We start from the raw sequence: 72,089 nt of genomic DNA on the forward strand, positions 1-72,089 counted from the left end.
TGACGTCGTCCCCACGGTGACTGTATGTACATACCCCAACCAGAAGCCATCGATTACAGGCAATATCCGCAGTGAGCTAAAGGGTGGAGCTGCAGCTTTCAAGGAGCGGGACTCTAACACGGAAGCTTATAAGAAATCCTGCTATGCCCTCCAATGAACCATCAAACAGGAAAAGTGTCAATACAGGACTAAGATTGAATCGTACTACACCGGTTCCGACACTCGTCCGATGTGGCAGGGCTTGCAAACTATTAAAGACTACAAAGGGAAGCACAGCCAAGAGCTGCCCAATGACGCGAGCCTACCAGGCAAGCTAAAATACTTCCATGCTCGTTTCGAGGCAAGTAACACTGAAACATGCATGAGAGCATCAGCTGTTCCAGACAACTGTGTGATCACGCAGCCGATGTGAGTAAGACCTTTAAACAGGTCAAAATTCACAAGGCCCCAGGGCCAGACGGATTACCAGGAAGTGTACAAACTGGCAAGTGTCTTCACTGATATTTTCAACCTCTCCCTGTCTGAGTCTGTAATATCAACATGTTTCAAGCAAACCACCATAGTCCCTGTGCCAAAGAACACTAAGGTAACCTGCCTAAATGACTACCGACCAATAGCACTCACGTTTTTAGCCGTGAAGTGCTTTGAAATGCTGGTCATAGCTCACATCAACACCATTATCCAAGAAACCCTAGGCCCACACCAATTTCCATACCGCCCCAACAGATCCACAGATGATGCAATCTCTATTGCACTCCACACTGCCCTTTCCCACCTGGACAAAAGGAACACACGTGAGAATGCTATTCATTGACTACAGCTCAGCTTTCAACACCATAGTGCCCTCAAAGCTGGAACTAAACACCTCCCTCTGCAACTGGATCCTGGACTTCCTGATGGGCTGCCCCAAGATAAGGGTAGTCAACAACACATCCACCATGCAGATCCTCAACACGGGGGCCCCTCAGGGGTGCGTGCTCAGTCCCCTCCTGTACTCCTTGTTCACTCATGACTGCACGGCCAAGGACGACTTCAACACCATCATCATCAGCGGTAGGCCTGAGAGCTTCAAGTTCCTTGGCGTCCACATCACCAACAAACTAACATGGTTCAAGCACACCAAGGCAGTCGTGAAGAGGGCACGACAAAACCTATTCCCCCTCAGGAGACTGAAAAGATTTGGCATGGGTCCTCAGATCCTTAAAAGGTTCTACAGCTGCACCATCGAGAGCATCATATCATGCCTGGTATGGCAACAGCTCGGTCTCCGACTGCAAGGCATAAGTACATCACTGGGGCCAAGCTTCCTGCCATCCAGGACTTACCAGGCGGTGTATCTCTAAAAATCTCAAAAAATGGTCAAAGACACCAGCCACTCTAGTCATAGACTGTTCTCTATACTAAGGCACTGCAAGCGGGACCGGAGCACCAAGTCTAGGTCCAAGAGCCTTCTAAACAACTTCTACGCCCAAGCTATAAGACTCCTGAACATCTAATCAAATGGCTAACCATACTATTTGCATTTCCCCCCCTCTTTTACGCTGTTGCTACTCTCTGTTATTATCTATGCATAGTCACTTTAATAACTGTACCTACATGTACATATTACCTCAATTACCTCGACTAATCGGTGCACTCGCACATTGACCCTGTACCGGTACCCCCTGTATATAGCCTCGCTAACACTGCATTGTTGGTTAAGGGGTTGTATGTAGGCATTTCAATGTAAGGTCTAAACCTGTTGTATTCGGTGCATGTGACAAATACAATCGGATTTCATTTGGTAACTTGTGGAATAGACACCGGATGGAATGCAGTTTTAACCAATCAGCATTCAGGATTAGCCCCACCCGTTGTATAAAAGGTTGTAATGATGTCATTTCAACTAGTTATCATTCCATCTACCACCAATGTGTATGACATGGGTAACCAACAACGTACTTTATTAATGTACAGTGTCTATTTTGTATACAGCAGTTTTGTGTGTCTTAGACAATTTTCCCCTCTGGGACATTGAAGTTCATCCTATTTGTCCTATCCTATGTCACTGCCCACAGAATTAGTTCAGCAGCATTGTACCGTTTGTCCAGGATAAAATATCTGTGTTTAGTGTGGAAGAAATGATAAACCCATTTTGGAATTGTACTAAAACATGTAAATCCCGCTCTACTGGTACATGACATAGCAGGCTTAGAGCTCCATGCATCTGGCATCAGATTGATCCAACTCTCCTGAAGTGAAGTCCTTAGGTAGCGTGAGTGAGAATCGTCAAACCTGCATGTCAGTTTCCATGCTACACGGATGTGAGCTTTATCTTATAAAATGGATTTACTACTGTGACATTGACAAGTCCCCATAAATCAGTAGTTATTAGCTTTTTTTTGTTTTTGTTATTTAACTAGGCATGTCACTTAAGAACAAATTCTTATTTTCAATGACGGCCTAGGAACAGTGGGTTAACTGCCTTGTTCAGGGGCCAAAAGATTTTTACCTTGTCAGCTCGGGGATTTGATCTTGCAACCTTTTGGTTACTGGTCCAACGCTCTAACCACTAGGCTACCTGCCGCACCTTGATACATTCCTCTGAATTAATGTGCCAGTAAAATAAGTAGGCCTACTATGGTAGCATGTTACTACTATACGTCTGCAATCTTCTTATCTTGGTGTGGATAATTCCATATGGATTCTGTCATGGAGTTCCCGCCAGTGAAAGCATACAATAGCATCTGGAAACACTCACTTCGTTTAACTGGTAGGTCAGAGGAACATTTGACAAGCTATGGGAACCCAAAAACATTTCAGGACTAATGGATGAGGTTAGACTGAACCTTAGAGAGGGTTTCTCAGGTACACTACATTAGCAAAAGTCTGTGGACACCTGCTCATCGAACATCTCATTCCAAAACCATGGGCATTAATATGGAGTTGGTCCCTCCCCTTTGCTTCTAATAACAGCTATAACAAACTGTTGCCACAAAGTTGGAAGCACAGAATCATCTAGAATTTAATTGTATGGTGTAACATTAAGATTTCCCTTCGCTGGAACTAAGGGGCCAAGCCAGAACCACGAAAAACAGCCCCAGACCATTATTAATTATCCCCCAAACTTTACAGTTGGCACTATGCATTAGGGTAGGTAGCATTCTCCTAGCATCTGCCAAACCCATATTCGTCCGTCGGACTACCATATGGTGAAGCGTGATTCATCACTCCAGAGAACACGTTTCCACTGCTCCAGACTCCAATGGCGGCGAGCTTTACAACACTCCAGCTGACACTTGACATTGTGCATGGTGATATTAAGTTTGTGTTTGGTTGCTCACTTCAGCACTCTGTCCCGTTCTGTGAGCTTGTTCGAAAGGTGGCATCCTAAGACGGTGCCACGTTGAAAGTCACTGAGCTCTTTAGTAAGGCTATTCTACTGCCATTGTTTGTCTATGGAGATTGCATGGCTGTGTGCTCGATTTTATACACCTGTCAGCAACAGGTGTGGCTGAAATAGTCGAATCCACTCATTTGAAGGGGTGTCCACATACTTTTGTATATATAGTGTATGGTAGGGCTAGCCTGAGAATGTGCCTGTCTGTGATGAAGAGATTACCAACACAAGACCATTGAAATATACTTATTTCATATTTTTTATTTTACACAACATAACAACACAGCAGATGTTGTTTCTATGTACAGTTTTTTTTGTGCCTTTAAACAAAGGCAATATCAATGTCATTGAAAAGAAAGCTTGAATTTGTCTTGAAAAAATATCAATTTAATAAGAGACCAAGTAACAAGTCTTTGATAGTTTTTTTTGTATTGTCTCTATATGCAGGGAATGTTATTTCCTTGTAATAGAAAGGCTTTTTGTGAAATCGCTCTTATTCCTCTCGATCCCACATCCTGTGTCAGGGACAGCTGAATTCCTGTTGGTGCTCCTGGCAAAAGGACAACTGTTATGCAAAGGTAAGGCACCAATGCTTTTCTCTTGCCACAACTTTAACAGTGGGACTATGTAATGTATAAGTGGACAGGTATGTTGTGGTTCTTTTTCTCAATGTTTTCCTTTTTCGTTTCTTTGTTGTATGGGTATGAAAACACTGCTGAGCTCTGGGCTCCGAGCCCTCCTGGAGATTTTCTCCATCGGAGGAAAGCAGGGATGCAATTCTGATTCCTACAAGGCAAGCATCCAGTTTATTGTTGGTCTTTGAAAATAAAAGTAAACTGAAACCCGAGGAGAAAAAAAAAGAAAATGGTTCAAAAACAGATTTCCCAACTCTCACACACACACACACACACACACACACACACACACACACACACACACACACACACACACACACACACACACACACACACACACACACACACACACACACACACACACACACACACACACACACACAACAGTCACACAGTGCTTTCTAAAATCCACTCTGAACTGGAAAAGGTGGCCTTCACACTGTCTATGTCTTCCTGTTGAAGTACAATCCCGTTCATGGACATACTCCGCTTAGACCACATATTCCCAAATTGTGTTGTCCCAACATAGCAGTGGTGCTTGGACGAGTCCTCGTTTAGAGAGTACCTACGTTTGGCCCTCACCCCTTCCACCGGTAAGGTCAGGTACTTGGAGGAGGGTCTGGGGTGTGCACGTCTTAATATGGGGGTGTCCTTGACACTCGAAAAGGGTAGGGGGGAGTGAAATACTGGGGTGCACGGCTGCTCCAGAGCCGTGGAGTTGTTGCGGTTGGTATTCTGGGTCTCAGCGTTGGGGAGGGCCTCTATATTGGGCTCAGGGGTGGCAGCAGCAGCGTAGGGCTTTGGTGCAGGCTTGCGCTTTGGCTTCAGAGACCCTGAGGATCCAGGTGTGTTCCAGCTTTGGGTCACCAGGGACGTAGCAGTAGAGCAGTCTGGGAGAGAGGTCTCGGACGAGTGCGTTAGCGTGTCTGACGCGTGGCCAACAGCCTTTAGACATCCTCCACCCCCTCCGTCTGACCCTCCCATGGCCTGCTTGGACACAGAGGGTGTGACACTGCACCCCTGAGACTGCGCCCCGTTGGTCTGTGAGTGGACGTTGGTGACAAGGGTGCCTTTGCCCGAGTTAGTGGTGTTGCAGACCTTGTAGCGAATCATGAGGATGATGATGAAGACGAGGACAGAGGCCACGATGATGCCGCCGATGATGATGATCATGGTGCCTCCCAGGAACTGGGACTGCATGAAGTGACAGCGCAGGTACTCAGACTCGGTGGTGAACTGGACACAGCCCACCACGCGGGTGGCGGTGAGGGAAGTGATTCCGTCGTCGTAGATGGCCAGAACACACAGGTCGTACGACGTCCCAGCAGCCAGGTTGTTGACTAGGAAGTTTTTGCTTGTGGGGGGAATCATTCTGAGAGGAGAGAAGGACAAAGGAAAGATATGTCAATGTGGATTTAAATGAAATGTGTTATAAAGACAATTCATGTCATTAATGCATACTCGTTTCTTACCAATTGTTAAAATGTACTTCTGTTTCTGGCAAGCAATTTCCTATAATCTTAAAACAATGCTAGTTGCTGCATTTTATAAATATTGTTATATAATATCTCATTATCCCAAAACTACAAGGCTAATAAAAATGAATATATTTTTGGAGAGCAATGAAACCTAAAATGTTCAAAGACAACATAAACAACCTCAAGATGTTACAGCATTGTGTGTGCAATATTCCTGTATAACATCAGACAGCATACATTGACAAGGTGAATGCTAATGTTATTTATATTCCTGAATATCATTTGACCTCTAATGTTGTCTTTGCCATTGTGGTGTTTTTTTATTTGGAAGAAAGTGGCCAAGAAAGCAGCATTTATTGGTGGCTAGCTGTGTTATTATCTCTCTTATTAAAGGTGTCTTCGTTATGTCTGCCTAGGACTGTTCACTCTAAGAACCAGCAAGGACTCATTTAATGAACAACGCTCTCAGGCCTGCCCATTCCTTCCCTCTTTTTTAACCATCTTCTGACAAATATTTGGAGAATTTAATGGTCTTAAATAACTGCCATAAAATTCTGAACAGTTAACACATTGATACATTCTAGAAATGGCTGACAAATGGAAAGACTAAGCCAGTCATGGTAATTTTCGAGTGAAGAGATATCCATTTTTACATTTACATTTTAGTCATTTAGCAGATGCTCTTATCCAGGGTGACTTACAGTAGTGAGTGTATACATATTCATCACTATACAAAAAGGAGTTACAACAACATTACTTGGCAGAGATTGTCATTGTCATTTAAAAATGCTTAGCTTTATCGATCTTTCAAACTGTGACAGTCACAGAATAACCAGTATTATAACCAACCAATAACCTGTATTTATTTTCCCTTTCTTTGTTGTTTATGATTTTGCGATGCTCAAAACCACATGGAACTGACTGCATTGCCAAAGAAATGCAATTAATTGAATCCTTTCATACAGAAAACTTAGCTTATGGCAGGCACGTAACGTGGCTCTCTACCAGTAGTGTACTGTAAATTGTCAAGAAAATTACTGTGCAGCTATTAAAATGTAAAAGATAAAAACAATAGCGCCCAAAAAGTAAACAGCACTTCCACTGATTCATTTACTATTAACATTTGCTGAGCCTGAGGTTGTCAAACCAAGATAATGTAGGCTGACTTCACATGCAGGTTGACATCCTTGACATCAACCAACAGTCATCGGGCAATGTGCACAGCACATCTCCATCCAGCCGTGTCATCGAAATCTACAGCTAATGGAAAGTTTTTCTTCTTTTAGTTTAAAAATATTTAAAATCACATGAGACACAGACGAGACATCATTTTAACAAAATTGTTAAGTTAGCCTGGGTGTGTTTATTGGACAATAACATGGAAATTGGGGCCATTTAATTTGAATGAAGCTGTTTCTTTTATGCCTTAAGCACATCTGAGCCAGGTATTACCTGCCCCACAGGACTTTTTGCTGGCTAAAATGGCCCAAGTTAGAGTGCTTTAAAAGAGGCTCATTCTCCTGATTTGTGTGCACATAAAAGCTTGCTGTACAATTTGCTTGATGCCCACATTTTTTAATCACCCCCCCATTGAGTAATAAATATGCTTGAAAGGAAAATGACTGTGTGCAGGTGAAACAACCAGAGGTGCAACTTTGGTTTTAGAAGTGGGAGGGACATAATAATTATTTTTTAAACACTCCAAATAGCCTACTGGACTGCTCGGAGGTGTCTGCATGGTCCTAAATCATACCATTGCCTCATTTTGTATCACATTCCAATTATAAAACTGGGGGGGGACAAAAATGCAATTTCAGAATGTGGGGGGGGGACATGTCCTCCCCGTCTCCAGTGAAACTTGTGCCCCTGGAAATAACTATAGAGAAAACTATAGTAAAACCGAAATGGCCTGTGCTTGTGGGATATATAGACAGGAGGCATGCTATTCAAAAGGTCAATGTAACCCAGAGACAATTGGTGATCCTTCATATACACACAAGAACACAAGAACACAAACTCAGTACTAGTGAGCGGGAAAAAATTGATTTTGTAGTTGGGTGAAGCTTTAAATAAGTTATTTTTAAGACTATGTTAGTGGAAAATGAGTAATACTGTTCAATGCAAAACCTGAAGATACGCTAATGTTAGAAACCCTTTAAAAAGAAGCCTGGTGTTCGCCACTCCCAACTCTCTGAGGATAGATGCTGCAGCCAGCCATTACACGCCCTATGCTCAAAAGATAGAGGACTGGTTTCCATTCATGCCTCTACAGGCAAAGAGAGCAAAGGGATTGATCCTTCCCTGTTAGATCAACAATAAAAAGTGACAGATGTATTTGTTAATGAACCGCAGATGGTTTCTTCCTGCCCATTGGAGTTCTCCAACTACGTAAATCCATGTACTCCATGTGCCCATTGCAATTCCAGTTAGTTGTAGTTGTTGAGACTGAAATAGCCATTTTACTGAGGACCTCTTCGAAATTCAATAATATCCAATTCACATCACAGAGAAAACAGGCCGGTTATGTGCTGCTTCACGATGCAGAGTTCAGCTCATCTTAATCTATATGAAATCATGACTGAGAGACTGCTGTCTTTCTTTGATCCCTCTGCCACACAGCCCGCCTGCTCTGAGCCAATGTGGGGATGTGAGTTTTGCTTTGCAGGGGTTTTACTAATAAATTTTCAAGGATTACAAAGGATCTAAAACAGATGTAATAACATTGGGATTTGGTTTTTGTAATTCCACTCATGTATTTTTTTTAAATATTTGTATGTTTACTCAATTCTGTTGTGCAAATACAATCGCTCACTGTACAACAGCCTAACATGAAATGTAATAGATTACAATCCCACAAATCTAGCATGAGCTACTAGCTAAATATCTTTAAATCTCAGATTGTGGCTACCGTAATTGCTAAGCAATTGAATATTGGTTGATTTTTAAAGTTGTTGAAAGCCTATAAAAAATTATTTTGGGTTTGCATGGTGTGTGAATGTGATTGAGAAAAAAATAATATTATGCACAGATGAATCTCCATAAAAACATCTCTGAACCAATACTATAAGTGCACTTGATTGAAATGAAATCACCACGAATTTCATACACAAATCCGGTCAATAAAATCACCAAGAGGGGATTGAACGGAACCTACCTGTAAACGAGAGAGTCATCATAACTGCCATTGTACTGAATCTGGAACATCCGGATCCCAGGTATATTCCTCTGGAAGTTGAACTTGATCAGCGCAGTGGAGGACGTGGCCTCGGCGATGACCACCCGTTTATCTGTGCTAGTTTTGGTGTCTCCAGTGTGGTTGCTGCCGTTGGCCCCAGCCCTGGTGGATGTGGAGATGTCCGAGGAGCCAGGGTCAGGCTCCTGGATGTTGTTGGTGCTGTTGGAGATGTGTGGGAGTTTGATAATCAGCAGCTCCACAGTCTGATGTGCCTCACCCGCCGGGTTGGACGAGATGCAGGTGAAGGATCCTGTGTCCTTCACTGTGCTGATCAGAATATCCAGGGTGCCGTTGGTGTACACAAGCGTTCGGGAGGAGTTTGCCACCAGCTTCCCCTCTGGGGAGATCCAGTGTATGGCAGGCTCAGGGTCCCCCCGGGCCTTGCACCTCAAGACCACCCTCTGGCCTTCCAGCACCCGCATCTCATGGGAGTGCCGGGTGATGAGAGGAGGTTCACACAGGAACTCCTCCTCAGGTATAGACCAGAAGTAGCGCCCGGAGAGATGCTGCGGTGAGGCGCATGTCTCCAGGTCATCCTCTCGGCTCAGGCGCCTCAACCACAGCAGCTCACAGTTGCAGTGCAGTGGGTTCCCACCAAAGCTCAGCGCGAACGAGGGAGAGTTCATGATCCCAGACGTGGCCAAAACCTGGGCCCGCTGGAACAGAGGATCAGGAGGGAGTTTCTGTAACTTATTAGAGGTCACGTCCAAGCGGTTGAGCTTTTGGAGAAGAGAGAAGGTTCCCTCAGGAATGTAGTCGATCATGTTGTGGTCAAGGCTGAGGGTGGCAAGGCTGGTCATTCTCTGGATAGCCTCCCAGGGGATGGACTCCAGGTTGTTGTAGGACAGGTCCAGCTCCTCCAGGGCCAGCAGGTCATTGAAGGCCCCCAGGTGGATCAACGTCAGCTGGTTGTTGTTGAGGATGAGGTGGTGCAGTTTGGACATGCCGCTGAAGGTGTCATTGGCTATCCGGGTTAGACGGTTGCTGTTCAGGTGCAAGGCGCGGAGGTTCTCCAGGTCAGCGAATGCATGCGGCGTGATGAAGCTAATGGTATTCCTGGACAGGGTAAGGTCCTGCAGCCTGGTCATGTTGGCAAAGTCTTTCCTTTTAATGCTGGTGATGAAGTTGTCGGCCAGCCGCAGCTCCACAGTGTGCCTGTCAATGTTCGGGGGGGCAAAGAGGAGCCCTTTTTTGGCGCAGAGGGTTGCGAGGTTGGGAGATAGTATTTGACAGACACAGCGCTTCGGACAGATCTGGGCCTTCACTGCTATTCCGATAACCAACAGACAGACCAGCAGTTTTTCCATTGTAAGTCAGGTTCAAACACCTGCAACATAAGACAGAGAGAGGGAGAGAAAAATAGATAATTTATCATCTGAACTGGATTATTTCATTCATTTCATGACACCAGCAGTGACACTGACAGCCTGAGTCAAAGATGCTCTGATACTTAGTTATATTTCACCCCAGTCTTGAACATCCATTTGTATAATGTGTCCATTTAGTAGGACAATACCCAGGGGTCAAAACTTGTTGAAATGACACCAGTATAGCTAGAAATTGATTGAGGTCAGTACAAATAAAGACGGGTTGAAATGACATCAGTACAACTAGAAAGTGGTTGAAATGACATTAGTAAATCTATAAACTGGTTGAAGTGATGTCAGTACAACATAAAAATGGGTTAAATAACGTCAGTACAACTATAAACTGGTTGAAGTGATGTCAGTACAACATAAAAATGGGTTAAATAACGTCAGTACAACTATAAACTGGCTAAATAACGTCAGTACAACTATAAACTGGTTAAATAACGTCAGTACAACTATAAACTGGCTAAATAACGTCGGTACAACTATAAACTGGCTAAATAACGTCAGTACAACTATAAACTGGCTAAATAACGTCAGTACAACTATAAACTGGTTAAATAACGTCAGTACAACTATAAACTGGTTAAATAACGTCAGTACAACTATAAACTGGTTAAATAACGTCAGTACAACTATAAACTGGTTAAATAACGTCAGTACAACTATAAACTGGCTAAATAACGTCAGTACAACTATAAACTGGCTAAATAACGTCAGTACAACTATAAACTGGTTAAATAACGTCAGTACAACTATAAACTGGTTAAATAACGTCAGTACAACTATAAACTGGCTTAATAACGTCAGTACAACTATAAACTGGCTAAATAACGTCAGTACAACTATAAACTGGTTAAATAACGTCAGTACAACTATAAACTGGCTAAATAACGTCAGTACAACTATAAACTGGCTAAATAACGTCAGTACAACTATAAACTGGTTAAATAACGTCAGTACAACTATAAACTGGTTAAATAACGTCAGTACAACTATAAACTGGCTAAATATTCGAACAGAAAGAAGAAATGTGTGTTTACATGTCCATACACTATAGTTCCGAACAGAGCTGTTTACTTTTAAAAACATCCCCTGCTGCTCTGCTCTCTACCCCCAGAGTGAGTAATGTTATCCCTGTGTTGGGGTCACTCACTCAGCATTAGAAGTGTGTGGGGGTGCCGAACAGAGGAGCTGTTTCATCTTGCTTAAGCCTGATCTGTGGACTGCAGCGGACACATCTAGCACATGACCTTGACATGTGTGAAGGTATCACCGCCGTAATTACACTGAGGAAAGTATGGAATGACAAGATAAGTGTCTCGCTACTCTCTCAGCCTGGCTGCCTGCCTGGCTGACTCCATGGCTGCCTGCCTGGCTACCTGGCTGGCTGCCTGCCTGGCTGCCTGGCTACCTGGCTGGCTGCCTGGCTGGCTGCCTGCATGGCTGCCTGACTGGCTGCCTGCTTGCCTGCTTGTCTGTCTGCCTGTCTGCCTAGCTACAAAGGAAGGATGATGGGCAAATTAAATAAAGTCAATGTGATGAGGTGTGAAAAATTCTGACAGGAGAATTTAATTTCGTGCCATAGAGTGAATGGGATCATGTCGACATAACGGTCTATCATCATAGTCAGCCAGACCATACTTGACACTGACACATGCCAAAACCACAGGCCTGTATGATGTATGAACATACCTCACATTTGGAAAAGGCCTCATTTAGCCTATAGGATGATCTGGCATGATACAGTATGTCATTTTTATGAAGGAGAAGAGGTACTCGTCACATGACAGGCTACTAAATGTAGGTAAACAGCCAATATCTGCATCCAAAATAGCACCCTACTGTCCCTATATAGTGAAATACTTTTAACCAGGGTCCATAGTGCACTGTATAGGAAATATGGTGCTATCGGGGACACAGTGAATCACATGACATGCATGTCACATGACATGACATGACATGCATGTCCAGTGAACTTGCATGGCAGCCTGTGTGATTTTCTAATTTTCTAGTCACAGGAAGGTCATACCACCACAGGGTAATGAAAGCAACACTGCTGCCCACTCACAGAGCAGACAGCAGGATCATGTTCATTACCACACTGTAATTCTTTACCATTGATTTTCCTTTCCAGGCTATACATACTGTTGTTTGTGTGTGCATGAGGGACTAGAAAGAACGAGGATGAGGGAGGGAAGAGGAGGAGGAGAGAAATAGGAGATCATAATGGAGAGAGTGCGCTCTCTCTCTCTCTCTCTCTACCTCTCCCTCTGCAGTCTGTATTGCATATACAGATCTGCAGTGGAACATTAAATATTTGATTCATAGCTCGGTAGATCTGATTCACAAGCCTGGATAAGGGCCTTCACAACAATATACAAGACATGATGCATCATGGTTAACACGTGATGCTTAAGGAAGTGAATTGCCATGGTCAGTGGTGTAAAGTACTTAAGTAAAAATACTTTAAAGTACTACTACTTCAGTAGTTTTTTGGAGTATCTGTACTTTACTTTAGAATTTATACTTTTGACTACTTTTACTTTTACTTCACTACATTCCTAAAGAAGATTATGTCATTTTTACGCCATACATTTTCCCTGACACCCAAAATAACTAGTTACAATTTGAATGCTTAGCAGTAAAGGAAAAAGTCAAATTCACAAACGTATCAAGAAAATGTCCCTGGTCATCCCAGGCTGTCAAAAAAAAAGGAAATTGTGCCATCTTGTTTGATAAATATAAGGAATTTGATGTGTAGAATGTACTTTTACTTTGTACTTTTACTCAATTATGACAATTGAGTACTTTTTCCACCACTGTACTTAAGTACATTTAAAATCTGATACGTTTAGACTTTTACTCAAGTCGTTTTTTACTGGGTTACTTTCACTTGAGTCATTTTATATTAAGGTATCTTAACTTTTACTCAAGTATGACAATTTAATACTTATTTCACCTCTGGCCATGCTGGAACGCCAGGACAAATGGAATGTGCCGGTTAATGTTTAGCTTGCTTTCATAATTCCATATACATGAACAAGAACCTACAATATCAATACAATATCATCTAATTCCTCTAGCTAAATCACAAGTCTAAGAAAGACAGAGAATATGTACAGTAGGGGAATGGCCCATCAATCAACACATTTTCTACATGCTTTGGATTGAAAACAAAGAATGTCACAACTATGCAAATATACCCCATGCATATAAATTAGTAGCTGTTTTTACTGAGGCTAAAACCTCAATGCAATCTCTCAGTGACAGCCACGAGTGGTTTAAAAATAGCATTTATACACAGAGAGACTGCAGAGAACCTTAAAAAAGCACTGTTTGATGATTCCCCATAAAATCAGATATGAGAATAGCAGTTAAAGTAGGCACTTTGAGACTAATGGCCTGACTCCCTGCAGAGACACAGTACATACACTCCTGTTTGCTCTGTAAGTCCCAAATAGCATAATTTTCCCTATTTAGGCACTACTTTTGACCAAGGCTTGTAGGGCTCTGGCCAAAAATAGTGCACAATATAAGGAACAGAGTTCCATTTAGGACACAGCCTCGTAACTGTGTCACTGGAAACCAACCAGGACTATTTTCAAACTGAGGAGACTGTGTGGCATATAGCCAGCGATACAGCCAGGAATGATTGCTAGTATAGCAGTTGTAATGAGGTAGTTGAGCTGAGCACACTATGACTCCCTGATCAACGTTGAGGAGTATGCCAAGATCCTTCTTGGACACACAAACAGTATTGGAACATGTTCATGACATCTACTAGATACAGCGGCCTTGCAAAAGTATTCACCCCCCTTGGCGTTTTTCCTATTTTGTTGCATTACAACCTGCAATTTAAATATATTTTTATTTGGATTTCATGTAATGGACATACACAAAATAGTCCAAATTGGTGAAGTGAAATGAAAAAGAAAGAAGAAAAAATGGAAATGGAAAAGTGGTGCGTGCATATGTATTCACCCCCTTTGCATATGTATTCACCCCCTTTGCTATGAAGCCTCTAAATAAGATCGGGTGCAACCAATTACCTTCACAATTCACATAATTAGTTAAATAAAGTCCACCTGTGTGCAATCTAAGTGTCACATGATCTGTCACATGATCTCAGTATATATACACAACTGTTCTAAAAGGCCCCAGAGTCTGCAACACCACTAAGCAAGGGTCACCACCAAGCAAGAGGCACCATGAAGACCAAGGAGCTTTCCAAACAGGTCAGGGACAAAGTTGTGGAGAAGTGCAGATCAGGGTTGGGTTATAAAAAAATATCTGAAACTTTGAACTCCCACGAAGCACCATTAAATCCATTATTAAAAAATGGAAAGAATATGGCACCAAAACAAACCTGCCAAGAGAGGGCCGCCCACCAAAACTCACGGACCAGGCAAGGAGGGCATTAATCAGAGAGGCAACAAAGATACCAAATATAACACTGAAGGAGCTGCAAAGCTCCACTGCGTAGATTGGAGTATCTGTCCATATGACCACTTTAAGTAGTATACTCCACAGAACTGGGCTTTACAGAAGAGCGGCCAGTAAAAAAAACATTGCTTAATGAAGAAAATAAGAAAACATTTGGTGTTTGCCAAAAAGAATGTGGGAGACTCCCAAACACATGGAAGAAGGTACTCTGGTCAGATGAAACTAAATTTGAGCTTTTTGGCCATCAAGGAAAAAGCTATGTCTGGCACAAACCCAACACCTCTCATCACCCCGAGAACACTATCCCCACAGTGAAGCATGGTGGTGGCAGCATCATGCTGTGGGGATTTTTTTCATCAGCAGGGACTGGGACACTGGTCAGAATTGAAGGAATGCTGGATGACGCTAAATACAAGGATCATCATGGGGGAAACCTGTTTCTGTCTTCCAGATATTTGACTTTGAGGGGGTGAATAGTTATGCACGCTCAAGTTTTCAGTTTATTTGTCTATTTCTTGTTTGTTTCACAAAAAATATAAAAAATATATTACCATATAAGTGGTAGGAATGTTGTGTAAATCAAATGATACAACCCTCCCCCCAAAATCTACTTTAGGTTGTAAGGCAACAAAATATGAAAAATGCCAAGGGGGGTGAATACTTTCGCAAGGCACTGTATTGATGAGAGTTCGAGAGAGAGGGAGATATGAGAGAGAGAGGAGTATGACATTGTATGATTTGTCCTTGATGGAAGTGGAGGCAGGATTATTCAACGTAGATTGGTATTCTTTATATTTGCAAGTCACATGCAATGCAATGCTCTCTAGCAGGATGTTTGTTGTTTGTTTACATATAAGCAAATTATAGGGTGTTACAGAATCCAGAATAGGAAATGCTAGAGAATTGAAAACATAACATTATCGCCTTCCTTTCATGATGGAACATTATGTGTTTGTCCCGAATGTGCAATTAACCACAAGAGTGTCAATGCAATTACTGCATTATTATTACATTCAACCAAAGTTCAGGAAGTTCATGCTAATTTATAGTCTGAAAGGGTCCTTTATTTAACACAGATTGAGGCAGATTTGAAAGGCATGTTTTACCTACTTTCAATGACTTCCATCTCCTATTAAACTAGGGAAACATCTGAACAAAAGTAGAATTCAGAATGGTAAAGTCCCAATTTATTACACAGCCAGACAATAACCTTTCATAACTGTGTAAAATAAAAATGCTCTTCTGTTTTACAGCATGCCTGCCTTCAGCCTTCTAACTAAACTACAGTGTTCATATTAAGAGCATTCGACATTGCAAGAGCACAATAACAATGGCTTATGAAATTAACTCTAGCACAGCACAGCACTCAAAAGACAAGCAACAATGGCTAGTTACTAATAATCATATTCGCCTACACAGTCACACTCAATGTTAAGGACAAAGTGAAGTTGTGCAAGAGGTACCGTTCTGTTTCTGTATCCTGTTCATCAATAAAAAATGGCTGACTGACTGTGCAGTGGAGGGCAAACAAAACTTCAGGGGGAGCATTGGGGGAGCGATGTGTGGAAGACACTCCACCCGATGAATTATGCATATAGCCAAAAGATGAACACTCCTCTATAATTCACACTGATCAAATTTAACACACAACGCAAACATGAATATTTTAAGTCCTCTAAAAGGGGATGTTTCCATCACATTCAAAATCTGATCCTAAATGTTTAAGATATGTCAACACACGTGCAGGTGGTCTGGTGTACACAGAAAAAGGGGATGAGGAGAAGGATGAACGAGCCCTGTGGCTTGGCAGCTGGCCCTCAGGACAGTGAGAGCATTGACATGAATGTCAACTGGAATTAGGCTGGTATTGTGTCACGGTCCCTAAAATAACCACAGTCGAATCACATGAAGATGTTGATGTTTAACCTGGAATAACCCACATTGTTTTCATCACACGCCAATTGCTCAATACATTTATTTTCGAAGTGTTATGGATATTTACCTCTAACCTCAATGTAACCTTATCATAACCTTAAACCCCTAACCCCTTAACCACTAACCCCTAACTACTAACTGTAAACCTTATCATAACCCCTAACCACTAACTGTAAACCTTATCATAACCCCTAACCGCTAACCACTAACTGTAAACCTTATCATAACCCCTAACCACTAACTGTAAACCTTATCATAACCCCCAACCACTAACTGTAAACCTTATCATAACCCCTAACCACTAACTGTAAACCTTATCATAACCCCCAACCACTAACTGTAAACCTTATCATAACCCCCAACCACTAACTGTAAACCTTATCATAACCCCTAACCACTAACCACTAACTGTAAACCTTATCATAACCCCCAACCACTAACTGTAAACCTTATCATAACCCCTAACCACTAACCACCCCTCCTGTCTCAGCCTCCAGTATTTATGCTGCAGTAGTTTATGTGTCGGGGGGCTGGGGTCAGTTTGTTATATCTGGAGTACTTCTCCTGTCCTATTCGGTGTCCTGTGTGAATCTAAGTGTGCGTTCTCTAATTCTCTCCTTCTCTCTTTCTTTCTCTCTCTCGGAGGACCTGAGCCCTAGGACCATGCCCCAGGACTACCTGACATGATGACTCCTTGCTGTCCCCAGTCCACCTGGCCATGCTGCTGTTCCAGTTTCAACTGACCTGAGCCCTAGGACCATGCCCCAGGACTACCTGACATGATGACTCCTTGCTGTCCCCAGTCTACCTGGCCATGCTGCTGCTCCAGTTTCAACTTCCACCTGACTGTGCTGCTGCTCTAGTTTCAACTGTTCTGCCTTATTATTATTCGACCATGCTGGTCATTTATGAACATTGAACATCTTGACCATGTTCTGTTATAATCTCCACCCGGCACAGCCAGAAGAGGACTGGCCACCCCACATAGCCTGGTTCCTCTCTAGGTTTCTTCCTAGGTATTGGCCTTTCTAGGGAGTTTTTCCTAGCCACTGTGCTTCTCCACCTGCATTGCTTGCTGTTTGGGGTTTTAGGCTGGGTTTCTGTACAGCACTTTGAGATATCAGCTGATGTACGAAGGGCTATATAAATAAATTTGATTTGATTTGATTTGATTTAACTGTAAACCTTATCATAACCCCTAACCACTAACTGTAAACCTTATCATAACCCCTAACCACTAACTGTAAACCTTATCATAACCCCCAACCACTAACTGTAAACCTTATCATAACCCCTAACCACTAACCACTAACTGTAAACCTTATCATAACCCCCAACCACTAACTGTAAACCTTATCACAACCCCTAACCACTAACCACTAACTGTAAACCTTATCATAACCCCTAACCACTAACTGTAAACCTTATCATAATCCCCAACCACTAACTGTAAACCTTATCAAACCCCTAACCACTAACTGTAAACCTTATCATAACCCCCAACCACTAACTGTAAACCTTATCATAACCCCCAACCACTAACTGTAAACCTTATCATAACCCCTAACCACTAACTGTAAACCTTATCATAACCCCTAACCACTAACCACTAACTGTAAACCTTATCATAACCCCTAACCCCCAACCACTAACTGTAAACCTTATCATAACCCCCAACCACTAACTGTAAACCTTATCATAACCCCTAACCACTAACCACTAACTGTAAACCTTATCATAACCCCCAACCACTAACTGTAAACCTTATCATAACCCCTAACCACTAACCACTAACTGTAAACCTTATCATAACCCCTAACCACTAACTGTAAACCTTATCATAACCCCTAACCACTAACTGTAAACCTTATCATAACCCCCAACCACTAACTGTAAACCTTATCATAACCCCTAACCACTAACCACTAACTGTAAACCTTATCATAACCCCCAACCACTAACTGTAAACCTTATCACAACCCCTAACCACTAACCACTAACTGTAAACCTTATCATAACCCCTAACCACTAACTGTAAACCTTATCATAATCCCCAACCACTAACTGTAAACCTTATCAAACCCCTAACCACTAACTGTAAACCTTATCATAACCCCCAACCACTAACTGTAAACCTTATCATAACCCCCAACCACTAACTGTAAACCTTATCATAACCCCTAACCACTAACTGTAAACCTTATCATAACCCCTAACCACTAACCACTAACTGTAAACCTTATCATAACCCCTAACCCCCAACCACTAACTGTAAACCTTATCATAACCCCTAACCACTAACTGTAAACCTTATCATAACCCCTAACCGCTAACCCCTAACTGTAAACCTTATCATAACCCCTAACCGCTAACCACTAACTGTAAACCTTATCATAACCCCCAAACACTAACTGTAAACCTTATCATATCCCCCAACCACTAACTGTAAACCTTATCCTAACCCCTAACCCATAACCACTAACCGCTAACCACTAACCCCTAACTGTAAACCTTATCATAACTCCTAACCCCTATCCACTAACTGTAAACCTTATCATAACCCCTAACCACTAACTGTAAACCTTATCATAACCCCTAACCGCTAACCCCTAACTGTAAACCTTATCATAACCCCTAACCACTAACTGTAAACCTTATCATAACCCCTAACCGCTAACCCCTAACTGTAAACCTTATCATAACCCCTAACCGCTAACCCCTAACTGTAAACCTTATCATAACCCCTAACCCCAAACTGTAAACTTTTTCATAACCCCTAAACCCTAACCACTAACCTCTAACCTCTAACCCCTAACCGTAAACCTTACCATAACCGTTAATAAATATAGAAGCCAATGCAAATATAGTCACCTTTCTAATAAATGCTCTTGGAAACCGTGGAGCAGTAGAGATACCTCGAAGGGAATCACATGGTGAAGGGGTGCTAAAGGGTTCTTACAGTATCTCAGCTTGGCAGCCCTGCTGTGTACAGACTAGAGTCTATGAGTGCAGGCCAGCATATACATGCTCTACTCTACTCTGGTCTGACATTTGGCATGGTAGCTTCTGTTAAACTGCAGTCATACTATTAACACTCAGTGAGTGCTACCCAGAAAGGAGAGCAAGAATGAAAAGAGAGGGAGCGATAGAGAGACAGAGCAAGACAGACAGACACAAAGAGACAGAAAGAGGGGGGGGTGCTGAAGAGAGGTGGTTATTTTCCCAGAGAGAGAGAGTGATAGAGGAGGGTGTTACAAGGATCAGGGCAACACGGTGGCTTCATACTGTACTAACAGCCCACTTACATATTGATGTGTCTGTCTGTCTGTCTGCCTGTCTGTCTGTCTCTCTCTCTCTGTCAGTCTCTCTCTGTCTTTCTCTGTTTCCCTCTCTCTCTCGCTCTCTTTCCCTCTACTCAGAGAGAGTGGGGTGGACAGTGTATGGATGCTTTCTTTATCGTAATAAAAATAGCCTCAAAACAGAACATGTGCATGTGAGCATGCACATACACAGATGCACACATAGTAACTTACACAAAAACACACATGCACATTGAGATAGTAGCTAGTAGCCATGTCTCCAATATGAATATACCTATCAAAACAATACATTATAAACGATTTGTATGCATGCCCTGTGGTGGTATATTTTCTCACCAATATGCACTGTTCCCGGCTTTGGCTTTTGTTGTAGTCATAGCAAGACATAATGAAGCTGCTGAGCAAGACTAGAAAAGTCTGATTCATTCTTTCCCCGAACAAATTACATAGTAATTTCTTTCAGTTTCGTTTGGAGAAACATTTGCATTTGCTATTTTTGATTGTCTCTCTGCATGGCTTTGACATCTTCTTGCATTGCAAAGTAGAATAGTATGAGGTGCTAGGAAAATATTTTCAAAGTGAACATAGCTTCAAGCTGCTTCTACACTGCTAATGGCTTCTAAAGCGCTACAGTATATACTAAGTGTACAAAACATTAGGAACACCTGCTCTTTCCAGGACAGGTTGAAGCTATGATCCCTTATTGATGTCACCTGTTAATTACACTTCAATCAGTATAGATGAAGGGGAGGAGACAGCTTACAGAGACAATTGAGACATGGATTGTGTATATGTGCCAATCAGAGGGTGAATGGGAAAGACAAAAGATGTAAGTGCCTTTGAACGGGGTATGGTAGTAGGTGCCAGGTGAACCAGTTTGAGTGTGACAAGAACTGCAACATTGTTGGGTTATTCATGACCAACATCTTCCCATCTGTATTTTTTTTTTATAAAAAAAATGTAAATAGGCAAGCCAGTTAAATAACAAATTCTTATTTACAATGATGGCCTACCCCGGCCAAACCCTGACAATGCTGGGCCAATTGTGCGCCACCCTATGGGACTCCAAATCACAGCCGGATGTGATACAGCCTAGATTTGAACCAGAGACTGTAGTGACGCTTCTTACACTGAGATGCAGTGCCTTAGACCACTGCGCCACTCGGGAGCGAAGAATGGCTCCCGAGTGTGTACACCAGTATCAAGAATGGCCCACCATCCAAGGGACATCCAGCCAACTTGACACAGCTGTGGGAAGCATTCGATTCAACATGGGTGCGTATCCCTGTGGAACACTTTGTAAAGTCCATGCCCCAACAAATTGAGGCTGTTCTTAGGGCAAAATGGGGTGCAACTCACTATAAAGAAGGTGTTCCTAATGTTTTATACACTCAATGTATGTTTTATCTATTTTCAAACAGCTGAAGATGTAGCTTTACTTAGGTGAGGACTTTAGGGATGAAAAAACTTTTTTTCTCAGCGATAAATGGCGGTGGCAGCATTTCCACAGAATATCTCACATAAATCACCATCTTAAAGAGGAAACATGAGCTGAAACCCAGCGCTGCATGCTGCAAAGGCTGCTCCCCCAAGAGCCAGGCAGCAGCATCCGCCACTGTGCTGTATAAAGCAGGAACAGCCTCTCCCTGCCCTGCTCCCTCAGAGACTTTCATCACAAGGAGACAATGGAGTGTTCTGGAAGGAAGGCGCTCTGAGTCACACAGACTCTCTTTTACCTCTCTCTCGCCATCTCTCTTTCCATATTTGCTAGTTTAAATATACAATTGTTGTCTTGTCAGCTATTTGTGATGGTAAGTTGGGGGGTAAAAAAGTTTAAAAAATACATTGTCGACAGTATACCCATATCTTATTTCATTCGCACCACTTCCCTCTTTTCTGCAGCAATGCTTGGGGAGCTTCAATAACAAGAGAGGAACAACACTGTTCAGCATGAGTAACAGCATGTGTGTGTGTGTGTGTGTGTGTGTGTGTGTGTGTGTGTGTGTGTGTGTGTGTGTGTGTGTGTGTGTGTGTGTGTGTGTGTGTGTGTGTGTGTGTGTGTGTGTGTGTGCAGGCTGGCGTGCAGGCATGTGTTTATGTGCAAGCGTGAGTGTGTGTGTACATGTGTACATGCATGGGTGCATGTGTGAACCTGTTTGTCTGTTCACTCAGGCCTTTTTAATTGTAAAGGAACATAAATCCAGCGCATGTAATGAGATGCATATTAATAAACAGGTTGAAGCAGCTCATGACACTGTGACAAAGCTTATCGAGCTACCGACCTGATTTCCCATGGTTCCTTAGATATGTTGTTTACTGGTCACTGAATCGCAGGTTACCATCCAGGACAGTTGAACCTGTCCCCTTCCCCCTGTGTTTCACAAAGGAGAATATGTGTGAGTGTGTTGGTGCATGCGTATGTGCGTCTGTGTGTGTGGGCATGGGGTGATGTGTAGCTGTTGTGTGGTCCAAGGCCTCCAGCAATAGACGAGCGTCAGTGGAGGAGCCGGAGGCCCCAGCATCCCATCAGGCTTTGCTGGGGAGAGAACCACCAGCGGGCCCATATGCTAAGTGGCCGGCGTGGTGGAGAGCCGTGGAGAGGGCAAGAGTAACAGGCTGCGTAGTGATCCGTATATACAGTATAGCTGGCCTCCACCAGGCCCAATGAGCAGTCAGGCCTCCCTAAGCCCATCTTTCATCTCCCCAGGAGAGCACAGCCCCCCTGCTACAAACCCTCAGTCTGGTGGGTCTGATCAGAACAGACTGACACCACGCTGCAAGTGTTCTAGCCCGGGAGGAAGGAGCTCTCAGTGGGTGATAACGACGAGGAGAGGGGGTTCCAGAAAACTGCTGCCTCAAATCACTACTAGCCTCTGTGACCCCTGTGCTTTGAACAGTGTTGGGGGAACGAGGGTCAACGGCAGCTTTGATCTGAGTCGTGACCACGTCCAGAACACTCCAACTGAGAAGCAGGTGGTGCATAGATGGGTAGCCGCGAGGGTAATGGGTTCAAAAACCTCGTCTTCCCTCTACCTGTCTCTTTTCACCTCTGCACCTTACGCTTAATTACATGCACTGTAAGCCTGTAAGATACTCTCCCCGAACTGTTCTTGGGTGAAGTTGAAATAATGGCACCTAGCTGAGCTGAGTAGCCAGCAGAAAACATCCATGGATAGGATGATCTGATGTGGGGATCTGGATGAAGACCCAGATGAGATGAGAGGAGGAGCGGATAGAGATGGAAGGCAGCCTCCAGCCTCCAGGCAGGCAGGCTGCTTAGATAGGCCGATAATGTGCTGAGTAGCTTCCCACTGGCCCCAGGCCTACTTATCGCCAATCACACAACCCTATCTCCTGACAATTAAACAAGACAGAATCCATGCCCAGAGCCTGGGACTAAGCCAGGAACTGACTGGCTGAATAGGATGTGAGAAGCCTACAGTACAGTAAGTAGTATGGTCTTTTGGCAAATTCCACTGTGGTTGCACATGCAGTATGAATGCTATTCACTGTGAGATTATGTTTAAGGTATTTTTTTCTCCCACTGACGGACACCGTACGTCTGACTGCAAAGGGATCCATTTCATTTTGTAACAGGGTATAAGCAGCTTTTTTATATATCCCGCTTTCAGAGAAGTGATATCAATTGCCCTGGATTTGTAATGGCTAGCATGGAAAACAGCTTAGCTCGCCATTATCATTACTAAAACAAATCCATTAGCAGTTTATATGATGACATCACACATATTAAACCACAATGGAGACATTTGTACAGTAGCTAGGCCTCATTACCAAATGATAAATCAATAATTAAGTATAAATTATTTCAATTTAAATTTTGTTACAGTCTCACATCTGGTTCAAATCCAGGCTGTATCACATCCGTTTGTGATTTGGAGTCCCATAGGGCGGCGCACATCCGGGTTTAGCCGGGGTAGGCCTTCATTGTAAATAAGAATTTGTTCTGAACTGACTTGCCTAGTTAAATAAAGGTTAAATAAAACATTTAAAATGCCAGCTTGCCTTTTACTTTGTTTTCTACTCATTCGACTAATGCCACACCTTTTCAAACATCATATTATGTTCACTGTCCTCTCCTAACATCAGACAAAAGATCCAAAGTCACAATTTGCATTCACCATCTTTGTATCTCCCCCATCATTATGTGCCACACCATCTTCTAATAGTCTGTCAATGCGGTTTTCTGCTACAACCGACCAAACATTTGATGCAAGCTACAGTAACTTACCGCGAACCTAGCTAAGCATGGTTGGATTATATAACAATCACTAGTGAAAGATGACAACATTTGAACCCTAAAATCGAGCTTAAACATTACGTATCATTGTTATGTTAGGGCAGAGGTGGGACCAAGTAACTAACTATTAAGTCTCATGGTCCAAGTCTCAAGTCGAGTCCCACGTAGGATGGGTCAAGTAATGTCCAAGTCGTGCCTTCTAAGAGCAAGTCTAGTCGAGTCACAAGTAGCATGGGTCAAGTAAAGTCCAAGTCGTGCCTTCTAAGAGCAAGTCTAGTCGAGTCACAAGTAGCATGGGTCAAGTAAAGTCCAAGTCGTGCCTTCTAAGAGCAAGTCTAGTCGAGTCACAAGTAGGATAGGTCAAGTAAAGTCCAAGTCGTGCCTTCTAAGAGCAAGTCTAGTCGAGTCACAAGTAGGATGGGTCAAGTAAAGTCCAAGTCGTGCCTTCTAAGAGCAAGTCTAGTCGAGTCACAAGTAGGATAGGTCAAGTAAAGTCCAAGTCGTGCCTTCTAAGAGCAAGTCTAGTTGAGTCACAAGTCTCAAGACAAGTTTAAAATAAGTCCATATATGCAATGACTTGTTCAACTACAAATCTTGTTCAACTACAAATCTTTGTCTAATTATTGGGGCTACTAGACAGCCCTTTGCATTATTTCATTTTTTTGGAGCTGCATATTTCTTTATGGTAATTCTCCCCCTACAATTTGATGTTTTTTCGAACTGGGTTGATTGACAGTTTTCTGGTCCAATCAGAGGACCTAGTGTGTGTTTCACTAGCCAATCTTTTGCGATGCTGTGGCTATTGTCTCTGGCTGCATGGAGAGTAATCGGCAGGAGACTGTGCCACAAAACGAGTGAGAAAACATGACAATACTTGGCCAGATAAAATTATCAGTCTCAAGTCAAAGTCGAGTCCCGAGTCTTGTGGTCCAAGTCAAGTCTCAAGTTATTTTATTTTATATCAAGTCATCAAATTTAAGACTCAAGTCAGACTTGTGTTCAAGTCATGTGACTCGAGTCCACACTGTGCTAGGGAGGACAATGATAGAGTTGTCTATAACACTGTGCATGTCCTGCAACACAAACATAAAATGGCATGAGAATAATGTAACACAACATGTTATCTATACAGACTTAAACTTCATCTTCCCAAAGCTCCAAGAAAGATGAGTACTTTTTCATTATGCTCTGAAATGAGTAATGGCTCTGGCATTTGAAGAAAATACAAAAACTCCCGATCCGGTCAAGTGCCACTCTCCTTTACAGAGTAAAAACCATCTGAAGTTACATGATCTATGAGTAAACCTTGCCAGGTAAATGTTCCCTTACATTTTCTCTATGTGGATTCCCAGCGGAGATTAAATTCTATGTTGTGATCAATAAACTTAATCTCATCACCTGCCCATGCTAGCAGAAGTATAATTTCTCCACCACGGAAGTGCTGCCTATCTGTGACTATTATTCTTTCCCTTGTCATCTCCGGCTACATAGGGGAAAACGTCCTCGTACATGAGACTGACAAGAACACCCCTGAGACGCTTCATAAGTGTGTGCGTGCGTGTCTGCTTGTGTGTAGTGTATGTGTGGAGCCTTCACAGGTGAAACTGTGAAGAGCTGTGCTTTCCAACGCTGTATACATCCTCAATGTGCCTGAAACGATAGGCATGTAATACAACACACAGCTGCTACACATGTATGACTATCGCCTCTCTCTCTGTGTGCAGCACCTGGTTAAAAAGAGAAAACAGCCCAGCCAGTCGTACCACTGAATAATTCAAACAGTGTAGAAAAGACAGCACACTATACAAGATCAGGAGCCCTGTGCAATTAAAGAGACATGAATAATGCAAAAACAAATAAGCACTTAGAAATGCATGGAAACTCTTTCATGAAGGGTGGTGGGGATCGTGAAGCAATTAAATGTGTCCATTAATTTTGGATTCGTTTTTGTTATAGATGAGGTGGGCAGGCTGATGACCCTTAACAGACGCAGCAGACAGAACGTTATGCTTATGTAATGATGTGTGTGCACTCTGCCATGCATGCAGAACACCTCTGAAATGATGTTCCGTAGTGCACATTGTGTGTGTCTTTGTGTTCCCTCCCTCCAACCATCCCTTCAACCCTCCCTCCATCCCTTCCACTCTCCATCCCTCCCTCCATCCCTTCCACTCTCCATCCCTTCAACTCTACACCCCTCTCTCCATCCCTTCAACCCACTCTCCATCCCTTCAACTCTCCATCCCTCCCTCCATCCCTTCCACTCTCCATCCCTCCCTCCATCCCTTCAACTCTCCATCCCTCCCTTCAACCCTCCCTCTATCCCTTCCACTCTCCATCCCTTCAACTCTCCATCCCTTCAACCCACTCTCCATCCATCCCTCCCTCCATCCCTTCCACTCTCCATCCCTTCAACTCTCCATCCCTTCAACTCTCCATCCCTCCCTCCATCCCTTCAACTCTCCATCCCTCCCTCCATCCCTTCCACTCTCCATCCCTCCCTCTATCCCTTCAACTCTCCATCCCTCCCTCCATCCCTTCAACTCTCCATCCCTCCCTCTATCCCTTCAACTCTCCATCCCTCCCTCCATCCCTTCAACTCTCCATCCCTCCCTCCATCCCTTCAACTCTCCATCCCTTCAACCCTCCATCCCTCCCTCCATCCCTTCCACTCTCCATCCCTCCCTTCAACCCTTGCACTCTCCATCCCTTCCACTCTCCATCCCTCCCTTCAACCCTTGCACTCTCCATCCCTTCATCCCTCCCTCCATCCCTTCAACCCTCCATCCCTTCTCTATTCCCACACTCCATCCCTTCAACCCTCCATCCCTCCCTCCATCCCTTCTCTATTCCCACACTCCATCCCTTCAACCCTCCCTCCATCCCTCCCTTCGTCATTTTATTTGTTTATTTTTTCTAGTAAAATCTGTAAATCCTCTTGTCTGAGAAAAATAGGATGTGCGTTTGCTGCACGGCAAAGTCATGAGAATAACTTTGGAGCTTAACCCCAAATCTTTCAACGTAGCGGGCCATCTACTGAGACCATCTGTCTGTTTGTGGTGCTAGTGTAGAGAGGAGGGCACACAGACACACACACACACGCTTCCTGTCCTGTTCTCTCTCAAAAACACCCACTTCCTCCAAGCCTGGCCTGTCTACCATGACGCCAGGGATATGAACATAAAACGTGCTACAGATGGACGGGTCCAGAGTTCAGAGTTATTTCTACAGTTAGACTGGCAGCAGCACATATATAGTGGCTGTGGCTCTGCTGCTCTCATGAAACTTGTATGGGATCCAGAAAGAGAAAAATGACCTCATTCCTGTAGCCTCATTATGAGACGAGACAAAGCAGACTGATTGTTGCATGAATATAGGATTTGTTATTATAGCCAGGTGGTAGACCATGATGTCTGTTGAATGTGCTGTTTGTTTGTTTTCCCAAGACTTATTCCAAGACGGTACTGTACCAAGCAGCAAAGGCGCCTCATTTCCAACTGGGGGCAGCAGCCTCGGCCTAGGCCTAATCATTTATACTGGGTGGTTCGAGCTGATTGGCTGAAAGCCATATCAGATTGTATACCATGGGTAAGACAAAACATTTATTTGTAAGAGCTGTATCCAGGCACTGCGTCATGCATAAGAACAGCCCTTATCTGTGGTATATTGGCCATATACCACACCCATTTGGGCCTTATTGCTTAGTATAGGATTCCTGTACTATACATTTGGATAGGCCTACAGCTGTATGTATATCAGGCACACAACTCGGACACCCATGCATACCCCACAAGACATGCCACCAAAGGTCTCTTCACAATCCCCAAGTCCAGAACAGACTATGGAAGGCACCCAGTACTACATAGAGCCATGACTACATGGAATTCTATTCCACATCAGATAACTGATGCAAGCATTTCAGTACACTCACAATAACATCTGCTAACCATGTGTAAGTGACCAATAAAATGTGATTTGATTTTGATCAGAATTTTAAAACAGATAAAAATACACCTTATGGAACAGTGGGACTGTGAAGAGACACACACAGGCACAGACACACATAAACATGATGAGACACGCACCCTACACACACGTTCACCTTTACTTTGTATTGTAGATACTGTATGTGATGGTAGAGTAGTGGCCTGAGGGAACACACTTAATCTATTGTGTAAAGTGTTATGAAATGTAATGCCATGTAATAGTTTTTATTGTACAGTATATAATTGCTTTAAGTTTGCTGGACCCCAGGAAGAGTAGGTGCTGCCTTGGCAGGAACTAATGGGGATCCTGAATAAATACAAATACTGCCAGTTCCAAGGGTCTGTTACCCATGAATATGGATGACAGAATGATCTACACTACAGAATACAGCAGGGGTGAAAGTTGATTTAATTTCTTACCGGTACGGGACACCAAAGTGCGCACACACATTTTTATTCTAGAAAAATGAAATGGTAGCCTACTCTGCTGACACGGACAAACAGATAAATAAAAAATATGTTGTCTGATACATATAATAGGCCTACGAAAAGGGGAGACACAAATACAATATGACGTTGGTCTAACCTGGAGGAGGAAATTATTGTCCAAAAACAAACAAAGGTGGCACTGACCCAATGAAAAAGATTATGCACACTCACCGGGGATATGGCCGTTGCTCTCTGCTAGTGCTAATATGATGGGCTACTGTTTGCTCAATTAAGTTAAGAATTTGTATAGCTAAAAGACAGATTAGAGTCTTTTCATTGTCATCTCTTTACAGCAATAGCCATTTGCTTTCCAAACAGTTTTTCTGCGATTGTATTTTAAATATTGTGATATGCCTGCCTCTCTGCTTTTCATTGACAATCATCTATTTGGTATTTGCAGAGTCTAAATTTTGGGCCCTTCTGACATTAGGCTATGCGATTTAAAACAATTCAAAGCTTTTTTTTTGTGGAAGCTAATGATCCTCTGTGGCCAAATCATGCTTTCTGGTGTAGTAGCCTATTTGTTATGATTTTATTTATCTATGTATAGACAGGAGTAAGCTAATTAAGCTTTATATTATTGTTTTGGCAATTTAATTAAATCTACTTTAGGGAAAGTTTAGCTTCCGCTAGCCTTATGGACACGCACTATGCATCCTTTTAATGTAGCATAAACACAACCAGTCATGATGTTTTCATCTGATTGTCAGACAATCACTTAACAAAGGCGCTCCTGTAGACTACCTACACACTCACACAATCATTTCAGCATCCAAACCCCAACAGTGCAATGTGCATCCCGCAATTTGATGAATGGAAAGAGACATCTGTTAGGAAACCTAGGTGTATTGTAATGACATTCTGTGATTGTCAATAGGCCTGCACTTGTAGACTGAATTGATGCATCCACTGTTGTCCACATGCACCTCGGTCTAGGCCACTTATCTCCACCTTGTCCAGGAGCGTCTCAGCCACTCATCTCCACCTTGACAAAGTGTAAGTGTTCTCCTCAAACCACAACATGGGGGCATGTTGTATTAATTGTGTTAGACTCACGTTTTACCGGTATGGCTTACCCCCACTATTTATTTTGCACACATTGTATGCAGAATGCATCTACAGTATGAGGCAGCTACAAGCAATTACATGGCACTAACTGACAAAACCTACTGCTTATTGACTTAGTGAGATTAGGTCAAGACATAATATTCATAGATTTGTTGTTACTAATCTATGACTTTGGCTTGCAGAAATGCATCGAACGGCTTTTCAACATCATGTTTTATAATTCAATAATGATGTGCAACTGCAACCATTACGATTCTATTTGTCATTGATTTGTCTTTGATCCAATGGCAGGCATACTGTATAGCCTTTACCTGATGCCCCTGCCTTTTTTATTCCACTCACATTTCACTTCCTGTATTGATTCCACATTTAGGGATTAATGCAGGGCCTAATGGGCAACCACTCCAAATCTCTCTCCTCCTCCATCTGTGTGTCCACTGCCTAGCAGCAGGAGGCATACAAAGCAATCATATACAGATATAGAATCTTAATTTGATTGCCCTGTTGCAGGACAACTTTCCTGCAATGCATGATATTTTAAAACTTGTAGTTTATTTGAGGTTTAAAAAGGCTTCTGAAGTTTGTCATATCTACTATCTTGATTTTTATCAAATATATCAACCCCTAGAAAAAATGTCCATGAATTATAATCCACATAATAATTCACATCTGATTGGCTCAAATTAAGTTCCAACATCTGTATCACACCTAGGCATACAATCAGTCTATAGTTGACCCTGGATCTGCTGATACAAGGTGATCACACCTATAATCAGTCTATGGCTGTTCCTTGACCTGTTGATTGAATGCTATCACACCTATAATCAGTCTAATTTGTCTACAGGCTATAGCTCTCCTTTCCAGCTGATATTGTTTTGGTTAAATCTCAATCTCAGTGCTTTCAGGTCAACTCAGATGTTTTTCTGTCTGAGCAACTGCTGCTAGGGCTAGGCATAATAATACCATGTCATTTCCAAACAGAAGCAGCTACTTATAGAAATCCTAACGGAATGGCATGGTTTGTTCATAATGATAGAAGCAGGTTTGAATATATTATGCTAAGAATGCAGTTTTTAGTGAACAGTGATAATCAGTGTCAGGGGCTCAACACCAAACAATTCAAAACAGGCTGCTAAAATCATCCCGATTAAAAGGAAGATACAGTTTAGCGGTATTAAAGGCTGACTTTAGGACCATGCGGACACCTGGGACCGGAGGGAAAGCTGTTAGTATGGTTGGATGGCTTTTTGGCGAGCATGTCGACATTAGCTGCAGGGAACAGTGCAACTCTTCCTCGAAACAGTGCAGAGGTAAAGATGGCTGTGGTACATGGCGTTGGCTAGGTAACTGCTGTTTAACTTGACATGAAACTAAACTAGAGGTTTAATCCCGGTGCTGAGCTAATGCGTAGCAGCTAATCCTTGTATGACATGTGTTTGTAGAATGTTAAGTCCCTTATTGACTGAGGTAAATAAAGCTACAGAAACAAGGTGGTAATGACTGGAGTCCATTTTGCTGTTCTCCAAATTGCATGTAGAGTTTCTTAAATTGTGTAGAAATGCAGTAAATTAGCTCCCCTGTGTGTAGAAATGCAATACAAAAATCATCCCCTGTTACTTTGGCACACCCTAGGCTTAGCTGAAATTATACTCTTCATCAGTGTATATTCAAAGCAAAGGAGAATATGGAAATGTATCAGTCCACTGTTTGCCATAGTGACATCAATAACTGTCTAGCTAGCCTAACGGATACATCCATCCAGACAATGCCCTGTCCTTGAGACCAGACATGTCTGCTCTGGAAGCACCTTAAATACATCCACTAACCGTCTATCAATGGGGAAAAAACAGTCCTAAGTGTGGCCGCTGCCCCTGGGGGGGGGGGGGGGGGGGGGATGGATGTATCCGTTAGGATACTGCAGTGCAGATGGAAGCAGAATACACCCCTCATTTAAGTGGGCCTATCTAATCCTGCTGTTCTACTCTCCTCTCCTGGTTGGAAACTATTTCAGCCATTCAGCGATAGGCCATGTCTGACATCTCATCTCAGACATCAATCTCTCTCCTCTCTCTAGTCTCCACAACTCTCTCCATAACAAAGTTTTGCTGCCAGGTGGAAGGCTTCCAGGTGGGAGCCTCAAAAGAGTCTCTGAGTCTCTGTGGGTCTCTGTGATCTATCTAGCTGGTGGAGGTGGTCTTTATGTTCTGAATTCGGATTTTAGAAGTCCATGCAGTGACTGTAAGGCTGCTCTCTCAGCTTTCTCTTAGCTAGCTACCTCAACTTTGTACGTCGTTGACACACATCCCATTCTTCTGCTGAGAAGTAGACCATCATATATTTTACCTTAGCACCCAGACAGAATGCTAGAGATGTCCCAACAAGGAGGGGAGCCAGAGTTGGAGCTCTGTTTAGCAGAGCAGAGCTGTAGGGGTTTGTGCCAAGGTCTAGATCAGTCATGGAGATCATATGATTAAACAAACCCTGGATTCAATTTTGTGGACAACATGCAGCTCTGTGTATATTTAACTCACTTTAGCTATCTACAATAGTATTTCCCCAGTCCAGCAGAGTTTTCTGTTGTAGTGTTGAGGTCAGGTCCCATATTAGCCTAGCATGCAATGCCTGACTGTTATAGGGCAGCTGTCATTGACTCACCACACAGAGTCATTGAGAGGTCATTCCACTCGCCTCTCAAAATACATTAATTTCTACCTGCCTCAAGCAAGCGCAACCGCTGATTCTACAGTCTGTGTCTGTGCTATCTCTGCCGGCCATCTTCAAAACTTCATGGGCTTAATTCAAAGTGTAGAATCCCCCATACAACAGCCTATGCTACATAGCCCTTCAAAGGACAGAGGTGGGCAGATACCATGCTCTCACAGAAAGATAAGATAGTGATAGATAACAACAGGCACAGCTACAGTATTACACGATTCTAATCAGAAATATTTGATGTTATAGCGAGGTTCTGTATACTATGTGTTTTCTTTTTAATTATCAAGATGAGAAAACATCAACCACAGTGCAAAAGCCATACAGTGTCAGCTATAGCTAGCTGGTTGGTTTCAAAACAATATTCCTGGGGTTAATTGGATCTGTGTGTGATGTCACCCTATTTCACTTTGCACTACAGCGGAGGCTACTGGCTGAGCAAGGCAAGCATTGTGATCTAAGGCTGAATAATAAACACAAACTACACAGAACTCATGACCTGTATTGATTTTAATATAGAGGCACATTAATTCAAGCTCAGAGTTAAGTTCTCAACAAATATTTTACCTTCTGAGACATATTTTTGGCTGCCATGTTGGGTTCTCTGTGTGTGAAGTAGAGAGGCGTGATAATTAATAAGGACTGTCTTTAATGGCCCTCTGGTCACTTATGATGTACGATGTGCATCCTGTTCGGGTTACACAGCCTGAATATGTATGAAAAGCCATAAAATGTCATGACAGATTACCCATTCCCACCGCAGTGTATTGTGCCTTGGAGTCTGTCTTTGAAAATGCAAGAAACAATACAATCTGCAGTTGTGTAACTCCCATAAAAACATATTATACTGTGTATGCTGAGATCGAACACATCCTATTATTATAAATTCAGGAGAGAAAAAAAACGAAGGTTCTGTTTAGAATGTGTCCACCATGCATTAAAATGCAGCTAGGTAAATCCATTAGGAATTTCAAACACTACGATTTTTTTTTGCTTGATGGTGTTCATGCAATGTCTACAAGACCTACTACAATATGCTTTCTGTCAATTCCCATGCTAGAGGCAAAGCTACTGAGATATTTCTGTATTTAACTGAGAGTTGGGAGAGTTTAAAACTGAACTCCTCAAATCTAAGAAATATTGTCCTTGCGTATCACAGTCTTGGGCCTGAGCAGTGTTAAATGTGCTAAAAGGTTGTTCTGGCGTGTACAGGCAGCCACAGCTCTATATCGCTGCGTGCTTGGCGCATAACTAAAGCACGTCCCATCCCAGCATGCAACATGTCACAAAGACTCTCCTCTCAAGCCATTACACATGCCCCCACCAACACCAACCCACCAATCAACCAACCTAGCTCATCAATCTGCCAATCTCCCCACCCATCCCACCCAGCCTCGATGAAACTCAAATGCATACTCCAGTCTGCGCTACGAAACAACATCCCAGCAAAGCTCTCTCTCTTTCCCACTCTTAATCAATAAAACTGGTGCATGCTAATGATTACCTTCCTCTGAAGGTCAAGCAGACAACCTGCAAATGACTGGTGATGGAAAGCAATAGAAAACAGTGAAGGAGGAGAATAGAGATGGATGCACTATGGGCTTATCCAATATATGCAGGGCCTCATTAAAGGGTCATTATGGGAGTATTGGCACTGTCACTAACTCTCTCTCTCTCCCATTATCGTTCTCTCTCCCTATTTCTCTCTCCCCCTCTGTCTCTCTCTCTCTCTCTCTCTCTCCCCCTCTGTCTCTCTCTCTCTCTCTCTCTCTCTCTCTCTCTCTCTCTCTCTCTCTCTCTCTCTCTCTCTCTCTCTCTCTCTCTCTCTCTCTCTCTCTCTCTCTCTCTCTCTCTCTCTCTCTCTCTCTCTCTCTCTCTCTCTCTCTCTCTCTCTCTCTCTCTCTCTCTCTCTCTCTCTCTCTCTCTCTCTCTCTCTCTCTCTCTCTCTCTCTCTCTCTCTCTCTCTCTCTCTCTCTCTCTCTGCCATGAGACACTTGCTAGAGGAGAGAGGTAGGGAGGGATGATAGTGATTTGCCAAGCGGCTGAGCTAGATAGCTAATAATTCTACTGTCTCTATAGAATGGTTATATTATCCGTCTGAGACCCCAATCAGCATGCCAGCTGTGGAAGGGTGTGTTTGTGAGTTTGTATGTTTGTTGTTGGTATATTAAATCTCTCTCTCAAGTTTGTATGTTTGTCGTTGGTATATTTAATCTCTCTCTCAAGTTTGTATGTTTGTCATTGGTATATTTAATCTCTCTCTCAAGTTTGTATGTTTGTGGTTAGCATATATTTCTCTCTCTCTCTCCCTAGCCCCCCTCTCCATGTTGCGCTCGCTCTCTGTGTGTGAGTTTGTATGTTTGTCATTAATTGGCATATTTTATCCCTTCACATATTTCAAATCTCCCTGGGAGGTAATTAGAGAGTGGATTATTATTGTTACTGTGAAAAACGAATATCAAAGCAATGCTAATTCACAATAACTAAGAATGGGCTTGAAGTTTTTCATGTATCCGCCTGTATGGCAAAAATGAGGAGATCAACTAAAATGACGTATTTAAAAGTTAAAGGAGAAGGATCGGCTACAACGACCAACAGCCAACAGGTAGGCTGCTACATACTATTCTGAATGGAGTTATTGTTATGTTTAACTGTAGGATGAGAAAGCACATGTACTGCAGCCTCAATTAGCCTGGCTAGCTAACATTAGCTAAGTAGCATCTCCCAGTTTGCTGCAGTCCAAGACAGGTACTATGTAATCATATTTGATGATAAATTACCTAGCTATGACAGCTATTAGTCAAATAGAGGGCGAGTCGGCTTGGTTGGTTGCAGTCTCTCATCTCTCCCTCCCTGCTCCCCGTGCCACTAGCTCACAGTACGCCTGGATAACTAGTTGTGAAAGATAGAACTACTGTTAGTCACTAAGAACAGAAGGGAATCCCACACCAAATGAGCAGAGAATGGCCAACAGAAGTAAAAAATGGATTGCGCTTAGTTGTATTAGCCCATTGTATATAGATATATATAAAGGTATTGCAGCATTTATTAATTTTTTTAAATTTTTATTTTACCTTTATTTAACCAGGTAGGCAAGTTGAGAACAAGTTCTCATTTACAATTGCGACCTGGCCAAGATAAAGCAAAGCAGTTAGACAGATAAAACGACACAGAGTTACACATGGAGTAAAAACAAACATACAGTCAATAATGCAGTATAAACAAGTCTATATACAATGTGAGCAAATGAGGTGAGAAGGGAGGTAAAGGCAAAAAAGGCCATGATGGCAAAGTAAATACAATATAGCAAGTAAAATACTGGAATGGTAGTTTTGCAATGGAAGAATGTGCAAAGTAGAAATAAAAAATAATGGGGTGCAAAGGAGCAAAATAAATAAATAAATTAAAATTAAATACAGTTGGGAAAGAGGTAGTTGTTTGGGCTAAATTATAGGTGGGCTATGTACAGGTGCAGTAATCTGTGAGCTGCTCTGACAGTTGGTGCTTAAAGCTAGTGAGGGAGATAAGTGTTTCCAGTTTCAGAGATTTTTGTAGTTCGTTCCAGTCATTGGCAGCAGAGAACTGGAAGGAGAGGCGGCCAAAGAAAGAATTGGTTTTGGGGGTGACTAGAGAGATATACCTGCTGGAGCATGTGCTACAGGTGGGAGATGCTATGGTGACCAGCGAGCTGAGATAAGGGGGGACTTTACCTAGCAGGGTCTTGTAGATGACATGGAGCCAGTGGGTTTGGCGACGAGTATGAAGCGAGGGCCAGCCAACGAGAGCGTACAGGTCGCAATGGTGGGTAGTATATGGGGCTTTGGTGATAAAACGGATTGCACTGTGATAGACTGCATCCAATTTGTTGAGTAGGGTATTGGAGGCTATTTTGTAAATGACATCGCCAAAGTCGAGGATTGGTAGGATGGTCAGTTTTACAAGGGTATGTTTGGCAGCATGAGTGAAGGATGCTTTGTTGCGAAATAGGAAGCCAATTCTAGATTTAACTTTGGATTGGAGATGTTTGATATGGGTCTGGAAGGAGAGTTTACAATCTAACCAGACACCTAAGTATTTGTAGTTGTCCACGTATTCTAAGTCAGAGCCGTCCAGAGTAGTGATGTTAGACAGGCGGGTAGGTGCAGGTAGCGATCGGTTGAAGAGCATGCATTTAGTTTTACTTGTATTTAAGAGCAATTGGAGGCCACGGAAGGAGAGTTGTATGGCATTGAAGCTTGCCTGGAGGGTTGTTAACAAAGTGTCCAAAGAAGGGCCGGAAGTATACAGAATGGTGTCGTCTGCGTAGAGGTGGATCAGGGACTCACCAGCAGCAAGAGCGACCTCATTGATGTATACAGAGAAGAGAGTCGGTCCAAGAATTGAACCCTGTGGCACCCCCATAGAGACTACCAGAGGTCCGGACAGCAGACCCTCCGATTTGACACACTGAACTCTATCAGAGAAGTAGTTGGTGAACCAGGCGAGGCAATCATTTGAGAAACCAAGGCTGTCGAGTCTGCCGATGAGGATATGGTGATTGACAGAGTCGAAAGCCTTGGCCAGATCAATGAATACGGCTGCACAGTAATGTTTCTTATCGATGGCGGTTAAGATATCGTTTAGGACCTTGAGCGTGGCTGAGGTGCACCCATGACCAGCTCTGAAACCAGATTGCATAGCAGAGAAGGTATGGTGAGATTCGAAATGGTCGGTAATCTGTTTGTTGACTTGGCTTTCGAAGACCTTAGAAAGGCACGGTAGGATAGATATAGGTCTGTAGCAGTTTGGGTCAAGAGTGTCCCCCCCTTTGAAGAGGGGGATGACCGCAGCTGCTTTCCAATCTTTGGGAATCTCAGACGACACGAAAGAGAGGTTGAACAGGCTAGTAATAGGGGTGGCAACAATTTCGGCAGATAATTTTAGAAAGAAAGGGTCCAGATTGTCTAGCCCGGCTGATTTGTAGGGGTCCAGATTTTGCAGCTCTTTCAGAACATCAGCTGAATGGATTTGGGAGAAGGAGAAATGGGGAAGGCTTGGGCGAGTTGCTGTTGGGGGTGCAGTGCTGTTGTCCGGGGTAGGAGTAGCCAGGTGGAAAGCATGGCCAGCCGTAGAAAAATGCTTATTGAAATTCTCAATTATGGTGGATTTATCAGTGGTGACAGTGTTTCCTATCTTCAGTGCAGTGGGCAGCTGGGAGGAGGTGTTCTTATTCTCCATGGACTTTACAGTGTCCCAGAACTTTTTTGAGTTAGTGTTGCAGGAAGCAAATTTCTGCTTGAAAAAGCTAGACTTGGCTTTTCTAACTGCCTGTGTATAATGATTTCTAGCTTCCCTGAACAGCTGCATATCACGGGGGCTGTTCGATGCTAATGCAGAACGCCATAGGATGTTTTTGTGTTGGTTAAGGGCAGTCAGGTCTGGGGAGAACCAAGGGCTATATCTGTTCCTGGTTCTAAATTTCTTGAATGGGGCATGTTTATTTAGGATGGTTAGGAAGGCATTATTAAAAAATATCCAGGCATCCTCTACTGACGGGATGAGATCAATATCCTTCCAGGATACCCCGGCCAGGTCGATTAGAAAGGCCTGCTCGCAGAAGTGTTTCAGGGAGCGTTTTACAGTGATGAGTGGCGGTCGTTTGACCGCTGACCCATTACGGATGCAGGCAATGAGGCAGTGATCGCTGAGATCTTGGTTGAAGACAGCAGAGGTGTATTTAGAGGGGAAGTTGGTTAGGATGATATCTATGAGGGTGCCCGTGTTTAAGGTTTTGGGGAGGTACCTGGTAGGTTCATTGATAATTTGTGTGAGATTGAGGGCATCAAGTTTAGATTGTAGGATGGCTGGGGTGTTAAGCATGTTCCAGTTTAGGTCGCCTAGCAGCACGAACTCTGAAGATAGATGGGGGGCAATCAGTTCACATATGGTGTCCAGAGCACAGCTGGGGGCAGAGGGTGGTCTATAGCAGGCGGCAACGGTGAGAGACTTGTTTTTAGAGAGGTGGATTTTTAAAAGTAGAAGTTCAAATTGTTTGGGTACAGACCTGGATAGTAGGACAGAACTCTGCAGGCTATCTTTGCAGTAGATTGCAACACCGCCCCCTTTGGCAGTTCTATCTTGTCTGAAAATGTTGTAGTTTGGAATTAAAATGTCTGAGTTGTTGGTGGTCTTCCTAAGCCAGGATTCAGACACAGCTAGAACATCCGGGTTGGCAGAGTGTGCTAAAGCAGTGAATAGAACAAACTTAGGGAGGAGGCTTCTAATGTTAACATGCATGAAACCAAGGCTATTACGGTTACAGAAGTCGTCAAAAGAGAGCGCCTGGGGAATAGGAGTGGAGCTAGGCACTGCAGGGCCTGGATTCACCTCTACATCGCCAGAGGAACATAGGAGGAGTAGAATAAGGGTACGGCTAAAAGCTATGAGAATTGGTCGTCTAGAACGTCTGGAACATAGAGTAAAAGGAGGTTTCTGGGGGCGATAAAATAGCATCAAGGTATAATGTACAGACAAATGTATGGTAGGATGTGAATACAGTGGAGGTAAACCTAGGTATTGAGTGATGAAGAGAGAGATATTGTCTCTAGAAACATCGTTGAAACCAGGAGATGTCATTGCATGTGTGGGTGGTGGAACTAATAGGTTGGATAAGGTATAGTGAGCAGGACTAGAGGCTCTACAGTGAAATAAGCCAATAAACACTAACCAGAACAGAAATGGACAAGACATATTGACATTAAGGAGAGGCATGCTTAGTCGAGTGATCAAAAGGGTCCGGTGAGTGGAGAGGTTGGTTGGTGATTTAGACAGCTAGCCAGGGCATCGGTAGCAAGCTAGCATAGGATGGAGGTCTGTTGTTAGCTACCTCTTGCGTTCCGTCAGTAGATTAGTGGGGTTCCGTGTGGTAGAGGGGATTAATCCAAATCACACAACAACAACAAAAATAAAAACAATAGATATAGTTATAGAGGCCCAAGAAGAAAACATAATAATAATAATAATAAAATTTTTTAAAAGATTTAAAAAAATTAAATAATAAAAGAAATTGTCCGATTGTCTATTCAGATAGCAGCCGGTAAGACAGCTAACGGTTAGCAGGCCGCAGATGGGCGTTCAGGTAACGTCGCGACGGAGGAGCCAGCCGAATAACTCCTTCGGGTAGATAACGTCGGCAGTCCAGTTGTGAAGGCCCGGTGGGGCTCCGCGAAGGCAGTAAAACGGGTCCGGATAGGTGACTGCAGCCCAGGTGTGATTGATGGAACTCAGGAGTGATTGACGGAGCTTGCTAGCTCCGGAATAATTTATGTTTGCTCCGGAATCGACGAAGGCCGATAGTCACACGGATAGCAGCTAGCTAGCTGTGAGATCCGGGTATGAATGTCCAGAGAGCAGTCGAAATCCAGGGACATGGAGAGAAAAATTGGTCCGGTATGTTCCGTTCCGAGCCGCGCCGTACAGAACTGGCGATAGATTTTCGAGCTAAAGGATAGCTGATGACCACAAACCGTGGTTAGCTGAATACTAACGATTTGCCAGTAAAGGAGCTAACTAGCTTCTGAACTAGCTTCTGGATTAGCTTCTGGCTAGTTTCAGGCTAGCTTCTTGGAGTTTCTGGCTAGCTTCTTGGAGGATTACAGATCTGAGGTAAATAATACTTTTTTATAAATATACATTGGTGAGGCGGGTTGCAGGAGAGTGTTTTGAAGATGAGTTGATGGAAAATAAAAATAAAATGTATGTGAAAAAGTTGTAAATATATATATATACAGGACACGACAAGACGAGGACAAAAGACGTCTGAACTGCTATGCCACCTTGGTGATGCCAGCATGGCAGATGAAGCCATTCTAACCGAGAATATAACCAAGGACCCAGCAAGGAAACCATTTTGTGATGTGTCTAACTACTCAACTCAACTCTACCATATACTGTAGTTCAGCTTGGCTCTGACTAACATTGTCCCACATGCTTCTCTGTCTCTCCTGACCTCGGTCCATGGTTGTTTCAGTGGCATAAAGCTCCTCTCTCTCCTGTCCTCTAATGAACAGATCTCCTCCCAGCCCTTTCTATACCTCTGTTTCCTCATCTCCTCCCTCCCTCCCTCCTCTCTTCCCTCTACTCCCCCTCATCTCCTCCCTCCTCTCCTCTCGTCCCTCTACTCCCCCTCATCTCCTCCCTCCTCTCCTCTCTTCCCCCTACCTCCCCTCCTCTCCTCCCCTCTCCTCTCTTCCATCTACTCCCCCTCATCTCCTCCCTCCTCTCCTCTCTTCCCTCTCTTTCCTCTCCTCTCGTCCCTTTACTCCCCCTCATCTCCTCCCTCCTCTCCTCTCGTCCCTCTACTCCCCCTCTCCTCCCCTCTCTTCCCTCTACTCCCCCTCATCTCCTCCCTCCACTCCCCCTCATCTCCTCCCTCCTCTCATCCCTCTACTCCCTCTCATCTCCTCCCTCCACTCCACTCCCCCTCCTCTCCTCCCTCTACTCCCGCTCATCTCCTCCCTCTACTCCCTATCATCTCCTCCCGCTACTCCCTCTCATCTCCTCCCTCCACTCCCCCTCCTCTCCTCCCTCCACTCCCCCTCCTCTCCTCCCTCCTCTCCTCTCGTCCCTCTACTCCCCCTCATCTCCTCCCTCCTCTCCTCTCTTCCCTCTACTCCCTCTCATCTCCTCCCTCTACTCCCTCTCATCTCCTCCCTCCACTCCCCCTCCTTCTCCTCCCTCTACTCCCCCTCCTTTCCTCCCTCCACTCCCCCTCATCTCCTCCCTCTACTCCCCCTCCTCTCCTCCCTCCTCTCCTCTCTTCCCTCTACTCCCTCTCATTTCCTCGCCTTCCTCTTTGGAAGGTGTGATGGTGAACAGCATCTGTCCACCTCTCCCAACCCCACTGCTTATGAATATAAGCTTAGAAATAAACTCATAGTGACACTCTGGCCCTGTTTCATCTCCCGCTGTGCAAATTACGAAGTGTTTAATTGAATCTTTACGGTTTAAACATTTATCTTTTAATGGGAGTCAAATAAGTATCCTGCACTAGCACACCTCTGTAGAAGATCGGTATAGGAAGCTCAATTCAGCAGTGGAATGATGTGAAGAAGTGTAAAGAAGAATTTCAATTGTAATCTCTCTCTCCCTTCCCTCTCTCTCCCCCCTTTCCCTCTCTCTCCCCCCTTTCCCCCTCTCTCCCCCCTTTCCCTCTCTCTCCCCCCTTTCCCTCTCTCTCCCCCTTTCCCTTTCCCTCTCTCTCCCCCCTTTCCCTCTCTCCCCCCTTTCCCTCTCTCCCTTTCCCTCGCTCTCTCTCTCCCTCCCTCCCTCCCCCTTCCCATGTATTCTTACCCAATTTATAGCTTCACAATAGCACATTGACATTAGGTTTGACAAAAGCCCAATCTAACGTTATGTATTATAGAGAGTTTCAGTCATGCACTGCATGTAACTCTCTCCAGACTCCTATTTGACAGAGCAAATACTGGGGAGTGGAGACTGTCCTATCATCCTTTCATCTGTCCTCATGGGTTTATTCAACTCAATGCCCTAACTAGCTGGGCTCCTCCAGACACTTTCCTCATCTCTAATGCAATAAATACTTGAAATATCCCCACCACCACTACCAAGGCATTAACGTTATCTCTATCTCTCCCGAGATATTCGGCTCCCTTAATTATTCATCTGTAATATTCTAGCGACTCTTTGTTCTTTTCCGTGTGTTTGTCTTTAAGTGCACCAGGGAAAGAATACGATACATTACAAAGTATTATATCAAACTGTAACTTAGGGTCACAGAAGATATGAAATTAACCTGGTTGAGTGCATGCTCAGAGGATGCTCAGAGGATTTTAAACAATTGTTGGTGTTTGATCAATCGTTTTTTTTTATTAAATGAGAGAGATGCAGGAACCTACATTTGTATTCAGCACAACTGTCTGCAGGCGTATAACTGGTATGAGCCCATCCTCAATGAAGCAAGAGACACCATTATAGTATCACACTGTGGCCTCTATGCTGAATACAGATGTGCACAAAGCTATTCCAATTCATTACTGTGTGTGGAGCAATATAAGAGGTGGCTCTCAGAGAACACTCAGATCAGATGCACCATAGAACCTGAAACCCAAACTCCGTTATCACAACGCGTCAGGAATATCTAAATATCCTGGAATCTAGATTTAGATTCCTATTCAGTCCGTAGCACAGAAAATACACTTTATAGCGCGGTTGACAATGTTCCAACAGTCACAGACTGCATTCGATGTAAAGTTGCATATGCCGTCTCAATCTGAAATGACCTTTACTTCGGTGATACATATTGAATACAGACCAAAACTCTTATTTTGCCTTGATGTTGTTATTCGATCTCATCTCTGATAAATACACTGCATGTCTGAATTATGGCGATTTCCCAATAATAGGCCAAGTATGTTATAGGCTACATCGCCACAGAATTAGCCATTCTGTCAATCCACAGCACTCGTCAACCTTTTATTGCAGTGGGCTAAATCAGGGTCACATAGAGAATCTACTTTGAAACAGAAGTATACACCTCACACACATGGTTGTACCATGTCAGATATAGAGTTGAAATGTATTACATTTTGAGTTTTGCATCCCATTATTACACGTTATATACATCACAGAAGACTGAAATATAACAAAACTGTTTGACATGGAAACACCAGATTTTTGGCAGTAATATATATATATATACATAACTTATGAAATGATGATAAATATGAATAACATTCCACCCATGAGGCCACTAGGTCATTTGACTACAGGAAAGGGTTGTTAATAATAGAACACAAGCCAGCCAGGACAGATGGCTGCCACCTCATAAGAGTTGGGGATTAGGGTTCCATGCTCCATCTCACTAAACGTGATGCAGGACATACACACTGTACACTCTACCAGACTGGCTACCTTAACGTGCATCATTAGCAGTATCCTGAGTATGGTGCCAAAGGAACATCACTATTCATGCATATATTCATATCCACCAGGCAAGCTCATCAAGTCCTGCTGAAGTGTTAGAAAGAAACCCATTTGAAGGTCTGGTACAGTGGTCAATCACTAGCAGTATCCTGAGTATGGTGCCAAATGATAAACCCTAATAACAAATCAAATAACATTGTATTCATCACATGCACCGAATACAATTTGTGTAGACTTTACAGTGAAATGTTTGCTTACGAACCTGTACAACAATGCAGAGTAAAATAAATAAATAATTATATACAGTGGGGCAAAAAAGTATTTAGTCAGCCACCAATTGTGCAAGTTCTCCCACTTAAAAAGATGAGAGAGGCCTGTAATTTTCATCATAGGTACACTTCAACTATGACAGACAAAATGAGAAAAAAAATCCAGAAAATCACATTGTAGGATTTTTTATGAATTTATTTGCAAATTATGGTGGAAAATAAGTATTTGGTCAATAACAAAAGTTAGCAAGTGTAAAAGTGTGTGCGTGTGTGTATGTTTGTTTGTTTGTGTTGTATCGGTATGCGTGTGTGTTATGTGTGTGTGCGTGTGTGCATGTAGTGTGTGTTATGTGTGTGTGCGTGTGTGCATGTAGTGTTTGAAGAGAATGTGTTAGGGATTTGTGTGGGAGTGACAGTGTAGTGTGTGTGAGTGAGTGTGTATATGGTGTGCATATAAAGTCTAGTCAGTGTGTATATGGTGTGCATATAAGTGTTTGAAGAAAATGTGTTAGGGATTTGTGTGGGAGTGACAGTGTAGTGTGTGTGAGTGAGTGTGTATATGGTGTGCATATAAAGTATAGTGAGAGTGCGTAGGGTTGGTGCAAGATAGAGTCAGTGCAGATAGTTTGGGTATCATTAATTTAGTAGTCTGGCTATCACACTGATATACAGACACACACACACACAGCTGTATATAGCTATACATCAGCTGTTTAATCACAATAAGACAGTTGTGGGAACAGACCCCAGGTGGTCAAACCAAATCAAAGCACCAATGATCTATATGGTTTAAACCACTGATCTCTTTGTTGGTTGCTTGGAAAATGCAATACATAAAACAGCTATTAAAATCAATGTGTGGTTTGGCTAATTGCATTTAAACTGAAATCACAAGAAGGTTATTTTTTTAAATAATCTGCCCTTTAGAGTAATATGATTAAGAAAAGGAGGTGGGGCTGCTGGTAACACTGTGTGGCGGTGCTGTAGTGAGCCAAAATGGCTCTGTAGTTTCCTGTAGCTCTACCTCTATCACAGCCAAAGCATCATTCCCAATTGGCATATATCACTCCTCACCTCTCCACCTGAAAGCTGATGTGTGGTGAGCGTTCTGGCACCAAAATGGTCGCCGTTCCTCACCCAGGTGGGTGCTACACATTGGTGGTGGATGAGGTGAGTTTCCCCATTACTATGTAAAGCGCTTTGAGTACCTCAGATGGTAGAAAAGCACTATATAAATCCAATAAATGACTTATTGTTACTGTACAGAATAGCTCTGCAGCTCGTGTCTGTAGTTCTGCCTCTGTCACAGCCAAAGCCTCGTAAAGGGCTTTTCCCATCAGTAGTGTGTGTAATCTTGTCAAATGTGCCATATGTACAGCAGGGCACGGCCGGTCCGTGTGTTGCTGGGCAGATTAAGGCCAGGCAGAGGAGAGGATATACCCACCTATTCACACTAATCTCATCACACTACAGGAAGTCGGCCCAGAACCTTACACACTACAATTTACTGACAGTCGCAAAAAGCTGATAGCTGCCCACAAAGCATTAAGATTATATAGATAGATAGTATTATGATATGTTTCTATTTACAAACACCTAATAGGCTAAGAGAATATTGTGAATATTCATGTTTTAACTGAAAGTGGCTAGACTACACATCATGAAAGAAGATAGTATATTAGCTCGCAAAGAGTGTGCAAAGCTGTGATCAAGGCAAAGGGTGACTACTTTGAAGAATCTAAATTATTCATTTAAAAAATTGATTTGTTTAACACTTTTTTGGTTACTACGTGATTCCATGTGTTATTTCATAGTTTTGATGTCTTCACTATTATTATACAAAGTAGAAAATAGTACAAATAAAGAAAAACCCTGGAATGAGTAGGTGTGTCCAACATTTTGTCTGGTACTGTATGTGTCATGAAGGTGTTTTTATGAATGTATACATCTACCTATTTGATAGCAAATTATTGTTTTATCCCTTCTACTCTAGCTTCACTAAATACACTCTCACATCCATACATCTACTTCTGGTAATATTTTCCCAAATGCAAATTGACCAATAATGCACCACCAGGACAGCTCTGCTGATTTTTTATTTTATTTTATTTAACCTATATTTAACCAGGTAGGCTAGTTGAGAACAAGTTCTCATTTGCAACTGCGACCTGGCCAAGATAAAGCATAGCAGTGTGAACAGACAACAACACAGAGTTACACATGGAGTAAACAATTAACAAGTCAATAACACAGTAGAAGAAAAAAAAAGAGAGTCTATATACATTGTGTGCAAAAGGCATGAGGAGGTAGGCAAATAATTACAATTTAGCAGATTAACACTGGAGTGATAAATGATCAGATGGTCATGTGCAGGTAGAGATACTGGTGTGCAAAAGAGCAGAAAAGTAAATAAATAAAAACAGTATGGGGATGAGGTAGGTAAAAATGGGTGGGCTATTTACCGATAGACTATGTACAGCTGCAGCGATCGGTTAGCTGGTCAGATAGCAGATGTTTGAAGTTGGTGAGGGAGATAAAAATGTGTTTTATCAAATTAAAGCTATAACCCCCCCCCCAAAAAAATGTGATGTTGGAAACTAGAAATGGAAAAATATAATAAATAAAGAAAATTGCATCAACTGTGAATAACTTGCCTGGTTCGGGACCCTTCTTGGTAAATACTGGGATTATACTAAACCATTTTTCCCTCTCAGTGTTGATTAAGACAGATGAACTCTCCTGCCCTATCAACAGAATACATATGTTTCTTAGTGGGTTTAAATTTGAATTTCTATGCTTATCCCATGCTATAGAACAGGGGTATTCAAATCCGAGCTGGAGGTTCGGAGTACTGCTAGTTTTCTGTTCTACCTGATAATTAAATGCACCCACCTGGTGTCCCAGGTCTCGATCAGTCCTTGATTAGAGTGGAAGAATAAAAATCAGCAGTGGAACTCGCTAACTTAACATTTTCTATACATAGCCCATGCTAATCGAACATCCAACCATCCCATCCCCCTGCTCATGTGGTTGGCAGGTCTTCTGAGATTAATTGCCTTTTGGGTCTCAATACATAATTATTTCATGGGTCTTGTTCCCATAGACTCACTTACTGTGGTTTTACATGTTGTCTGAAGGTAAACTGAGAAATAATTTATATACAAATATGTATGCGCACATCCCTGGTGTCTCTGATGCAAAAATAACAGAACATGAAGTTCTGCTGTCATTTCATTTGAGATTTATCCCAGTGCATACCAATCTATCAATATTTGAGTAACTAGGGATCAGTGCCTGATCAGTCAAATGCGTAACCGCATGACAGACTCACTAGCCTTCACCACAGAAACTATTACCATTCCTGACTGCCACTTTTCTCCTGTTTAAACCAGCGGGTGGTTGCAAGATCAAAACAACCCACCGCTGTCACCTTGACAGCTCATTATCACAGACAAACACCCCTCAAAGTACATCCCACTCACAGACAGACAGAGGAGCCCATTCTAGTCACCACATTACAATGACACACTGACACAAAGCTCACCCCACATAAACAACTAGAGGAACAACAAATTAAGGAAATTAAAACATTGAAATACCTGGTGGTTTTGATTAGTCGTTCCCAGCTGAAGTTTTCTCCTACGCTAATGAACCGTAACTCCAGATTGGGTTTGGGATCCTCCAGAAGCGTTAGGACTCCACAGATTCCTTGGCAACGATCTATGTCAGTCTGATTCTATGCTCTCTTAAATAAGGTACATTAGATACCAGGGTTTTGTCTATACCATAAGTAAAAACTCTCCTAAAAACTTGCATACATTAAATATCACAAACCAATAGTTATTTTTTAATTTGAAATCCAAAACAACAAAGGTTAATTTACCTATCAGTAAGGTAAAAGTATTGTGTAATCTTTCAAGTTAATCCTGGATCATGGATTTAGGATCAGTAAAGGGATCTATTGCCATACTAGGTGTCTAGCCAGTCTGTCATGTGTTAAACAGACCATCAGGGTTTATCTAAACCATAAGATGTTATTTACATCCCATCTGGATATACAGCTTATACAGAGTCTAGCAGACCTGGTCCTCTGATTGGCATTTCATTCAATTATTCTTAATTAAATGTACATATCCAGCAATCCACTTTGGCCCAATCTCTATTAACCTCGTGCTTAAAGGCAATGCTGCCTGGTGACTTTTAAAATTGACTCAACAATTAACTCCTTGTTTAGCCATTAACAAATCATAAAAACTAATACATCCTTAAACACTACAAACACAGTAGGTAATTAAATGCTAAGAATAATGATTACCACAAAATCCAATCACATAAAGGTCAGATAGATTATAAATACATCTCTCTCATAAGCCTCATATCAAAGCTGTTTTGGGAGCAGAAAAACCTACAGTACAGTATATTTAAGCAAACAGAAAATATGGTTTCTGTCCATGGTTCCCAGTTAATGAATGAGCTTGAAACATTTACATTTGAGCATAATATCCAGAGCAACCTACAGTAGTGAGTGCATACTAGAGGTCGACCGATTATGATTTTTCAATGCTGATATCGATACCGATTATTGGAGGACCAAATAAGCTGATACCGATTAATCGGCCGATTTTTTTAACGTATTTATTTATTTGTAATAATGACAATTACAACAATACTGAATGAACACTTTTAGTTTAACTTAATATAATACACCAATAAAATCAATTTAGCATCAAATAAATAATCAAACGTTCAATTTGGTTTAAATAATGCAAAAACAAAGTGTTGCAGAAGAAAGTAAAAATGTAATATGTGCCATGTAAAAAAGTTCATGTTTAAGTTCCTTGCTCAGAACATGAGAACATATAAAAGCTGGTGGTTCCTTTTAACATGAGTCTTCAGTATTCCCAGGTAAGAAGTTTTATTATAGGACTGTTTCTCTCTATACCATTTGTATGTCATATGCCTTTGACTATTGGATGTTCTTATAGGCACTTCAGTATTGCCAGTGTAACAGTGTAGCTTCTGTCTCTCCTCACCCCTACCTGGGCTCGAACCAGGAACACATCGACAACAGCTACCCTCGAAGCATCGTTACCCATCGCTCCACAAAAGCCACGGCCCTTGCAGAGCAAGGGGAACAACTACTTCAAGGTCTCAGAGCAAGTGACGTCACCGATTGAAACGCTATTAGCGCGCACCCTGCTAACTCCGGAGTTGATGGGCTTGAAGTCATAAACAGCTCAATGCTTGAAGCACAGCGAAGAGCTGCTGGCAAACGCAAGAAAGTGCTGTTTGAATGAATGCTTACGAGCCTGCTGCTGCCTACCACTGCTCAGTCAGACTGCTCTAACAAATATCAAATCATATACGTAATTATAACATAATAACACACAGAAATACGAGCCTTAGGTCATTAATATGGTCAAATCCGGAAACTATCATTTCGAAAACAAAACGTTTATTCTTTCAGTGAAATACGGAACCGTTACGTATTTTATCTAAAGGGTGGCATCCATAAGTCTAAATATTCCTATTACATTGCACAACCTTCAATGTTATGTCATAATTACGTAAAATTCTGGCAAATTAGTTCACAACGAGCCAGGCAGCCCAAACTGTTGCATATACCCTGACTCTGCATATGCAGGTTCGCATATACCCTGAACTAAATATGCAGGCTTAATAAAATATACTTCTGTGTATTGATTTTAAGAAAGACATTGATGTTTATGGTTAGGTACATTCAACGCTTGTGCTTTTTTCGCAAATGTGCTTTTGTTAAATCATCCCCCTTTTGGCGAAGTTGGCTGTCTTTGTTCGAAATAAATAGTCTTCACACAGTTCGCAACGAGCCAGGCGGCCCAAACTGCTGCATATACCCTGACTCTATTGCACAGAATGCCAGAGAAGTGACACATTTCCCCTCGTTAAAAGAAATTCATGTTATCATGCAATATTAACTAAATATGCAGGTTTAAAAATCTATATTTGTGTATTGATTTTAAGAAAGGCGTTGATGTTTATGTTAGGTACACATTGGTGCAACGACAGTGCTTTTTTCACGAATGTGCTTGTTAAATCACCAATTTCGCGAAGTAGGCTATGATTCAATGATAAATTAACAGGCACCGCATCAGTTATATGCAACGCAGGACAAGCTAGATAAACTAGTAATATCATCAACCATGTGTAGTTAACTAGTGATTATGTTAAGATTGATTGTTTTTTAAAAGATACGTTTAATGCTAGCTAGCACCTTACCTTGGCTCCTTGCTGCACTCGCATAACAGGTAGTCAGCCTGCCACGCAGTCTCCTCGTGGAGTGCAATGCAATCGGCCATGATAGGTGTCCAAAAATGCTGATTATCGATTGTTATGAAAACTTGAAATCGGCCCTAATTAATCAGTCGACCTCTAGTGCATACATTCTCTTACTTTTTTGTACTGGTCCCCCGTAAGAATCGAACACATAACCTTGACGTCACAAACGACATGCTCTACCAGCTGACCTACCCTGTTGTGTGCACTCTACCATGCAGAACCTAGATCAAAAGCGAGGAGCTGTCCATGGTTCTGACACTAACACTTCTAGCCTCCCAAACTTCTGACACAATCTCACTTGTAACTGTCCATGGTGCTGAACTCTTGAACAAACTATAACAGTCCCCGCATCACCAGTTTCATTGACAGCATATGATGCAAAAAAGACACATGGATATGCAACATTTGGTAAACACAGCATAGAGCATATACTACATCATGGTAAAACATAACATCTCTAGAAAGGAAACAGGCATCTTGGGTTACACTAACTCGGCATAAATGGGTCACATGAATTTTAGCTGAGTGCTATGTCTAGTTTAATGTTCGACTCTATCCAGGTTTCATCCCACCAGAGCTGTCAAGTCACACATCTGCTAACACTTATCTGTCTGAGACACATGTCTCATGTCTCATGTATCAATAAATGTGTTCAAACCTGTCATGGTATGTCTTCACACAGATGAGAAAAGAACATGCATATCAAAGGCATAAAGATGGTGTGGTAGAGGACCGTAAGTACTTGCTGATCGTATGCTCTCTGTAAGAACAAGTAATATTGGCTGGAAATGTGTTCAAATACTGTATGTCATGGTAACTCCTCACACATGCACCCAGAGGGCATATCAAAGGCAGTATGCTGTAGTAGACTAGAGGATACAGTATGTACTTGTTGAGCACCCAGGTAGAGTGTGGTGCTAATCCTGCCTGGGGGAGGATGTTGTTTTGCAGCGTTTGATTCCCTCAGTTACCCTATCACAGTAACAGCAGGATCATCACACCGTGCTCTTTACTTCCTTGGCTCAGGCTCGCGACATCACGGGGTCTTAAGCACTGCTAGTGTAATTAAAACACGTCTCAGAGCTACAGGGACCGCTGCCACTACATCTCCAACGGCCCAAATCCCTCACAGATAAAAAAAAAAAGACAGATCTTTCAAATGATATCACAACAATTGAAGAAGTCCACAGGTCTAAAAATGAAGACATAATGCACTATACAATATTTTCTTTTGAATACAGGCCAATGTGTTTATCAAAAATACATTCCACTCTCCACTCCACCCGTAGGTCTATAGGTTGTAGGATAAAGCTGCTGTCCGTCTTCAGTTCTGCCCAGCCCCTCAGAGCTCCAGCAGGCAGCAGTATGGACTTGGAGGTACAGTAGCATAAATTGAATTATAGCACCACCAGCCACTGGCAGGGGAGCTGCAGCTCAGTTTACCTATATACTTGGTCAGAGGATATGGAGTACAGAACACCTTTACATACAGTACATGGAACTGTACATTACATAACTACTGTTTATTAAGTGAAATTAATTATGTAGCATATCACAATGTGCGTTCAAAAACAAATTAATATGTCAACCATTTCTAAGAGCGGTTTAGGAATTGACAGGGGCTGCTGAACTGCCTACCTATTTGTTTTCTATTCCCCTGCCATATAGAAGTAAATGTGAAAATCAACTTCATATATGGTAATAATAGTGCTTTGCCCATATGCTTTCATGTGACAGGTGTGAGATACATGTCAATGGATAAACATGCGCAGGTAAGCCTCATCAGAACACAGAGACTTGTCATTGTCTCCTCATAATGACGCCATAAAATAGCACACGTTTGACTATAAAGCACAACAAACACATTGTTGACACCAAAACCATGGCAGCTACCCTGCCCCGTTAAGGATGACATGTCGTGGTGTCTGAAGTATTGAAATATGTCGTGTTTATCAGATGCGATTTATAGAAGCGCACGTGCGTAAAGATAGCCTACCGGATAACCAGCGTTGCTGAAATAAAATAAACGCCTTGTGATATGGAATTCAAATGGGCATTGACGTAGTCTATTGTGCTCACTAGATGCCATAGTTTTGATGCACAAATGGTACCACAAGTACAGAACGCTAACTCAAAACACAAATACGCGCGCAAGAACACTGCGTAAGTTGTAAAATTTCCTAGGACACATTGTTGCCATTCTAAATAACATCCATGCATTGCCTTTACCTATACATAGCAAATATGAACTCCATGTCTCACCAAAGGATTATTATAGAATAAGGTTGCTAATTTACGTATGATCTCTATACATGTAATCCCAGTGCATCAAGCATATGTGGGTGGTTATGTGGGCTCCATCAAGCAGCCAGACAGTGGTGCCATGGTAGTGAGCATGATGTATCGCCTAGGATAGGGTAAGAAGATGACGACGCCTGAATCCTCTATCATCATTTGAACCTATGCCAAGGTTGAAGACTATTGTAACATGCATGGGTAGCCTACATTTAGTACACACATTTCATGGGGGACATTTAGCGGAGTTATCTATCAAGCTGAATTGGCATGGTAACTCAGCTTGCATATAAATAGAGGTGATTTCAATCTAGCTCCTCGTGACAGGGTGAGGCAGTAAAAGAGGGTGCCTGCGTTAACACACCCACACACACACCCACACCATCATTACCATCACATTTTGGACCCCAGGAATAGTGATGATCCTAATAAATAATGGGGATCCTAGTAAAATGCCAATATACCACATTCACCCAAATCAAGATAATGATAGAACAGGCCTAACGATAGATAGGCTCAGTTGTGGTGCTGTGTAGGCTATGTATAACATTTCAACCAGCGACCTGGCCAAACAAATGATACCACTGCGTAATTTTTATCTACACCCATACCCTCAAATTCATAATATTGCAGTCGGACAGACTGAATTCCTTTAAACGACCCATATTCATTCAGGCTTATTTTTGACCTTGCGATGTACCTGAATACCTGGTTGTACTGCTCACACCTAGTTTTCAACAACGTCCTGCAGGTTATTCTGCTTTGGAACCTAATGGGTTCAGCCTTGACAATAGTAGCCCACATCTTAACACGGTTTTGTTCTATATGTCGACAAACGACGAACCAAAAAACACAAAAAGGACGGATGAAAATGTACAAACATTCTTAACATCTAAAGTGTAAAAGTTTACCTTGAAGGAGGAACGCCCGTCCTGATCTGAGCACCGAGGGTCAGGGGAATCGAATTTTCTCACATTTCATATTTTCCCATGTGCCTTTTTGTTTTGCTCCATTGGATTTTGGCTAAATTATATCGATGCAAGGTGCGCTGGATTTCATAGCGCACAATTCCGCACAGCCCATCTATTCAGAGTGCCCGAGTAATATGCCATTGGTTTGTACCCCTCAGAATGCAATCCACTTGTGCTTTTCTTCCGAGTTTAAAATAAAGATCCAAATAAACCAACACAGAAAGAGTCAAATTCCAACGCCGTTCGACAGAATCCTTTGCTGAAAAACGGGCGTTTGGTTTTCCCTCAGACTCGCTAAAGCCCTTGCCATTCTCCTGCCGCTCGTCGACACACCTCACAATAGTAGAGGCTTTCCTCCGCAGTAACACCGGCTTGCTCTATTTAGCCGATCGCACGTCTCTGCAGCCGAGTGCGATAAAGTGGCTGCTATGGGGAACTCGGATCAACTCTCAGCAGGGAGACCTTTGCACGTCTGCACCTTAAACGCACTTCCCCCGCTGTACCTCTACGCCGAGTTAATCCACAGTGACTGAGTGCCGCTTGCCCTCCATCCAAGTTATCAAAATGCTTGCTCCTTCAGTCCTTCTTCAGTGTATTCTCAGCTATTCCGCCCCGCAACAGCGCTTTATTATCCAAATATATGCTGCTCAATGGAGTTTCGATTTGAAATCTCGACCAAAAAGAAAGGACGCACATTACACTGCACAAATGAGCGGTTCTCCCCCTATTGCCATCGTTGTGCTTCCCTCCCCCCAAATACTTAGTTCTACCAGTCGAGAAGATTTAACAAACTAAGAGCTTTAGCAGCAGTTACTGGGACATGTGATGTTTGCTATTTTCCCTCTCCTTTCGATTGGAAAAACATGGGAGGAAGTCATCACGGATTGGCTCATACGCACGTTCGTTCGTACTCCTTGATTCAGCCTTTCACTCTGTGGGACCTGCTAAAGAAGTGCTGGTGGTAGAGCTTTTGCAGGGAAGACGGGATAGTATTGCATTGAACAAAAGAGGTAGGCCTAAAGAACGACGCCACATGGGCAATCGAACCGCTCTGATGTCAAACAATAGGATCCCGTGCATAATCTTGGAGGAAACCGACTGCACGCACCCGACTCTTTTGTTGCATAACTTTTACAATTGACAATTATTAATACATCTGTTGTAGTTTTTGCACTAACAATTAAGAGGGATACTGACTATAGTATAGTTTATAGTCTTCGCAGACGTTATGCCTTTACGTAGTTTATAAAACATTTACTAAATTTAGCAACGGCAACTGAAGTCTATTGGGTAACTGCACGGAATATCGCAAGGGTAGGATATTGGCTCCTCTAACAACGTACCTGATGTTTACGTATACCCCGCCATATCCTATTCATTCGCACAGCAATGCTGATAACATGGGAGTCTGACATCATTTTTGAGTGGGATACCAGGTTTCAGATTACTTCCAAATGGTGTGTGTGTTGTGTTACTGCAGTTGTAATAGCGCAAGTCAATGCTTCTCAGTAGAAACTTGAGCTCTTACAATAAATACATTTCACTGGATGCGACTCAGTGCCTTCAAGACAAGGCTTCTCCACTCAGAAGGAACATGCAGACGGTATCTACATCTACAGTGGAGTTATTATGTCAATAGAGTCTGGACATGTTCTACGAACCTGTTTTAACCTTGTACAACCTACCTGTTGAAATTTACTCCGTTTACAAGGACTTCATCAACGCATGTTTACTGTAATGGACTTGATCAATGCAAGTTTACTGTTATACTCGAGCTACTACCTTGAGGGATTTAGCACTACGGACAGCGCGAACACATATACACTGCTTCAGCGAGCGATTCAGTACCATGGACAGAACTAATCTCTACACAATTATTTTTCAATACTGGAGTTTCACGAGCGATTCAGCCCCAGGGACAGCGCCAACTTCTTCAATGGCATCAAGGGACTCGAGTACAGAACTTTAATATATTTGTTTAACATCTTAAAGGTTTCTGCATTTTCGAAGCAAATTCTTGTCGCATTTGTATTACAATTATACTGGAATGATGTAGGGCTATAGTTCCCAGCTGCCATGCCTCATTAGCACGCCAGTGTAAACTAATGTTCGATGACGTTGAAGATTCTGCAATCTCCTAACTTTGGGAAACTCTGCAACAGTGTTTGACAAACACGGCCCTCGGGACGCCAAGGGGTGCACGTTTGGGTTTTTCCCTGAACACTACACAGCTGATTCATATTATCAAAGCTTGATAATTAGTTGATTATTTGAATCAGCTGTGTAGTGCTATGGCAAAAACAAAAACGTGCACCCCTTGTGGTCCCCAGGACCGAATTTGGGAAACCCTAAACACTAGTGGATACCCCTATTCCCTGTTCTCTCATTGGTGCTTATTATACAACACATTTTACATCAGATACTTGTACATTCTATGTCAATGAGCTTCCAGGGCCTCTATTTGTATTGATTACATGGTCTCTACTGGGGATTCTCAAGTCATTAAACCATCAAAAGATTACCCATTGATGGTTATTCTAATGAGTTACCCTGCGGACAGCTGTTGTAATATGTAACAATGGCTCACAAAGAACACTTCCGGGAAGAAAACAAATTTATTTGACCGACATACTATATCTGTTATCAAACTATTGTGAAACTTTAGTATTTTTTGTCTGAAAACAGTACACCAGTGGAGGCTGGTGGAATGAGCTATAGGAAGACATGCTCATTGTAATGGCTGGAATGGAATTAAAGCAACGGAGTCAAATGTGGTTTCCATATGTTTGATGTGTTTGATACCATTCCATTTATTCCATTCCAGCTGTTACAACGAGCCCATTCTCCTATAGCCCCTCCCACCAGCTCCCTCTGCAGTACACCACACACATTACTTCTGTCACAAATACTCAATCATCTACAGAAAATACAGACTCACTGAAATTATATTATAATTCTTAGACAATCATTAGAGGAAAGGGGGCTTTACCCACAAGCATTTAATCATATATTACAGACCACCACCTCTCAGAGTTGTGTAGTTTCCATACAATATGCTCTCAAGACCGCTCCACACAGATGGAACAATAGCACCCAATAACGACATCTGAAGTAAAGTTATTATGGCCATGGTTAGGTTACAGTGCATTCGGAAAGTATTCAGACCCCTTGACCTTTCCACATTTAGTTACTTTACAGCCTTATTTTAAAATGGATTGAGTTGTTTCCCCCCCCCCCCCCCTCATCAATTTACACACAATACCCAAATAATGACAAAACAAAAACTGTTTTTTAGAAATGCTTGCAAATGTATACCAAATAAAAAACGTAAATATAACATTTACATAAGTATTCAGACACTTTATTCAGTACTTTGTTGAAGGTCCTGAGCACTCTGGAGCAGGTTTTCATCAAGGATCTCTCTGCACTTTGCTCCATTCATCTTTCCCTCATTCCTGACTAGTCTCCCAGTCCCTGCTGCTGAAAAACACCCCACAGCATGATGCTGCCACCACCATGCTTCACCGTAGGGATGGTGCCAGGTTTCCTCCAGACGTGACGCTTGGCATTCAGACCAAAGAGTTCATTCTTGGTTTCATCAGACCAGAGAATCTTATTTCTCATGGTCTTAGAGTTCTTTAGGTGCCTTCTGGCAAACTCCAAACAGGATGTCATGTGCCTTTTACTAAGGAGTGGCTTCTATCTGGCCACTACCACAAAGGCCTGCTTGGTGGAGAGCTGCAGAGATGGTTCTCCTTCTGGAAGGTTCTCCCATCTCCACAGAGGAACTCTGGAGCTCTGTCATATTGACCATCGGCCAAGGCCCTTCTCCCCAGATTGCTCAGTTTTGGCAGGCGCCCAGCTCTAGGAAGAGTCTTGGTGGTTCCAAACTTCTTCCATTTAAGAAAGATAGAGGCCACTGGGTTCTCGGGGACCTTCAATGCTGCAGACATTTTTAAGTACCCTTGCCCAGATCTGTGCCTCAACACAATGCTGTCTTGGAGCTCTAAAGACAATTCCTCCTGTCACGTTCTTCAAAATGAGCGGACCAAGGCGCAGCATGCATTGAGTTCCACATCTTTTTAATACAAAGTGAAACTAGAAACAAAACAAGAAAACTTAAAGAACGTGAAGTCGTAGTGCCCAAACACAGTAACACAAACAATGGAACGTGACTACGTGGTGCTACATGCACAAAACACAAAAACAATATCCCACAAACACAGGTGGGAAAAATAGCTATTTAAATATGATCCCCAATTAGAGGCAATGATTACCAGCTGCCTCTAATTGGGAACCATACCAAAACACCAACATAGAAATTTTCATCTGGAACACCCCCTAGTCACGCCCTGACCTACTACACCATAGAGAAACAAGGGCTCTCTTAGGGCTTAGTTTTTGCTTTGAGGGACATTTCCAAATCATGTCCAAACAATTAAATTGACCAATCAAGTTGTAGAAATATCTCAAGGATCGTCAATGGAAACAGGATGCACCTGAGCTCATTTTTGAGTTTCATAGCAAAGGGTCTGAATACTTATGTAAATAAGGCATTTCTGTTTTTTGTTTTTAATAAACCTGTTTTTACTTTGTCATTAAGGTGTAGTGTGTGTAGATTGATGATATTTTTTTTTATTGAATGCATTTTAGAATAAGGCTGTAATGTAACAAAATGTGGAAAAAGGGAAGGGGTCTGAATACTTTCCGAATGCCCTATATATCACCTACACTACCAGTCAAAAGTTTTAGAACACCTACTCATTCAAGGGTTTTTCTTTATTTTTACTATTTTCTACATTATAGAATAATAGTGAAGACATCAACACTATGATATAACACATATGCAATCATGTAGTAACCAAAAAGTGTGAAACAAATCTAAATAGATTTGAGATTTGAGATTTTTCAAATATCAAAAGTCGTGAAGAGGGCACGACAAAGCCTATTCCCCTCAGGAAACTGAAGAGATTTGGCATGGGTCCTCAGATCCTCAAAAGGTTCTACAGCTGCACCATCGAGAGTATCCTGACAGGTTGCATCACTGCTTGGTATGGCAACTGCTCGGCCTCTGACTGCAAGGTACAAGAGAGGGTAGTGCGTATCTCCCAGTACATCACTGTGGCGAAGCTTCCTGCCATCCAGGACCTCTATACCAGGTGGTGTCAGAGGAAGGCCCTAAAAATAGTAAAAGACTCCAGCCACCCTAGTCATGGACTTTTCTCTCTGCTACCGCACGGCAAGCGGTACCGGAGTGCCAAGTCTAGGTCCAAAAGGCTTCTTTACAGCTTCTATCCCCAAGCCATAAGACTCCTGAACAGCTAATCAAAGGGCTACCCAGACCCCTCTTTTACACTGCTGATACTCTCTGTTTATGATCTATGCATAGTCACTTTAACTCTACCTACAGTACATTTACATATTACCTCAATCACCTTGACTAACCGGTGCCCTCGCACATTGACTATGTACCGGTACCCCCTGTATATAGACTCGCTATTGTTATTTTACTGCTGCTATTTAATTATTTGTAACTTTTATTTTCTATTTTTTACTTATCTATTATTTATCGTACCCTTTTTCTTATTTTTTTTGCCTGAAATGACATACCCAAATCTAACTGCCTGTAGCTCAGGACCTGAAGCAAGGATATGGATATTCTTGATACCATTTGAAAGGAAACAATTTGAAGTTTTGGGAAATGTGAAATTAATGTAGGAGAATATAACACATTACATGTCGTAAAACAGAATAATAAACATCTTTGAAATGCAAGAGAAAGGCCACAATGTGTTATTGCAGTTTAGGCACAATTTAGATTTTGGCCTCTAGATGGCAGCAGTGTATGTGCAAAGTTTTAGACTGATCCAATGAACCATTGCATTACTGCTCAAAATGTGGTATCAAGTCTGCCCAAATGTGCCTAATTGGTTTATTGATACATTTTCAAGTACATAGCTGTGCACTCTCATCAAACAATAGAATGGAATTCTTTCACTGTAATAGCTACTGTAAATTGGACGGTGCAGTTAGATTAACATGAATTTAAGCTTTCTGCCCACATGTCTATGTGTAACGGCTGTCTATGTGTAACGGCTGTAGTAAGGATCGGAGGACCAATGCGCAGCGTGGTACGTGTTCATGCTCTTTATTAAAACAATCAAACACTGAAACAAAACAATAAAGGACACATGAAATAACCAACCGAAACAGTTCCATGTGGAACACACAGACACAGAAAATAAACACCCACGAAACACAAGTGGGAAAAGGCTACCTAAGTATGATTCTCAATCAGAGACAACTAACGACACCTGCCTCTGATTGAGAACCATACCAGGCCAAACGCAAAACACAACATAGAAAACAGAACATAGACAACCCACCCAACTCACACACTGACCATACTAAAACAAAGACATACAGTAACAAAGGAACTAAAGTCAGAACGTGACACTATGTCCTGGGAAATGTTCTTGTTATTTACAATGTCGTGCTAATCACATTAACACACGTTAGCTCAACCGTCCCGTGGAGGGGGGGGGACAATGATCCCGTAGAGGTTAATGATGTTGTGCTATGTTGGAAAGGTGCACATACATCTGGCAAATCAATTAAAGTGCTACTGTTAAGAGTAATGTGAAAGTCTCCTCATTATGATTTTACAGACACATTTTACAGGTCCTTTTCCTGATGGATTGATGAATAAAAATGGTCACTCTCAGTGTTCCTTGGTTCTATGCCATCAACATGATCTCATGAAGCTGACCGCACACATGCTTTCCTTACAGCACAGGAAATATTATATGAAATATTATGGTATTTCATATGTTGTGTACAATGAAAGAGATACAGTGAAACCTGAAAGTCTCCTCATTATGATTACACATTGGAACTGCACTGTTCACGAAAAACCAATCAATCATTCTCTGACACCAGGGGATTTACATAAGAGGAACAATTGATCATATTTGAGAGAAAAAAACTAAATCACCTAACCAGCATTGTGATACTACTGTGTATCAGTATAAATTACATATATTATAGTCACACATCCTGAGCGAGAAGCAGATCATCGGTAGTTTCACAGTAGTTAATTGACTGTATATCTTTGTGTTTTATTCTCTCCCATTCTATACATTGGAGATACAGTGTAAACAATAACCCATCAGATTTTCTCAAAACAATTGACACAAGTTTATGGTGAATTACATTGCAAAGACTAATTGTATAGACAATGCTGTAGAGACAAAGTGCGTGGCTATTTTAGAGTAAACTATATCAATTAGATAACTAACCACATCACTACATCATGTGGTTAGAGAGTCAGCGAGATAACCAATTGCTGACACTTGAAACTTGTTCGCATCACGACTTCCACTGAGTACAGGCTGGCTGGTTATGATTAAAGACATTTTGATACACCTATACATACTTGGAAACAGGCCATTTTATGCAGTGTATGCTGTGGCAATACCTTCACATGATGAAATAAAAGCCATATTAGAAGAATTTACACTAACATGTATGTGTGCTCCTCATGGAAAGACATATCACAACGAAGGTGGGAGATTGGGAATAATAATCGACTAACACTGTAAATCACTTACCTGTCCTATTAATCAGACACACCTGCATGGTGCCTTCACTCACACACCTGTGGTCTTCATCTCATCTGATTTCCTTAATGGTCCAATGCAGCCATATTTTTATCTCAATATAAATTACTTTCTGGGTAACAATTATGTACCTTACTGTGCTAATTTTTTAAAACCATTTTAATCTAAAACAAAGAGCATTTTCTCAAGCAATAATTTTGCTAGGACTGTCTGAGAGTGGTCTGAGCAGGGAGGGGAAAACTGAAAACTACCGTAGCTGTTATTAGCAGAGAGGCTTTGAACTCTCTTTCTTATTGGTCTATTAACTAATTTACCACCTGGTAAACAGCTCAAACAGCTCTTACACTAAAAGGACATTATCATAATTTTCACAAGTTCAAAGTATTATTCCAATCTCATAGTGTGGAAATATATATATAAAACACAGGAAAAGCACATCTTTGACTGCACTGGGCATTTAAACGTGACGTTTTAAATGCATGTCCAGTTGATGTCAGAAGTTTACATACACTTAGGTTGGAGTCATTAAAACTCATTTTAAAACCACTCCACAAATTTCTTGTTAACAAACTATAGTTTTGTCAAGTCAGTTAGGACATCTACTTTGTGCATAACACAAGTACTTTTTCCAACAATTGTTTACAGACAAATTATTTCACTTATAATTCACTGTATCACAATTCCAGTGGGTCAGAAGTTTACATACCCTAAGTTGACTGTGCCTTTAAACAGCTTGGAAAATTCCAGAAAATGATTTCATTGCTTTAGAAGCTTCTGATAGACTAATTGACATCATTTGAGTCAATTGGAGGTGTACCTGTGGATGTATTTCAAGGCCTACCTTCAAACCCAGTGCCTCTTTGCTTGACATCATGGGAAAATCAAAAGAAATCAGTCAAGACCTCAGAAAATAAATTGTAGAACTCCACAAGTCTGGTTCATTCTTGGGAGCATTTTCCAAATGCCTGAAGGTACCACGTTCACCTGTACAAACAACAGTACGCAAGTATAAACACCATGGGACCACGCAGCCGTCATACCGCTCAGGAAGGAGACGAGTTCTGTCACCTAGAGATTAACGTACTTTGGTGCCAAAAGTGCAAATCAATCCCAGAACAACCTTGTGAAGATGCTGGAGGAAACAGGTACACAAGTATTTATATCCACAGTAAAACAAGTCGACAAGGAAGAGGCCACTGCTCCAAAACTGCCATAAAAAAGCCAGAATACGGTTTGCAATTGCACATAGGGACAAAGATCGTACTTTTTGGAGAAATGTCCTCTGATCTGATGAAACAAAAATAGACCTGTTTGTTCATAATGACCATCGTTATGTTTGGAGGAAGAAGGGGGAGGCTTGCAAGCCGAAGAACACCAGTCCAGCCGTGAAGCACGGGGGTGGCATCACCTATAGAAAATTTGTGGGCAGAACTGAAAAAGTGTGTGCAAGCAAGGAGGCCTACTTATTGTTGAAGCTTGTGGAAGGATACTCAAAACGTTTGACCCAAGTTAAACAATTTAAAGGCAATGCTTCCAAATACTAATTGAGTGCATGTAAACTTCTGACCCATTGGGAATGTGATGAAAGAAATCAAATCTGAAAAAAATTATTCTCTATACTATTATTCTGACATTTCACATTCTTAAAATAAAGTGGTGATCCTATCTGACCTAAGACAGGGAATTTTTACTAGGATTAAATGTCAGGAATTGTGAAAAACTGAGTTAAAATGTATTTGATTAAGGTGTATGTAAACTTCCGACTTCAACTGTAGTTCTGTCCTTGAGCTGTTCTTGTCTACTAATGTTCTGTATTATGTCATGTTCATGTTTTGTGTGGACCCCAGGAAGAGTAGCTGCTGCTATCACAACAGCTAATTGGAATCTTAATAAAATACCAAATACCAGATAATGGTAATAGAGAATGTATATTCCCCAAGGGACTTATTTCATGGTGCATATTTGGATAGGCTCCATGTTACACTGGTTTATTTTTGCATTGGTTGTTTTTCCTCTATTTGGTGGTCTAAATTAATGGAGAACATTGAAAAGGGGGCTAATTACCCTGATGGAGATTAACCAGCTTTAATTTTATGCAACAACCAAACCGGAATACATTAGTGACAGGTAGGGTATATGAGATATGCTTTCTCCCTTTGGTGTGTTTCCTAGTTAATGAAGCTACTGATTTGAAAATAGCTTTTACTTTGCCCTTGAGCTGGTGCCTGCATGAGCTGTTCTTCCATACGACTAATTTATATGCAGGTGAGTAGCTTCTTTATATGTTCCAGGGATGCAGCTGGAGCTGGAGTTTGGTATATCCATTGTATCCAACTATCTAACTAGGACCATCAAGACATAGCCATGTAGTCCATAGGTCCCCATATCAAAACACTCTGTCTGGCAGGCACCTGCACAGATAGGGCTCAACCAGTGCCCAAGCACCTGCCCTTTTGCCCTCCTATGAAAAAGTGCCCTAGCAGCTCAGTGGATTTTCTTTTCTTTTATGAATTATGAATTATTTTGAGTTTAAATTTTAAATTTTAATTAAAATTAATAAGAATTCCACATCAAACTAGCTAATTTCATAAGCTCTTGAATTTCAAAAAACTTTCCCGCTCTCTCGACCCAAAGGTGCACTGGTCTGACTTGCATGCAGTTGCCACTGGCTGCGTGCGCCTGGCAGGGAGACATGAATACCGGTAGGAGGCTACTTTTGAGTTGGATCGATCATGTGTCTCTCTCACTGTTAGGGGAAAAGAATAGGGCAATTCGACTGCTTGCTAGTAAGAGGCATATGTCAGCAGTCGAACAAACTCAAATCAAGTGAAAACTATTTTGTTTCAACAGCATAGCTAACTAGCTAGCACATTTAGCCTATATCATCGTTCGCTCTGATCAGCTTATAGCCACTCTTTTCCTGATGTCAATCATCTCTCATTGTCTCTAGGCCTAGGACTCACTGGCACTAGCTGGCTTACAATGTGTGATGAATGAGTGGGTTGTATCAGAAAATAAATAGGCCTATAAATGTTGATATGCTGCAGAGGCAGTTGGTATGTTATGATGTTATGATTTTCGAGTAATGAATTATGAAAGTAAATGTTATTTTCGGTGGTGGGGTGTGCGGCAGCACTATTATATTTTGAGCATTTCCCCCCCAAAGGTCTGTGCATGGCCCTGCTGTATGGGTTTTAAGTCTAACTGTATTTGAATAGGAAGATGAGATTACCTTTACACTGTACTCATTTGCATTTTGCCCTCCTGCTGTGCAGTCTCTGTGGTCTTTCAAGATGTGCCTTTATTGTAGCTGCCCAGCAGACTATACAGTACCAATCCAGCATCATTAAAGCATGTGTGTATACTTCAGCGTGTGTACATTGGCTAAGCAACTGAATATGAAGTGTTTGAGACAGCTGGTCATGTGTGGTCTTATTTCTGATTGGGGGAGCGTGGGGTGGGGGGTGTTTAGCTCAATGTGATACGGACGCCATTTTGTTCTGTTTTTCTAGTCTGCAGTACATTATGCTCCCTGCATGCACACACACATGCAGGCATGCAAGCACACACAGCCGCGCGCACACACACACACCTGCTGGTAATCCATCAGTCTTCTGATCCGGCAGAGAGAGAGAGAGAGAGAAAGAGAGAGAGTGAGAGAGCAGCAAGAGCAGCCCGGCATAAACCTCCTTCAAGTGATATAGTCACACGCTTATCTGTGACATAGACAGCTGCCAGAAACACAGGCTCACTCCTAGAGACAATGGAAACAGAATCTCCAAGTGGATTTGAAAGACAAGAATCCTCTGCATAACATTATCCCCATCTACTCCTGTCACCAAGCCAAATTCCTACGTTCATGGAAATGAAAACATGTTATAAACATTATCCACACATATTGAGAGCTGGAAGCTGCGTTGTTCATATTCAAATATATCTGGAATCAAAAACGTGTAATAAGGTGCAATAATTAGAAGCACATCCAGCACATTGATTATTTCACAATGTTCCACCTCACTCCATCCATGAACATTTGGGGATGTCTTTACTCTCTACATTTGTTTTGGGAAACCCTCATTAAAAGTTTTGCCAGTTAGGATGGGTACATCATTAAAACCTTGTAGTGCCCAAAGCTCCACTGAATGCAACAAATGAGATACTGATCATAGCAATGTGTTTTTTTTATGCAATGTTCCCTAACACTCTTTGCCCCAGACATACAACACAGAAGGCTGAACTCCTCACCAGACTTGAAGGTTCTACTGTTAGGTGAGGTATGTGTCCTGGATTAAATCCTCCATTTTTTCCATTTTAGTCATTTAGCAGTCTAAGGAATCGAATACACAACCCTGGTATTGCAAGTGGCATGCTCTACCAACTGAGCAACACAGGATACATGTGTTTTGTCTGCCAGTAGGAAAAGTCATTGGATATGTCCGTCATCATTACAGGGCAGATGAGGAGTCCTGGACTAACACAAGCAGGCAGGCCCGCACATGAGCAGTCGTGCATACACGTACGCACGCACGCACAGACACACGAGAGAGGCTGGAGAGGGGCTGGAGAGGGGCTAACATCACATCAGACCGTTAAAGAGCAGAGAGGAGAGTGGCTGACAGCGAGGCTATACTCACATCACAAGTACAGTGTGCGTTACAATCAAACCAACTGCACAACACTTTCCAGGAACATTGTTATTGCAGCTGAGAAACACAGCTGATCATCATGCCCACACTACCTTGTTCTCCTTTAAAAGAAAAGCCATTTTTACATATTTTGGAGCATGGTGTAACTATCCCATTTGTACTTGTTTAGACAATCTCAAGCCTCTTACCTTGAGCTTGTGTTCCTCAGTATAGTTCATTTCAAGCAGACAGATAAGATTTGGTCATTGAAATCGGCAGTAATCTGTATGATGTAGTCCTATAGTGAAACACAGCTTTGCTATGCTCAGATTAGCTAGACAAAAATGAATTTACCAGACAAACAGTGCTCAATTTAATACCAATTAAAGGTGGGTAATGGTGTGAAATAAAGGGAACAAAGAGAAAGCAGGCAGAGAGAAGACTACTCACCTGTGTGACTTCTGACTCTTTTGTTGTTTCAAAAAGTATGTGACCAGTTTACCTGTTAGGCTAGAGATCAATGTGACACAACAGAGCACTGTATAAACCAACACCAAGTCTAGAATGCCAGGCCTTCAAACTAAATGACTTCTTAGGTATCTGTGGTAACACAAAAAACATGATGCTACTCGCAGAAAACGGTTAATTGTTTTCACTGCATAATACCTAATGTCCACATCCATATTCAAAGTGGTATGAGTGCTGTTCAGACATGGCCCATGCATTTAGGGAAGGGGAGGCAGCTGCGTCTCAGAGGAAAAGGCAAGCTGTTCCACCTCCATCAAAGACAGGATCTGCGTCTGAAATCGCACCCTATTCTTTTTACAGTGCTCTACTTTTGACCAGGGCCCATAGCTCTTGTTAAAAGTAGTCCACTATATAGGGAGTAGGGTGCCATTTCGGACAAAGCAAAGCCTTGGTACTTGCTTTTGTTCCTCTTGCTTTGTTTGAGCAGAGTGTTGCTCTGTACCAAGGTTCTGTTACGTCCGTCGTCAATTGAATGAGACCAAAGAGCAGCGTGGAAAGTGTTCATCGTACTTTATTAAATAAACACCAAAAAACAACAAAATATAAATTAACGTAACGCTCTATAGCGTAAAACAGCAACTATACAAAGACAAGATCCCACAAAATAGGGTGGAAAACAGGCTGCCTAAGTATGATTCCCAATCAGAGACAACGACAGACAGCTGCCTCTGTTTGGGAACCATACCCGGCCAACAAATAAATAGAAAACTAGAATGCCCACCCAAATCACACCCTGACATAACCAAGTAGAGAAAAAAGGCTCTCTAAGGTCAGGGCGTGACAGTACCTCCCCAAAGGTGTGGACTCTGGCCGGAAAACCTGACTCAATGAGGGATGGTCCGGGTGGGCATCTAGCCTCGGTGGCGGCTCCGGTTCGGGGCGTAGACCCGCTCCCCTTGCTGATCCCTCCGCTTCCGTGGAACCGGACCTTGGATCGTCGCAAGAGGCTCCGGACTGCCGACCGTCGCCAGAGGCTCCAGACCGTGGCACGGCTCAGGAGGTTCCGGACCGTGGACCGTCTTAGGAGGTTCCTGGCTGTAGACCATCGCAGGAGGTTCCGGACTGTGGACCGTCTCAGGAGGTTCCGGACTGTGGACCGTCGGAGGAGGTTCCAGACCTTGAAACGTCACCGGAAGCTCTGGACTGGGAACTGTCGCCGGAAGCTCTGTACTGGGAATTGTCGCTGGAAGCTCTGGACTGGGAACTGTCGCCGGAAGCTCTGGACTGTGGAGGTGCACTGGAGGCCTGATGCGTGGGACCGGTACAGGTGGCACCGTGCTGATGACACGCACCTCAAGGCGAGTGCGGGGAGGAGGCACAGGACATACTGGACTGTGGAGGCGCACTGGAGGCCTGATGCGTGGGACCGGTACAGGTGGCACCGGTCTGATGACACGCACCTCAGGGTGAGTGCGGTGAGGAGGCATAGGACGTACTGGACTGTGGAGGTGCACTGGAGGTCTGGAGCGTAGAGCTGGCACAACCCATCCTGGCTGGACGCTCACTTTAGCCCGGCAAGTGCGGGGCGCTGGCACAGGACGCACTGGGCTGTGAAGGCGCATAACATGGTGCCGGAACTGTGACACACACCCGAGGGCGAGTGCATGAAGGAGACGCACTGGGGAGGTGCACCGGAGGCCAGATGCGTGAAACCGGTGCACATGACACTGGTATGGTGTCTTGCTCCTCAGCACGCCCGCTCTGCAGCGCTCAACGCCAGCACCTCTCTCCGGAATCTTGCGTCGAGCTCCTGACTCGACTCCCTGACTGGCTCTGGTTCAACCCTCGGCTCCGCCGACCACTCCGTGTGCCCCCCCCAAAAACATTTTGGGGACTGCCTCTCGTGCTTGCGTCGTGTCCTAGATTCCTCTCTTGCTGCCTCAGCCTGCTTCCATGGCAGGGTCTCGTCCCCTGCCATTACCTCCTCCCAGGTCCAGCATGTCCTCCACTCCTGGGCACGCTGCTTGGTCACTTGGTGGTGGGATCTTCTGTTACGTCCGTCGTCAATTGAATGAGACCAAAGCGCAGCGTAGAAAGTGTTCATCGTACTTTATTAAATGAACACCAAAAAACAACCAAATATAAATGAATGTAAAGCTCTGTAGCGCTAAACAGCAACTATACAAAGACAAGATCCCACAAACTCAGTTGGAAAACAGGCTGCCTAAGTATGATTCCCAATCAGAGACAAGGATATGTAGCTACCTCTGATTGGGGACCATACCCAGCCAACAAAGAAATAGAAACTAGAATGCCCACCCAAATCACACCCTGACCTAACCAAATAGAGAAAAACATCTCTCTAAGGTCAGGGCATGACAGGTTCCAACACAACAAATTCCACTAGCATACTACTTGGAATGATGCAAGGTACAGTATTTGGGCATGCGTTCTGAGTTGGCTGTTAGTAAGGATATTGTAAAGTGATAATCAGAGAGTGACATGCTAGGAAGACTAAGACATTTTAGAGGGGAAAGTTGATGTTTTGGTTGGATTTGGTTAATCTCTCCACTATTTTGTTTCATGCATTGATAGAAACAGGAGAGCGTGTCTGTTCTGAAATCCACCGGATCGTTGCTTATATACCAGACCATTTTATTCCTCAAAGACAACTGTGAATACGCCCCATACTGTGCATCTCCTGTACCGGAGTGCCAAGTCTAGGACAAAAAGGCTTCTCACAGTTTTTACCCCCAAGCCATAAGACTACTGAACAGGTAATCAATTGGCTACCCGGACTATTTGCATTGTCCCCCCCCCCCTCTTTTTTACGCTGCTGCTACTCTCTGTTCATCATATATGCCTAGTCACGTTAACCATATCTACATGTACATACTACCTCAATCAGCCTGACTAACCGGTGTCTGTATGTAGCCTCGCTACTTTTATAGCCTCGCTACTGTATATAACCTGTCTTTTAACTGTTGTTTTATTTCTTTGCCTACCTATTGTTCACCTAATACCTTTTTTGCCCTATTGGTTAGAGCCTGTAAGTAAGTATTTCACTGTAAGGTCTACACCTGTTGTATTCAGCGCACGTGACAAATAAACTTTGATTAGATTTGATTTGATCTGGTTGACCATTGTTGTTTACTGGCTGTGTAGACCATTTTAATGTCAATGCCAATTCACTTTAGTCTCACTCGCCAACAGTACAGTATACTGTACGAATCCTATGTTGCATTTTGAACAAGATAATAAAAGAAATGCATGATAACGAAGGCAGGAAGAATGTGAACTGAGCTCAATGGGAATGATAAGGAGAGTTTGTTCTAACTATTCATCAAGCAGTGTTAAAATACACAATATCACAAGTCACATTTAAATAAGATGTCAATAGATATAGTCACCTGTCACTCATTTCAGATCACTTATTTCCCTATTTATCATTGTTTCTAAGGACTAAACTAGTATGGCTGGTAGTTTATTCTTGAAACTTAAACTCCTGATTTTTAAACATTTCAGATTATCCACCCTTGATGAAACAGGGATATATTTGTTATGGGCGTCTCGGCCAACTAGTACAGTTATAACAGCAATGGAAATAAGAATTTTGTTTCCCCGTGAAGAAATGTTTTTATTTTAATAGTATTGGTGCAGCCTGGTCGATCACAGGAGCTCAGTGCCGCACTGTTAACCAGCCCTGTCCCTCTGAATGAATCAGAGTCACCTTTATTCAAATTTTTACAAACCCAGAAATGTTTTCTATTGCTGATAGCAATAGACACCAAATAGAGATACAGAAACAGACAGAGGAATTTGCATAATGTTTACATACATGATATGCAATAAAGAGAAACTGTAGGAATGTATAATCTACAGGATAAATAATACATCTAAATCACAGGAGGTTGGTGGCACATTAATTGGGGAGGACAGGCTCATGGTAATGGCTGGAGTGGAATAGGTGGAATGGAATCAAATACATCAAATACATGGTTTGATGCCATTCCATTTACTCCATTCCAGACATAATTATTAGCCGTTCAAACGGTTTTGGTCATGATTGACCTGAACCATTTGCCAGAGGAGAGTTTTTGGAAAAGGGGGTGTACCCGGTCAGCAATTATCTTTCCTGCATGCTTCCTTGACCTGGAGTCGTGCATGTCCTCAATGGAGGGGAGGTGGCAGCCAATGACCTTCTCTGCAGACCTTGAAGACTCTGCAGACCTTGCCCTTGAAGACTAACAATGTGCATTAAATTGTTTTTTGCAACAAAGACCCTTGTTAATTAAATAGGGATCTAGGGTGATGAAAGTGAGTTGATTTGGGGATATTGTCTCTATACAACCATGGTTGAAATGGTGATGGTAAGGGAGAATGGATGAATAGAGACATGAAGAATTGGAGCAGATATTGAGTTTATGTTTGCTAATGTAATCACTGGTAGGAAGGCCACTTCATTCAGCTAGTGCTCTGCTATGCACTTAATGTATCTGGTTGAAGCAGCATTTGGATACTCAACAAAATATGCACCAAGAAAAATACATGGCCAGTGAATGAGACTCATTCAAAAGGAGCAAACCCATTCAGACGCCTTGGGCAGCTGTCCTGAGCCACATGGAGAGCTGAAAAAAATATGAGAGAAAGAGACAAAGAGAGGGAGAGAGAGAAAGAGAGAGAGAGACAGACAGAGAGACAGAGAGCAAAATAGAGAGAGAGAGAGAGAGAGAGAGAGAGAGAGAGAGAGAGAGAGAGACAGACAGACAGACAGACAGACAGACAGACAGACAGACAGACAGACAGACAGACAGACAGACAGACAGACAGACAGACAGACAGACAGACAGACAGACAGACAGACAGACAGACAGACAAAGAAAGAAAGAAACACAAAGAGAGAAGGAGAGCAAAAGAGAGAGAGACAGAGAGAGACAGAGACAGAGATTGAGATAGATAGTGAGAGAGAGAGAGACACAGAGAGAGAGAGACAGCGAGAGAGAGAAAAAGAACGAGAGAGAGAAAGAACGAGAGAAAGAGAGGGAGAGAGAGAAAGAACGAGAGAGAGAGAGAGAGAGAGAGAGAGAGAGAGAGAGAGAGAGAAAAGCCTTAGAGAAACCTTGACAAAGTACAGGCTCAGTGAGCACAGCCTTGCCATCGAGAAGGGTAGACACAGGAAAACCTGGCTCCCTGTAGAGGAAAGGCTGTGCAACCACTGCACAACAGCAGAACCTGAGACGGAGCTGCATTTCCTGACAAAATGTCAAAAATATAAAAGAATTAGAGATTGTCATTTCCCCAAATTTGAAGCCCTTATTCAAGGTTTCAAAGACCTCTCTGATGAGAGTAGGCTACCCATCCTGTTGGGGAAGGACGCAGAGAGCTGTGGGTTGGCAGCGCACTACATTGCTGCCTGCCATACGATGAGGGACAGTGTCTGACCAATCAACCTGCACATGTCCTCTACTGTATGCTTATTGTTATCGTTCAACATATGGTTATTTTGACACTCGGTTATTGTTGTTACTGTTGTCCCATTGACAATTTTGATTCATATTATTTTCATATTGTAAATATCCAAAGTAAGCTTTGGCCTAATATGTACATTGTTACATCATGCCAATAAAGCAACTTGAATTGAATTGAGAGAGAGAGAGAGAGAGAGAGAGAGAGAGAGAGAGAGAGAGAGAGAATTTGGTGTTTGCATTCCAGGCAGCTCTGACACACATGGTCAGCTTGGCTGGGGACAAAGGGAGGGAGGGGAGAGAGAGAAACAGAGAGAGAGAGAGAAAGAGAGAGAAAGAGAGAAAGAGAGAGACTGTGTAAAGAGAAAGAAAGTGAGGACAGAAAAATAGATACACTGATGAATAGCTCCACACACTCGTCCCAATATGTCAAGCAGCTAGGGTCTGAACACCACAACACAGCATGGGTCAGAATGAGACCAGGCATTGCCTTTGTAAGCTACGCAGGTTGGCATGTATTGTCAAGAATCTTTCCCTGGAGGCAGCTATACAGAGTGGTCACTAGCTGGCACAGCCACAAAGTAATAATCCAACTGTAATTTAAGACCAAAAGCTGTGGTATAGCCAATTTTGACCTTACAGCTGGACAATCTACCTGAAATCGCTCGGTTCTACCTCCAGGGCAAGATCATGATAATGATCATGATCAGCTACCCACCTGGTATGTTGACACAACACTTCCCTCTACCCTTTCTAACCCCTAGAATAAATCTTAATGAAATAGAGTGATCAGCTCATCCTTACTGGGACCACACTGCAGGACAA

General features: G+C 42.6%; 1 protein-coding gene across 1 annotated transcript; it reads right to left on the minus strand.

The window, feature by feature from the left end:
• Positions 1-3,578: 3,578 nt before the first annotated feature.
• Positions 3,579-54,026, minus strand: LOC109904214 (leucine-rich repeat and fibronectin type-III domain-containing protein 5). Its single transcript, XM_020501426.2, has 3 exons — positions 53,028-54,026; positions 8,647-10,054; positions 3,579-5,386 (listed from the first exon to the last, which is right to left on the minus strand). The coding sequence occupies exons 2-3, from the start codon at positions 10,032-10,034 to the stop codon at positions 4,402-4,404; spliced, it is 2,373 nt and encodes a 790-aa protein (XP_020357015.1). The 5' UTR covers positions 10,035-10,054; positions 53,028-54,026; the 3' UTR covers positions 3,579-4,401.
• Between the last annotated feature and the right edge of the window lie 18,063 nt (positions 54,027-72,089).

The sequence above is a fragment of the Oncorhynchus kisutch genome, linkage group LG14 (genome assembly GCF_002021735.2).
Source record: "Oncorhynchus kisutch isolate 150728-3 linkage group LG14, Okis_V2, whole genome shotgun sequence".
Lineage (NCBI taxonomy): Eukaryota > Metazoa > Chordata > Actinopteri > Salmoniformes > Salmonidae > Oncorhynchus > Oncorhynchus kisutch.

Excerpts from the sequence above, each read along its gene's own strand:
- LOC109904214 (XM_020501426.2), bottom strand. The coding sequence starts at position 10,034 with ATGGAAAAACTGCTGGTCTGTCTGTTGGTTATCGGAATAGCAGTGAAG. Across the intron at positions 5,387-8,646 it reads GATGACTCTCTCGTTTACAG|AATGATTCCCCCCACAAGCA; the intron begins GTAGGTTCCGTT and ends CTCTCCTCTCAG.